The 72,089-nt window shown below is 42.5% G+C and overlaps 1 protein-coding gene across 2 annotated transcripts; it reads left to right on the top strand.

Moving 5' to 3' along the window:
* The first annotated feature begins 49,327 nt into the window (after window positions 1–49,327).
* On the top strand, window positions 49,328–56,492 carry LOC149318787 (protein FAM241B-like). Of its 2 annotated transcripts, none has more exons than XM_089510462.1 (3): window positions 49,328–49,412; window positions 51,415–51,540; window positions 55,125–56,492. In XM_089510462.1, the coding sequence occupies exons 2-3, from the start codon at window positions 51,448–51,450 to the stop codon at window positions 55,425–55,427; spliced, it is 396 nt and encodes a 131-aa protein (XP_089366588.1). In that variant the 5' UTR covers window positions 49,328–49,412; window positions 51,415–51,447; the 3' UTR covers window positions 55,428–56,492. The 2 variants fall into 2 exon arrangements, with proteins under 2 accessions (XP_089366588.1, XP_089366589.1); XM_089510463.1 differs by lacking the exon at window positions 49,328–49,412 and adding an exon at window positions 49,461–49,868.
* Window positions 56,493–72,089: the final 15,597 nt, after the last annotated feature.

Raw genomic sequence — 72,089 nt, 5'->3', positions numbered from 1 at the left:
GCCCCTCATAACTTTTTATTCAGAGAGCCCACCCCTTAGCCATTTTCATCTCTTGCAGGACTGAGCTGTTAATGCCATACCGATTGCCTTATACCCTGTCAACTAACCTGCTGCCTTCATGTTGTTCTTTTACCAGTATTAAAGTAAGATTCAACTGCTAGTCCAGTCCACTTGTAGACACGGAACTGGAGCTGGGGGAGGGGGGCATCTCTTTCATCTGGCAACAAAATGTCTTGAACTGGCCTTGAAGAGTCATAATTTGGTACTAAAGATAATGGAGAGTAGACATGGCATGTCCAAATAGACTTTCTGAATTGTAATTTTACATCCTTCTGTATCCATAGATCCTTTAGTCACAAATTCAACCACACACACACATACACACACACACACACACACACACACACACACACACACACACACACACCATTTCACTATGCCATTGTATTTAATGGGACTTGAACATCCATGGCTTTTCTTATCCACAGGGTGTCCTGGAACCAAACCCCAGCTCTCTTGGAGGAGAAGGCCATCCTCACAGTTCCAGTTTGTAAGACCATTTAGTCTAGTGGCTACAGTTAACTTGCCTGTACCACTCACAGCCTACCTGAAAACTTTCCATTTTCTACCATGGCTAATAGAATTCTGCTAGCCAGATATATTTGCAGATCCAGGCTACATGCAGTGATTTCCAAACTCTGGCCTTCCAGGTATCTTGGACCTCAGCTCAAAGAATTCAAGACTATTAGGCAAAAGGGCAGAAGTTTCTGAGAGCTATATCCAAAATACCTAGAAGGCCAGAACTTTGGGAAACACATAGGACTCTAGGCAAAACCAGATGATTGCTCTAATATCTCTGATTCCAGTGCAGAATAAAGTGTCCATAAAGAAAGAACTTGGACACAGATTCTTATACAAGATATGTAGAAATGTTCATCCTCCAGACATTGTCACAAGCCTTTGTTGGCTGGGACTTCTGGGAGCCAACTTCCCAAAAAGATGGAACTGTGAGGATGGCCTTCTCCTCCAAGAGAAGAGAAGATGGAGAGGTGATGGAGGGGCCTTATGAAGATTCTCCACAGGGGACTGGAATCAGACATGGGATCTTGCCCACCACAAGTGTGTGTGTGTGTGTGTCTTCAAATTTGAGAGCAAGTCAACTGTGTGGCGCCCAGACTGGCAGTAGAAAAGTGAGTTTTCTGGCTGGTGCGATGGTCCCCCTTTCTGGGGCATGAAATGGGGATGGAGAAGGGGTCCTGTGAAGTGTCCCCAACTTCCCCACTGTGAGCTGAAGGAGGGTTTCTTCCCATCCCCTGCCTCTCATAGAGAGGGACAGGAGCCCAGCGTGGGCACTTTGCGCCTGGCGTTTGTTGCCTTCCCAAACCTCACGTTGGACGGTTGGTTGGAAACCAAAGAAAGGGCCCTTGAGTTCCCTGACAATAAAAGGATCCCCCCTGCCTCCTCCCCAAAAGAGAGGCGAGATGAGCTGGAGTGTCATTTGTAAGGCCCCCAGCGTCTATGTGGAGGGAAAAGAAAGCAAAGGAGGCCAAGAGATGGTTCCCCAAGGCTGGCTAGGTGCGTCGGGGAGAGCAGCTGCTCCTTCTGTGTGCCTATGAAGAGCCGATGTAGTGGCTCAACATATGGCCCCACAAATCACGGCTCCTGGCTCAGGCTCCCTCCCTCCCCCGAAGCTCCCGATCTGGGGCTGGGAAGGAGGGAAAGAGGGAGGGCCAGGCCTGAAAAGCGCTGAGAAGCTCCCAGGGGCTCACCAGGTGCTCTTCCCTGGCGGCCGCACCTTGCCTGCCTTGGAGCTCCTCTCAAAAGATCCGTTTGTCTGTGGCTGAATGGAAGGTCCTGGGGATCTGGGCCTGTCTCTCTGTCTGTGGAGAGCATCTCTCTCTGTGTGTGTGTCTCTAAAGACAAAGCTCTTCCTGCTAGCCCCCTTTCCTTTCCTTCTCTCGCTTGTGTGTGTGTGTTTGTGTGCATCTTTCTCTCTTTCTTTCCCCCTTGTGGATTCAGCCCCGAAAGGTAACATATGGTGGTCCTCTCCAAAACCACCTCTCCAAAACCCAGCACAAGAATAAAAGTCGGTCTTGAAGTTATTATTGTTCTCCCCCCCCCCCCCTCTCTTTTATGGGGCTTTGTGTTCGGGTCTGTCGGGGTCCCCATCTCACCTCTCCAAAATCCATCGCAAGAATAAAAGTCCTCTAGAGATGCAGATGGCTTGATGTGATAATGATGATGATAACGATGATGAAAACGATCATGATGATGATGGTTTTCCCTCCCTCTTTTATGGAGTTTTGTGTTTGGGTCTGTTTGGGTCCCCATCTCACCTCTCCAAAATCCACCACAAGACTAAAAGTCTCTAAAGGTGCAGATGGCTTGATGTGATGATGATGATGGTGGTGATGATAATGATAATGATGGTGATGATTTTCCTTCCCTCTTTTATGAAGTTTTGTGTTTGTGTCTGTTTGGGTCTCCATCTCAACTTTCCAAAATTCACCATAAGAATAAAAGTCGTCTAAAGATACAGATGGATGTGATTATGTTGTTGTGGTTGTTGTGGTTGTTGTGGTTGTTGTTGATGATGATGATTAGTTCCCTCCCTCTTTTATGAGATGTGTGTTTGTGTCAGTTTGGGTCCCCATCCCTACCTCACCTCTCCAAACTCCATCACAAGAATAAAAGACGCCTGGAGATGGTGGAGAGCTTGATGTTGTTATTGTGATGATTTTCTCCCTCCCTCTTTGTGTGTGGGATGTGTGTTTGTATCTGTTGGGCTCTATTGGCAGGGGGGCGAAGGAAAGGCAGCCCAAGGCCCCCCTGTTATCTCCACCAGCCCCCCTGTGAGACTAAGCCGTCCCAGTTGGCGTCGGGAGGGCTGGCAAGGCCAGGGCCAGCTTGCACCACCTTCCTTCCCCCCGACGCCTGGCAGGCGCAAGGTGGGATGCTCCAGCTCCTCTGGTTGCCATATGGTTTCAATAAACGAAGGCAAATAGGACGGGGCGATAGGGATTGCAGTAAACCTGTTGTAAAGTAGCAGAAGGGCAGGCCAATGTAAACGCCAGAAGGGGCCCCAACGGCCCGGGAGGACCATTTGATGCCAGCCAGGCATGCAAGCTGGTCCGGACAGGTGTGAGGAAGAAGCCAAGGCAAACCCCCCACCCCCACCCCCCTTTGATTTTTATCACGTTTGTGGTCATATTGCGCTTGTTATGCTAAGTGTGAGTAAACAGAAGCGACCAGCCCATGGTGGCCATTGGAGGGAAGTTATCAGAAAGTGGCACAAAGGAAGGAAGGGAGGCGAGGAGGAAGAAAGGGGGGCAGAGGCAAAGAGAGAGAGAGAGAGAGAGAAGGTGACCTAACAACAACCTGGCCTTGTTTTCTGCCGAGCAGGTGATGGCTGCCCCCCGCCTCATGATTAATGTTTCCCCAAAGCACTCCCACTTTACAATCGCCTGTCATTATTTATTAAACGGAAAATCTATTTATTATTATTTTAGCAAACACGGCGGCCAGGTGGGGCTTTCTTTTCCCTCTCCAGCTTTTGTTTGGAGGACGCTTGAAGTGGGCAGCCTGAGGGGCTGGGGACTCGCTCACCAGATTTGTATTTTTTTTGTCCTCCATTTGTGCGCAAGCAGCAAAATCTGCCAGGGCTCTTCAGTCTCCCTTGTTGCAGATCTCAAAGGGAAGAAGAAGAAGAACTCTCTCTCTTTTCCCTCCCCTCCCCATCGCCAATCCCCCCCTTTTGGGGAGAGGGGAAGAGAAGGCCAGTCTTTCATATCCTCTTTTTGAAGGAGAGAATGAGAGAAAGGAGGCGCAGGGCTGTCGCCAGATGCTGGAGCTTCCACCGAAGCGCTGCCCTCTCTGGTGCGCTTTGGAGAGAGCCGTGCGTAAAAGGGGCACCTGGAGGCCAAGCAGATCCCCGTCGCCTCAAACCAAGAGCTGGGCGCCTGGCATCAGCCTCCCAGCTCTGGAGAAGGAGCTGTTTCAGCACCACCGCTTTCCAGATGGGGATCTTTTACAGATTCCAGCGGGGGGCATTGATCGCAACCCAAGCCAGCGCCACTTGGGAATGTTTTTGGCGAGGGGAAAGGGGGGACCTAGAAAAACATCCCACCACGCCCTTGGGAATCCACAACGATCCCAACCCTGCCCCGATCCCAGGTCTACAGAGTCCCCCCGAGCAGAAGAAAGCCCCTTCAAGTTGCTCATTCACTTCCTAAGCCCCCCAAAATGACCTGAAGAGAAGCAACTCCCCAGGCTTGGAAGAGCTGCTGCGTAAAAGTCCGAGGCTGTTTTTGCGCACAGGAGTTTTTCCTCCTTTCTTTTGCTCCCAACCACCCTTTCAAGGGAAAAGCTCGTTTAGACTTTAGAAAGGTAACCATCGTCTTCCTATAGAGATTTCGACCCTCCTGGTGCTCCAGCCTCATTCTTTTTTGGGATGGTGAAAAGAGGGTTGTCTAACGAGGGTTATCTAGTTTTGCTTGCATTCTGGTGGAGAGCAGGAACGAAGGCGTCCTTGTGGCAAGACTCTCTTCCTTTCCTCCATCCCCTAGATACAAACACTCGATTCTTTAGGGTAGTGGGAGCTGTTTCTGGTCATGTTAGGGGTCGAAGAAGACCCAGAGAGATCCCTCATGCCTAATGGAGGGAAGGAACGGAGGTCCCCCCATCCGCGCCAAGTGGAGCAGGTGCGTCCCAAGGCAAGCCAACTGTTGCGCTTGCATGCCCTGGTTCCCAATCCTCAAGCACAAGTTTCTGGTTGCATCTTTGGCCCGTGGCACCCTGCCAGCCCCTTTGTTCCCCTTCTGGGCCATCGGGGTGTGTGGCTTTAAACACTTCCTGACAGTTTGCCTCGTTTCTGACCCGCCCGGCCCCCCTCCCTTTTCCAGGCTGCCTATGCAAAACTCAGTCTAGCGGTTGCTTTTACAAGTCAGAGAGAGAGAGAGAGAGAGAGAGAGAGAGAGAGAGAGAGAGAGAGAGAGAGAGAGAGAGAGAGAGAGGTGGTAGGGAAGGGAGCTGGCTTTTTCAGAAGAGAAACCCAGTGGAAGGAAAAAGGGGGGAGGAATGTAAAACTCTTTCTAAGGCTTGGATTGAGAATATATAAACCCTTTTCTAACTAGTGTGTGGATCAGCCATAGATGTCAGGGTTGTCATGCTGGGTGAGCCAAGGATGACATAGTCACAGGGGTCAGTCGGTGGCTTCTGGGAAGGCCACAAACACTGGATAAAAGCCTGCGGTTTTGCCCCAGTATCACCTGGCATTAAAAGATACACTGCTTTGGTTCAAGGAGGCCCCAGGTAGAGTTTGTGCCTGTTGTAGCAGATTTCTCTTCCATGAATAGGTATAAATAGAAAGGCACAAGTGGACCTTTTTACAGCACTTTATAAATAAAGGTTAATAATAATAATAATGGTAAATTCCCCAAGTTGGTTGTGATGCTGCAGAAAGGTATTTTCACTTTTCAGGGCAGGACTTTGACCAAGGCCAGTCCATGGTGCCTTTATAAGCAAGGAACACCCCCAACTCGGGGCAATGGGGCTAGCTGACCACATTTTAAAGTGAAATCATTTCTCTTAGGGAGTGGGGGAGAAAGGAGACCCCGATGCCTGTCAGCTTTATAAAAGAAGAAAGGGGAGCCCTCAAAAAGTGTTCATCATGCAACAAAGCTCCCAAACACTCTTTATATATGTTTTAAAATAAATGGACCCAAATGTTTTAGGCTGCAGACCTCTATGTGCTTACCTGGGAGTCAGTCTCACTGAACTCAATGGAACTTACTCCTAAATATAGAAAACATTCAGGGGTAGCTGTGTTGGCCATTTAACAAATTCAAACAAAAACCCATCAGTGATACTTTTATTGGCCAACCGTAATGCACAAGATATTTGTTGCAAGCTTTTGAAGCTCCATGGGCTTCTTCATCAGGCAAGATGTTACAAACAAAACAGGAGGGGGGAAAAGAATTGGATATGTTAGTCAGATGCCTGCATATTGTTTACTCCTACGTAGTTATGCATACACATATGATGGGACAATCACTCTTTTTTTGGGTAAAGATTGTATTCCAGGTCCATCATCATCATGCTCTTGCTTGAAATTAGCACAGAAAGTTGACTGCAGAGTCTTTTTACATTGTGTTTGAATGTAAACTTTTCTTTCTCGTTTAGAAGCCTTTTCAACCCAGGATCTCTTCAGTGTGGTTGTATACAACAGACTTATTTGGAGTGGCAAGAGCAATTTTATTGGATCAAAGCAGAAATCAGTCTGACTCAAGAGATGGCCTTCCAGATGTTGGATGGTGCAGAGGGGAGTTGATGTCCAGCAATCTCTGGAGGCCATACATTCCCCGCTCCTGATCTAAACCAATGTCCCTTTTCTTTAATGATAATGTTCCGTTAACATTCAGAGAAAAATCAGAGGATGTCTTGATGTTGCACATGCTTCTCTTCCACTGTATGACTGAGGAATGGGTTTGGGAGCATAACATATAGCCCTGGGAGGGGGAAAGACAAGACAAAACTAAATGAATGCCAGTCTGTTCAGCCAAATAAATGATGGCAATGTCCGCTGAATGTAATCCAGAATTTATTTGTTCTATCTGAAAATATTAAAATCCAATTAAATAATTTGTGAAATGTTTCCATCCCTTTTGGTTTCATTTGCACATATTATGCAATTGCATGAGTGTGGTGGATGCCGGTGCATAACCAACAACTCCTTTGTCCTTCTGCCTATTCCATCAGTATTGCTTGTCAAGGAGCTTTTAGCGAAAGAGTGTCTGGGGAGAGAAAAAACTGCTAGTATCATAAAACATCCACTCTATGTGTAGGACACCTATGGTTGGGAGGGCTATTTAAGGTTAGTACAGAAAAGCTTCCTTTTGTGGCACTGAATGAGCAGAGGCTTCCCTATATTAGATCCAGCTATTTACAACCACCATAGTCATATAACACTGAACTTGGAAACATTATTGTTTGGGGAACTTCAGCTTTCAGAATTCTGCAGCCCATATGGCCCCTGGCCATTTATCTGCATTTCCCTGCTGATTTTCCAAAGGCTCCCAGTTATCCCTACTTTTGTCTGAACAGTTTTTAATGGATTCCATTGTTTTTATGGGTTTCTGTTAGTGATGTTTGTTTCTTCTTTTTTACCTGTATTTGTTTTTTTTTAAAGGAGAATGTAATGGTAAACAGCTTTGAGATTGCTGAAAACAACAATATGCAACTAGATCTTGTAGCACCTTTGGGACTAACTGAAGAAAAGAAGCTGTAGCATAAGCTTTCGTAGACTTGGTCTACTTCCTTAGATGCATGGAGATCCCTTTGTATACTGATATTCCAGACGAACATGGCTATGTCTCTAAATATTTGGAATGGCCACATATTCACCCTCCTTGGTCTAACATAGAGAACTGAAGCTACCCTTTCTTAATATTTTCTGCTTAGCACAACACAAATATCACCTTTATATGGTTTCTGCTGCCCATGGCCGAGCACTTGCTGAATATGTCCACCATGCCTCCAGACACCCCAGCATGGTGAGATGTATATCATGCGTGAGTGATCCATGTGGAAAGGAAAAGCAGTTTACCATGTGAAAGACCTACATGTTACAAAGTGAGGAGATACAAAGATATTAAAAAACAGTGAATGCGACTGTTTTTTTATTGAACCAATGGGTATAAATTCTCTAACAGTATACAACATTTGCAGTTCTACAGATCCCACTGTGAAACTGACAGTGAGACAATGTGCTCATTTGCAGGTTTACTCAGATGCATGTCTCAGTAAATTCAGTAAATTCAGCCATCCTTATTTCCAGGTAAATATGCAGAAGGTTGCCACTTTAGGGAAGGAATTTCCACTTCATAGACTTCCATATAGTTTTGGTCATATCTGTTTAGTACTACAAAAATGAACAAACAAACAAGACACCATTGTATGCCGGAGCTGTCACGATGCGTAGATATTGGAAAACAGGAAGGAACCACAACATTTGGGATCTTAGGGAAGAAGAGTGAAATCTTTCATCATGCTGAAGCAGGAAAAGCAAACCAGACTAAATAGCCCTTTGCCAGAAAAAAACAGTCGAGGACCAAATCACGCTGATTGATATATAAAAGTGTTGCAATTAGCTATTTCTTACTTCTATGCCTTTGCCAATTGATATCCACCAGATGTGCTTCAGTAGGTCAGCCTCCCAAGTGTTCCATCTAGCACAGGTATGACTAACTGGAGATGATGGGAATTGTAGTTCAGTGTGTCGGGTGGCGGTGCCAGAGAGAGGTGGAATGCCAGGACAAGAAAGGCTGAAATCCTAGCTCTAGTCTCCACCTGACCAAGAACTAGCCCTATGTGAGTTTAAGAACTGTGGTGGATTTTTGAAGAGTGCTGGTGCTTCAAACCACTTTCTCAGTGTTTTGACCATGTGGTCACTGGTAGATTTTCAAATTTGAGGAAATTTAATGTCCATTTGCCATTCAAAGAAGATGTTTCCTTTGAATGGCAAATGGACATTAAATTTCCTTGAATCTGAAAATCTCCCAGTGACCACATGGCCAAAAGGGAGAGGTGCCAGCCTGCAGATAGCCCTCCCTACCATTTGAACTAAGACCAGAAACAGAAAATACAGGCCTATGACTAACATCTTTAATTTCTTTCCCCTGTTTGACTGATGAAGAAGCCGGTGTATTTTCAAAAGCTTGCAAGCTGTAATTGTGCATTTTGGTTGGCCCAATAAAGGTATAATTGCTTGGATGTGATTGGATTTGGTATATGGCCAAGACGGCTACCCCTAGATGTTTCTCAGTGTGCCCAGGAAGATGTCTGCATTGGTCTGTTGGTCCACCTGCTGAGTGTCTCTTCAAGGTTTTAGAATGGAGTCTTTTCTTGTCCTACTAGAAGAGGCCAGGAATAAAAAAAAAATGGCCCATTTTGCCCACAAATCTGCCCTATATTGTCCTATACATCAGTCTTTCATATGTGGCTCTCCTGCTGCTGTTGGCCTTAAGGTCTCAGCAGCCCTAGCCAGCAGAGCTGGTGGTGAGGAATGCTGGGAAGGGCAGTCCAACAACATCTGGAGAAGCATGATCCTCAGAGCTGCTGTCGGAGATGCTTCAGGAGACTCCTGCTGCTCAATTGCTGCAGTGCCTGACATCTGCTAGGGGCAGCTGTTATCCCAGGACTCTCTGGCTTCTGCTCCCAGCATTGGCTTCCTTTGCTCTGCTGTGTGGGGATGAGGCAAGGCACCAGAGCTGGGCTCTTCTGCTTGGCCAGCTGCCCCATGCTACCCCCCTGATGTGGTGTCTCTCTCCCTCAAAACAGCATTCACATCTTTAAAAACCAATCAATCCATCAATCAAACCATGCTTCTAAAAACATGCAGAGGGAGCTGCGTTGGCCATTTAACAAATGCAAACCCAAATCCATCAGTGGGACTTTTCTTGGCCAACCGAAACGCAGGGGGCTACATCCACACTGGAGAAATAACCCGCTTTAAAGCTTCTTGTCTGCCTCAAGGCTATGGAATTCTGGGAGTTGGAGATTGTTGTGGGTGCCAAACCGGGTTATTGCTCCAGTGTGGCTGCAGCCTGTGTCTAAAAGATCAAGTGGAACTGTCCTATATTGCCCTATACATCAGGAACTTCCAGCCATGAAGCTCACCTTGGGACTCTTCTTTAGCTGATCTCCCTCCGAAGGATGTTTTTGACGTTGCTGTTGGTGATAGTACTGTAATATAAAATAATAATTACACACCAAAGCCCCATCCCTGATACTTTCTTGGACAACCGAAATGCGCGATAGACTTGTTGCAAGCTTCTGAAGCTCCATGCTTTGTGGAAGAATAATGAATGGGACCAGAAACCCTGAGCCTTTGGCAGGAGGTCCTGGCTTTAGGGCTCCTCTCTTGGTGGTGCTGTTGGTGGTGCCAGGGGGGCTTTGTGGGGCTGGGGCTTCGCGTGGCTCTGGCTCGAGACTGGCACGCTCCCGGAGGAGAGAAAGCGTGCCAAGAGCAAGCCCTGCTTGGGCCATGTGCCTCTGTGTGGAAGGGGCAGGGAGGGAGGGAGGGGGCCAGCCCCAGAGGCTCCTGCCCCATCAGGGAAGCCGGCTTTGTCTCCGAGGGCTATATAGAGGCGGCCCCAGGCGGTGCGGCGCCCAAAGCCCTCGGGGATCCGCTCCTCCGGCCCCAAGCTGGGCTCCTCTGCCACCCTTGGGCCCCAGGTAAGCAGGCAGGGGCAGCCCCCCATGGCACTGAGGGAACCAGACGCTTCTTCCACAGCCCTCTGCGACATCTGGATGCCAAAAGAGCTTGGGGACACCCTTTGGGACTCAGGGAAAGAGCTCAGTTCTTTCTTTCTTTCGTTCTTTCTTTCTTTCTTTCTTTCTTGTATGTAGTGCTGCCAACTTCTTTCTTTCAGCCAGTCTCAAAGGTGCTCCAAGATCCCTCTCCAGACTGAGGTCTTCCTTTCGGAATGTTGGGCTGCCAACTTTCTTTCTTTCTTTCTTTCTTTCTTTCTTTCTGTGAGTCTCAAAGGTGCTACAAGATCTCTCTCTGCAGATTGATTCTACAGACGAACACAGCTGCATCTCTGGAGTTTTCTTTCTTTCAGTTAATCTCAGATCTGGATGCCAAGGGATCCGGGCGCACCTTTGGGACTCAGGGGGAAAAACTCACTTCTTTTTTCGGTGCACCTTTGAAACGAACTGAACGAAAGAAGTTGGCAAGCAGGAGTTTTCCTAAACTCGAGCCACCGCTGAGATTCACGGAAAGAACTCACTCCTTTCTTTCGGTATGTAGTGCTGCCAACTTTCTTTCTTTCATTTAGTCTCAAAGGTGCTACAAGATTTCTCTCTGCAGACTCATTCTACAGACTAACAGACTTGAATTCTTTCTTTCGGTTGGTCTCAAATCTGGATGTCAGTGGATCTGGGAGCACCTTTCAGACTCAGGGAAAGAACTCACTCCTTTTTGCGGTCTGTAGAGAGATCTTGTAGTATCTTGGAGTCGAACTGAACGAAAGGAGTTGGCAGCAGCATCTTTCCTAGACTTGAGCTTCCTTCTTCAGATACGTTTGGGAGCATTTTAAGAAGTAGGCTCAAGTCTAGGAAGCTGAAGCTGCCAACTTGTCCAGTTCCTCTCCAAGGGGCCCACAACAATCTCTCTACAGAACAACAACAACAACAACAGTATCAAATGCATCTGAGGAATGAGACTGAAACCTAAGAAAGCTCCTGCTACCAACTTCTTTCCTTCAGTCTGTAAAGAGATCCTGTGGCACCTTTCAGATTCTCTGAAAGAAAGAAGTTGGCAGTAGGAGATTTCTTAGGCTTCAGTCTCCTTCTTCAGATGCATTTGATACTGTTATTGCTGCTGTTATGTAGAGAGATCTTGTAGCCTCTTTTCGACTAAAGAAAGAAGTTGGCAGCAGGAACTTTCCTAAGCTTAAGTCTAATTCCTCAGATGCATTTGATATTATTATTATTATTATTATTATTATTATTATTATTATGTAGAGAGACCTTGTGGCACCTTTGAGACTAAAGATGTTGTTGTTGTTGTTGATGCTGCTGCTGCTGCTGCTGCTGATGTTTTTGTTGATAATTGATGTTGAATGGTGATATTGATGATGCTGATGTTGGGGCTAAAGACAGGAGTTGGCAGCGGGAGCTTTCCTAGACTTCAGCCTCTTTCCTCTGGGTCCCCCTCTCAGGCCCTTCTCCTTCTCTTCCTTTGCAGGATGTCTCCCGAGGGGACCTCTGAGGGCACCTCTTCCTCCTCCTCCTCCTCGGCCCCGGAGAGCCTCCCTCCCTCTCCCTCGGGGGGCTGCCTGCTCCTCCTGGGGTCGGGGGGCTCCCCCTCTCCCTCCCCCTCCTCCTCCTCCTCTTCCTCGGAAGGAGGCAGCGTGGCGGAGGCCCCTTGGAGGAAAGGCAGGCTCCGTCGGGGCCATGGAGGGATGAGCAGCAGCACCAGCACCAAGGCCAAGCGGAGCCGGCGCCTGAAGGCCAACGACCGGGAGCGGCACCGCATGCACCACCTGAACTCGGCTCTGGATGCCCTCCGCGGGGTCCTGCCCACCTTCCCCGACGACGCCAAGCTCACCAAGATCGAGACCCTCCGCTTCGCCCACAACTACATCTGGGCCCTGGGACAGAGCCTCCGCCTCCAGCACCAGGGCCCTCCAGCGCCCCCACCCCCACCCCCACCTTCCCTGCCTCCCCTCTGGCCCGCCTGCGGATGCCCCCCTTCCCCAGAGGCACCCAGAGCCAGACCCCCAGCCGAGACCCAGCCGGGCCCCCTCTCTCTGGACCAAGGCGCCCAGGGCTTCCTCTGAGCCTCCTCCTCTTTGGCTGCGTCCACACTGGAGGAATAACCTGCTTTGGTCCCGCTTTGACTCTTCTCTGGCTCAAGGCTATGGAATTCTGGGAGTTGAAGTGTGTCGTGGGGCCCAGAGCAGAGGCAGTGGGGACTGGAGCCTCCCCAAGCTCTGGGGCCAGACCTGCACAACTTGGCCAGAGTTAAAACAGGTTAATTTCTGGGGGCCCTCAGATAAGTCTTCATTAAAGAATATCAATTCCATCCCTCAAGAGAAAGCCAAGCAGTGGAGGAGCATTGCAAGTGTTCACCCATCTTCATCCTCCACCTTGCCTTCTCCTCAGGAGAAAGCCAAGCAGCAGAGGAGCCTTGCTTAGCAAGCATTTGCCCATCCTCCTCCTCTACTGTCCAGCCTTCTCCTCAGGAGGAAGCTGGATGGTGGAGGAGCCTTGTAGGACAAGCACTGGCCCATCCTCCTCCTACTCCACTGCCTGGCCTCTTCCTCAGGAGAAACTTGGATTGTGGACGAGCCTTGCTTGGCAAGCATTTGCCCATCCTCCTCTGCTGCCTGGCCTCCTCCTCAGGGGAGCAGCGGAGGAGCCTTGAAATCATTCCACATCTTCCAAAATCCTTTGGTGGGCCACATACGACCCTGGGGCCATATGTGTGCAGGCTCTGGGGAAGAGTTGGGTTGGGTTGGCCATGGGATGGCCATCTCCCCTGTGGCCAAAGCTACGCTGAAGAAGAGGCTGCCCTGGGGATGCCTTCCAAGCCTTGAAGCAGCTGTCCAGGGTCCTGAACCTCGTCCAGAGTCAGCATTCAACAGCTCCGAATGAAAACTTGGAGTAGATTCCTCATGGCACCGGCGCAGGAGCCCCTAGCTGCTACTGAACATTGTTGGGAAGATGAGAGTTGCAGCCTCACAGTTTCTGAAAGTCTCTGCTTGCCCATTTTCTCATATCTGGACTCTCAGGCTGGGGATGCACTTGTAGAAATGGCTTTCTTCCAGAGATCAGATGGCAGCAATGAATCTTTCTTTTTTGGTGGTGGTGGTGAAGGAATGGCCTTTAAACACCACAATGGTGATTGCAATATAAACCTCACTTGTGTCACCAGCATCTCTTGGAAAAACTGCCTTCCCACATTACCAGGGTGGGATCCAACCCTTCTTCTGTTTGGAGATTATATCTTTATAGGTTGAGTAGCAAGTAACAAACCCAGATACAATGCAGCTAGGCATCATCGTCTCACCATTTGAAGCTTAGTTCTCAGCACAGAAGATATGCTTCTTTTTTCAGATCTGGGAAAGCTTAGTTTTTGGATCAAGGGCCAATGTGGGGTCATGGTTTGAGTGTTGGCCTACCAGAGTGGAGATCAAGATTCGATTCCTTGTTCAGCCATGGGAGCCCATTGGGTGACCTTGGGTGAGTCGCACACTCTCAGCCATCGAAAAGTCACCTTAGAGTCACCAGAAGTCGGAAGTGACTTGAATACATACAATGACAACAACAAAGTTTTTGGACTATAGGTCCCCAAACATTGTTGAACTTTAGCTCTCAGATTCCCCCAGCTAATAAAGCAAGGGACTAAGTTGGCTGGAAGATTCTGGAAGGTGTCATCCAAAAAATTCCAACCTCTGATTTAATGGCTCCAGTTTTTCTCATTTAGTCCTTTGTCTTCAGTGTCTTTAAAAAACCAGCCAAACAAAAAACAACCCCAACCCCACCCCAAAACCCAACCAGCTCCTCTGTAGGTTTATGTAGAAATATGTAAGGCCCAAGGTACACTCAGTCTGGAACATTATTACAATGTGTATTAGAGCACTGGTTCCCCAGTATAGTGGTTTCTCCCTCCCCAAATATCTAGATGGGTTAGTTGAACTATACAGGTTCAGGTTAGCAAGAACAGTGTGGCAAGAGCAAAATCTAGCCAATCTGCCATGTGTGCTTCCCATTTAAAACTAAAGGGACTGAAGGTGCTTGGGCTCTCTGGATTGCACCTGAAAAGGCCTCAAGCCCTCCAGTGAAATGAAGTCACTTAAAAGCTGCTCATTTCTGCTGTACTTTGAAGCATTGGCCTTAGTTTTCTGGAGAGGTTCAGATGAGACATTCTGGAAATTAATCTAGGATATCTACTGTTCTAGATTCTACAGGCACTTGCACTGATTTAAAATCCTGCTTGTAAGGATGTTTTGAAGGGTGTCTTAATCTGCCCTTGGAAAACCTCAAATCATCTGAAGAATATTCAGGAGCACTTACTATAGATTAGTTTCCCCCCTCACTCCCTTTAACCATCTTGTACTGGAGTGATGTGCTGTGTAATCTTGTGACTACTCAGAGAGGCAAGCCCCACTGAGTCCAATGAGATTTATTCCCTGGGCAGCATATACAGGATTGTAGCTTTAGAATGATGGATAGTGGATTTTTCTTCCCTAGCTTTTCATGCATGTTGTAGGTGAAGTGGCAGGTTTCCAGTTTGCCTTTGCCTTTGATGGAAAACTATGGAGTTGGAGAAGCCATTGTGAGACTAAAACTAAGAATGGTGGCTATCCCAGATTAATCAAGGTGGGATCTTGTGTATATACTGACCCTGCTCACAGAGGTAGGCAAAGAGATGCCTAAGATGTGAATCATAAACCCCTTGAGATATTGCTAGATTGCAACCAATGTCAGCACCAAAAAGAATCAAATGAACAATTAAATACATACTGGGGAGCTCTAGAAGGGACATAGTATACTTATTTGTGGGTCCCACTTTGTGGCAAATTGTAATTGCAGCTTTTAGAAAAGAAATCAGTTACAGGATGCATTCATATACACTCATCCCTCCATATTTGTGGCTTTGATATTTGCAGATTTGATTATTCATGGATTTGATTAATATGCTCTCTCTAGGAATATCTAGGTCTTCCAGTGCAACTCTGTGGTCAACTTTAACTAAACATTGCACCAAAAGACCTAGAGAGAATACTCCACTAGGCATTTGCAGTTTCTCCAGCGCAGTTCTGTGGTCAGTGTCTGTTGGACGTTGGTCTGTTGCACTGGAGGACCTAAAGATTCCTAGAGAGGTGTTCTCTCAGGAAAAAAACATGGTGTTTTTGTTATTTGCAGTTTTTCCATATTCACAGGGGTCTTGTGCCCCTAACCCTAGCGAATATTGAGGGACAAGTGTACATTAAAAATACCTGTACTTGGAATGTCAATAGCCCAAACTTCGAGGGGGGGGTGTCGTTCTTTGCAAACCCGCATCCCTACCACCTTTGACTATATTTCTCAGCATAGGCTATAATGCGGATGTTTCACGAGAACTGAGTCTAGCAATATCTGGAGGGCCACAAGTTGCTCTTCCTTCTTGTATATCCAGCTGGAGATATTGTCACTTGGCGACAGAGGAAATGTTTTCCATCATAGAAGGCCCATGTCTGGCATTTCCAGTGAGAAGGGTCTTGCTGATCTTGGATTTTGAAAAGCTGCTATCCTTCAGGAGGTATCACTGGAAAGTGACTATTATTCCCAGACTTCTCTAGTCTGCATTGCTGGGTGGACAATTCAGTGGGCCCAGAAAAGTAATTTTTCAGCACTCTGCTCTGACTTAGATGGACCAATATCCAACTTGTTGTAAGGCAAAAGGTTCCTGTGTTCGTATGTCCCCCCTGAGAAAAAGGATAGGAAAATTTATTTAAAACTACAATGGCACTGAAAACTTGTAACTCACTTTGGAATAAAAGATGTTGAGATGGGATATAGGGGAAGGAGTCAGTTAGGACTCTATAGGAAAGCCTGTGTATGTATGTGAGTGAGTGAGAGAACGAGAAGGCATTCATTGCTATTCCCCAACTGAGTACTCTCCAAAAGTTTGACTAAAGCTCCCTTCATTCCTAGCCACTATTCCCCATACTGGAAAAGGATGATGGGAACTGTAACCCAGTGTGAATGGTACTTACTGTTTGGGGGAAAGTTGATACTTGTCTTTTGATACATTTCAAATGAAGCGCTTATTTCTACATCTGTACAAAATCAAAGGCTCGGCTTCTTTTTTGTACTTGGAGATGGTAATTTATAACTTTACTATTTTGTATTTATTGATAATATTTCAGAACAAATATAAGTATATATATATTATATGTTTGTTATCCAAGATTATATTTTATATGCTGTTTTGTGGTGATGGTGAGGAGAATTAAAAATGAATGCTCACTGGTGGTGGGAATACATTTTTCATTTGAACAACCAAAGTAGTCTCATTGCAAGCTTGATGTATACAGAGGAAGTTCTGCATGCAAAGAGAAGAATTCCTTACATGCACAGAGGTACCTTCGGATGGCATTTCATGTGGCAAAATTCTGCTGGGTTTGATATATACCAGCCAAATCTGTTTGGGGTATTATTTTAATTAATTCTAATGAGACTTCCTTTTCAGTATGCATGTTTAGTACTTTGCAAAAGGGTGCGATACAAGCAGTCTCAGAGCTTCTTACTTCTAACTTGCTTCTTTGACAGAGAAGGTGCAATGTTTTTAAAAGTAGTCTAGCCTGGTTTAGTGGTTTGAGCCACTGTAGTGCAGTGGTTTGATCATTGGACTATGGCTCTGGAGACAAGGGTTTGAATTCCTGCTTACCTATGGCCCTGGACAAGTCATACTCTCTACATGTGGTGTAGTGGTTTGAGTGTTGGACTATGACTCTGAGGACCAGGGTTCAAATCCCTGCTCAGCCATGGAAACCCGCTGGGTGACCTTGGGAAAGTCACACTCTCTCAGCCTCAGAGGATGGCAATGGCAACCCCGCTCTGAAGAAACTTGCCAAGAAAACCCTGTGATAGGGTTGCATAAGCTGGAATTGACTTGATAGCACAACAACAACCTAATACCACGCCTCACAGCTCCCTTTTGTTGCTGAAAGGAACATCAGGAAGTTGCCACTGGAAACTGCCACATTATGTTGTCCCAGGGAATTGTAGGAGATTATAATGGAAGCTGTGCAGTGCTCATTGGAGTACATTTGCTGGTCTTCTTCTGCTACTGCTTGTCTGCTCACCTTTCCTTGGTTTATAATAGAAATAAATAGAAGGAGAAGCTACCTCCTCCTGCCCACCAAAATGGGTAGGAGGGAGAGGAAGATTTATGCAATGGGTTGCCTTAAAATGAAAATGAAGATTAATTTTCATATCAAATAGGCTAACAATACCCCAGCCAAATGTCTGTGAATTTCACAATATGGTATGGGCAAAGTCTGTTAATTTTTTACAAAAAGAATAACCAGTTAATGAAGACCTTCTTAATGGCCTAGGGCCTCTGCTTTTTAAAATGGAGTACCAGTTTTGGCACTCATGCTAATGCTAAATAAAAATAAAACAAAACCTTGTTACTTCATTTTGTTTCATCCATGATGTTAGAGTGGTTGATGCTACAGTTATGCGTTATGTATTCAATGTGCAGAACAACACATAAATGTTAATCGGGGGTCTCCTGAGACCCTTGCAAATGTCAAGTGTTCCACAACATTTCAGAATGACTGGTTTGCATGCTCAGAAGCTATTTTCATTTGTCCTCTCCCAAAGCAATTCTGTACCATGTGTTTCCATTGCAGATGTGTCTTAAATCAACGGCAAGTTCACTATGGGCTTCAGAGAGAATTAGAGAGTACTCAGTTAAGTAAATGACTGTACAAATGACATTCCAGTCCTGTATGTTTGAGCATATAAATACATATTCCTCTCCCAACCAAAGCAATGCAACCTGTTTGTGGACCTTTCTCACTTAACAAGGAAACAGCTTCACTGCTCAACAAAGGTTCCCAGTTTGTTTCAAACATGATATATGGCACTAATCAAAAGCCGGATGAGGGTTAAATGGCAAACACACTGATGAAGAACTGTGTTGTTTCATTCTCAGGGATCTGACTGAACAGGATGAGATTAATGCATTATTGGTGATGTTTTGCAGAGTTCAGAGGAAGAGTGGTTTGCACCTGGAGCCTGCAGGCCAAGGGACTTATGGATACAGGACAGGGGGAAACCCCAATGTCAACAGACTGAGACTTTTAGAGTGCATTAAAAACTCTGGCAAGTTACACTCCCTCCATATAGCGATATGGCAGGCATTTCAGCATTGGAGGGAGGGAGTGAACCTATGTGCCTGGGTGGCTGAAGAACATGCAAGTGAGCAGTGGCAGCTAATGGGTTCCGTGCCAGTATTTGTGTATGTGTTTGAGTCCACTTCAGGCTTCAATCTGAATTTTAGACACAATCAAAGGTCCTCAACCTCACCCCCAAAATACGTTCAGTGTCTACAGTAGCTGATTTAAACTTTGGACTAAAACCTGGAGAGGATTCACTGTCCCACTGATGTGGAAGGCAGGAGTGATCTTTGGGGACAAGATATTGGGAAGTGGTGTAGCAGTAGTAGAAGACATACAAAAATGTGTGTGCTTGAAGGCACGTGTGGGGTCTGCAAAGGCTGGGTTATTGGGAATGACCCATCGCTACGAGGTGGATCTTTCCCTTGTGTGGGCCTTTCTGCCTGTTTGCAGTAGTGATTTTTAAAGGGTAGGTGTTCACTGAAAGCCAGTGTGGTGTACTGGTTTGAGTGTTGGACGTCCAATCTGGAGATCAAGGTTCGATTCCCCACTTAAGCAAAAAAACCCACTGGGTGATGTTGGGCAAATTACACTTACTCAGCCTCAGAGGATGACAATGGGCGACCCTCTCTGAAGAAACTTGCCAAGCCTGCAGATAGCCCTCCCTAGCATCTGAACTAAGACCAGAAACAGAAAATGCAAGCCTATGACTAACATCTTCAATTTTTTTCTCCTGTTTGCTTGATAACGAAGCCTGGCAATAAAGGTATCATTGCTTAGGTATTATCGGATTTGCTATAAGACAACATGGCTAACCCTATATACACACACACACACACACACACACACACACACACACACACACACACATATTTGCATTCAGTACCAAGATCACTCAATAATATGTTGTTATTTGGAAAATAAGTTACCCTTTCCTGCTGCAACTTTGAGAATTGCAGCTCAGAGGGAACAAGGAGGTCTAAAGATGTTGCAGTGATAGATGACACCACTGGCCCAGTTAATAAAAAAGTCTCAGTGCTTCTTTCTTGGCTCCACCCCCCTCTGCCTACCTGCCTGCCATCCGCTCTGAAAACATTACTTGAAATTCTGCAAGGAGAGTTAGAGGAAGGATTAGCTTGTTTCTTCTTCACATTGCAGGTGTTACCACTGGGAAGGCCCTGTCTCTGGCAGTGGCAACACTAGGGAAGTGCTAGGGAGTTCAGAGGGAAGTATCACCTGGCAGATTGGCATACTAGGAGGCTGGCATGGCTATTGGGCAAGTGTGAAAGGGTACTTTTCTACTTGTCCAGCATCAGCACTGGACACTAAACAGACTTTCCAAAAGCTGCACCGCTGCACCTCTCAGTGGCAGCACCTGCTGGGAGTGGCAGTGCCTTCAGTCCTGTATGGCCGTAGCTCTGAAGGCTAGGAGAGGGATGGTCTGGCAGGGTGGGGGTGTACAAGGCAGTTCACCCACCCACTCACATTGGCTGACACCAACTTTAGTGATGCAACTGAACTCTGGTAGCCAGTTATCTCACTTCAGTTGGTAGAAGAACCCCTAGGAAGTTCTTCACTAAAAATCTCAAGGTATAGGTAAGTACCTATGGAGACAGACTAAACTGTTAAGGGTTTTAAGGGCAAACCCAGAGCTTTGAATTGGGCCTAAAAACGAACTGGAAATCAGGACAGTTGACATAGCACAGACATTGTACAGTCACAATGCTAAAGACCTGATAAGTCAAATGGCAATTCTATTCTGTGGATGTATATTAGGTTTAGCATTATGGTAAACATATTTTTTTAACCTAAAGGCACAAACAATTAAGGTTGTGCACAAACCTTCTTGCACTGAACAGGAGCTGAACAAGAGCACAGAATTCTCAGATTGGCATCTCCTACACGCAATAATTTCAATGTGTTTTTAGTGCATCTGGGAATAACACAGAATATTTTTTAAAAAGTATTCTGCAATATAATTGTCTTGTGTTATACATTCTTCCCTCCACACTTGCTGGGGTTAGGAGCACAGGACCCCTGTGAATGTCAAAAAACTGCAAATAACAAAAACCCTTGTTTTTACCTGAGAGAAAACCTCTCTAGGAATCTCTAAGTCTTCCAGTGCAACTCTGTGGTCAACATCTGCCAAACATTGACCATAGAATTGAGCTGAAGGAACTACAAATGCATAGTAGTGTTCTCTCCAGGAATCTCAATGAGTCCTTCAGTGTGACCTTTGGTTGATGTTGACCATAGAGTTGCCCTGGAGGACCTAAATATTCCCAAGAGCACATATTAATAAAATCTGTGAAAAAAAGGCAAAAGATTTATACAATCTGAAGAGAAACCAGAGTATAATCAAATCTGCAAAGTCAAAGCTGCAAATGTGGAGGGACCAGTGTATTTACTTGTACAGTTGGCCTTCCGCATCCACCGATTCAACCATCCATGGCTTGAAAATATTTAAAAAAATATAAATTTCAAAAGGCAAATGTTGATTTTGCTATTTTATATCAGGGACACCATTTCCCAATGGCATTGTATTTAATGGGACTTGAACATCAATGGATTTTGGTATCCATGCTTGGAGTCCTGGAACCAAACCACAGCAGATACCAAGGGCCCACTGTATGTCTACAAAAGTTAATATGTACTTATATTTGTATGTTTGTCTGCATTCTCCCCCTTCTCCTGTCTGTCTGCCTCTGTAGTGTGTGCTCCATTCTCTCCCACTGAACTCCAGTGCTTTTAACTATGACTAAAGGTGGACTTCTGGGTGGAATGCTATTGGACTTGTAAGTGGACTTGTGTCTGTAAGAAACAGATCTGCAAAGAACTATAGCACCCTTTTGAGGGCCGTGGCATGAGGTTTCCACGGCCATGATCCAGCTAGAAAAGGGGTGGCATCCCACCAACCTTTCAGGGTGGTGTGTTGAGCCCCTATGTAGCAGAACTGGCAAATGGAATGTCCCATTATACATCTTTGCAATTCATTAACTGGGTTTCTTAACACTTCTGCTTAAGTGCACACAAATTTATGTTGAGTGAAAGGCCATGAGGGATTCCAGCCATTTTTTTAAAGTGTATGTGTGTGCATGCTTATGTGTGTATACACATGCATGTCTTTATATTCCTCATAGTCAAATGTCAAATATAATATCTGAAAAAAATTGGAATTTCAAGCAGTGAACAGTGTCTTGTAGTCTAGCCCTTAGTGAGTTGTGTATCAGACTGAAACTGATATCTAAAAATATAATTTGAGTAGCACAGGGTTTACTCTTGTCCAAGTGGCAGGAAAACTTTGCAAGATGAGTTCCACTGAATTGCTGCCCCCTTTTTTCAACTGAATAAGCTCAGTATTTTTTCTTTCTTTTTTCTTCCTTTTTAAGAAAACTGATACTTGCCTTGTTGAGGTTTCCCCGCTCCTCAGCTTTCAGACCTTTGTCTGGATTAAAGAATGCACAACCTAAAAACCATGAATCTTGGATCCCTCCCTCCACCATCCTCTTTCTCCTCCTCCTTCTCCCCAGACTCAGTTTGCAGAAGGTAGATTTATGGCACCTCCCTTTTCTCTACATTCTCTCACTGCCCCTTTGCAAACAAAGAAAGGCTTCTGGGCCAAAAGGTGATTGTCATGCTAACTGATGTCAGCAGGGGCCCATTCGCCAGCCAGCAAAAAGGGGGCTATTGAGGCAATTTGTAGAACAAAAGAAATTTGGTTATGGGAGAACAAAAGCACAAGCCCCCGCCTCTTCTCCCTCACAGGCAGCAGAAAAGGCAACCATGCCAAACAGCCTGAGCTGGCATCTCTCTCTGCTTGGGATTGTTCTTCCAGGCCCTCCCTTTGGAAGGGGGGGGGGCTTTCCACTGATACCCCCCATGCTTCAAGGGTCATACAAAATGAGGTGCCCTGCCTCTCTAAGGTAGCCTGCCAGGAGGCTGTTTTTGGCTCATTCTCTCAATCCAAAGTGGGAAGAAGAGGATCTCTAAGCTCTGGACTGAAGTCAAAATGTAATGAAGAGATAGCAGAGTCTTGATGGGATGTTTGTGGCAGAGGAGAGATGCAAAAGCTTGGCTCCTTGACAAGACCAGGCTCTTCTGAATGGGTGGTGTTTGATTTCTCTCTTGTCTTAGAGGGAAAGAAGAGCTGGGAGAATAGTTCAGGCATGAGAAGGTCATCCCACAAACAAGGTTTGTTGTCTTCCTCACCCCACTACATTCCCAGCATCCCAAGTGCCTGGCTGAAAAGCCTCCTGGCCTTTAAACACATTTATTGAAATACAAATCCCATAGGTCACCGTGGAATGTATTTCTAAGCAAGCATGTTTAGAATCAGGCCATTAAAGAAAAGGTTATTTAAATGATGAATGTATCCAGTGGTGGCTAGTGACCTGGAAAAAATGGGTGGGTCACCGGGTCACCAGTCATTAGCCCACCTGCGCACACCCCAAGCTTGCCCCCCAAACTTCTGTCTCTTTTTTCTACTTGACCTCATAGGTGTGGTTACACTCTACCAACTGCCTTTTGCCTTTTTGTCAATTCTCTTGGAGCTGAACTACTGAAGCAGATGATGTGAAGCAAAGACGCTTGGAGTGTTTGCGCACTGCTCTGGTCCCTACACTTTTTACTGGTATGTGGAACAGTTTCTTGGTCACCAGGGAGTTACATGTTTGTGATGCTGGGAGAATCTCCTGGAGCAGGGAATACCAAAAGAATAGAAAGACCATTTATATGAAACAAAGGCAGTTCCAAAGGAAGACAAGCCACTGACCATGGTGCTGAAAGAAGAGAGCCACTCCAGGGAGCTTTTACATCAAGCTGTTGTACATGTGGCAGAGTAATCCCAGTAGCTACTTGTCACTTGTCATGGGCTGACAGCATCTATTTGTACATACAAATGCAGATCTTGCATAGGAGAGTCAATTGCTTGCATCCGTAACCTGTGTCACTTTTCTACAGAAGATTCTTTTGGACATTGTGTTGCATTACAAATCCTTTCAGATTAGGACTTTCCATTCCACAGCATACAGTTATGTGTTCCGCACACATGATGGTCACATTTTAAAAACAAACAAAAACACTTTCAAAATTTCAGCAGCACTATTTAGCTACATCCCGCCTCTACATCCAGTTACTGCTTTGGAACCAAACTGAAATGGTAACTTTTTAAAATGGGGAAAAAAGATATGGCCTGGACATCTGACAGGAGGTAAATTTGGCTCTCCAGTTGTGTTTAACTCACCTGGTCAACCTACGTGCTGGGAATGGAAGAGTTTCGCATTTGGAGAGAGAGAAAAACCCTTTCCATAAGCCTATGGGTTCTATAACTTCAAGTGGAATGCTTATCATATCCATCATACTGCCAAACAACCTCCATCCTATTTGTTTTCATGGACTGCATCCATGAGTTATGTATGCTGTCCCAAGATATGGTGCTCTAGCAGAAGAAAAGTAGTAGAACAGGGATAGTCCAGGTTTGGCCATTGGATTCTACCACAGGCTGCATTTCACCTTCACTGTTGCTGTCATGTATCACCAAAATTCAAACATATGCCAGTTGGGTGTAGAGAATGTCCATTTCTGGTTTGCTTAAAACCACCTATAGAACTTAAAACAAGGTGCTTTGGTAGTAGGTGCCTTCTTTTAGAATCAAATCACATTTTCCGAAGGCCTTTCTGCATTAAGACAAGTCAGCCATCTGAAGGCAATCTGCTCTGCCACTTTGCTGACAGCAATCAGGGCTCTGGGAGGCAATAAAAAGGCCAAGGAGACATGTGTTAGTTACCCCCTTATATAGGGAGAAATGGCATCTCTGATGCATTTTGTGGTTATAAATGGCATTCAATAAGGAAATGGCAAACGTATGGAAGTTAGTTGTTTGCCATACTAGCAGAGCAATTGTTTGCTATGGTGTGGGGCACTGTATTAATGGGGAGGAAAATGGGCACTAAACTTTCATGAAATATTTTCCCCCCAACAACTTAGATATTTACAACTATATTTTTCTGTGCAAGAAAATCAGAAACCCCAAACTAGTTTTTTTTTAAAAAAAATATTTTAAAGAACTCGCAGTACTAGTGAATCTCACTGACTAGCAGCCTCCTCTTTCTATGGGTTTGAGTTTTGGTCTGTATAAGCTGGGGGAAATTTACAACTTTCAGAGAAACTGGGCATGTTTTAGCATTTGGAATGCACCTCCACACCCCCTGCTTCTTTGCGGCCACATTATTAGGTTAATCATTGGTTGAACTGGTTGCTATGGTTTTGGCAGGCCCATAGAAACTTTATAATGAAGACTGAAGGATTTCCCCCATTTCTGCGGGCTCAGTGTTTAGTGTGTGATCACTTCTGTTCACCAAGCTGTCCTATAGCCACTGTTATAACCATGGTTTCTTTCACCCTTTTTCAAGGATTTGGAACACACCCATTTCTGTGGAGTTTCAGAACCTTGCAAAAATGGCAATACTTTTTTTAAAAAAAAGAAGATAACATTTCTCTTCCCATCCTCCCATCCTGAAATGGGATAGGTTTGTTTCTGAAAACAGTAAACCCTAGTAATATCTTTTAATTAAGAAGAAATGTAGAATGTTTGGACCCAATCCAGGTAGTTAGGTATGACAAAATCCTCTTGCTTTCCATTTATGACTGAGTCATGACTAAATTTAGATCCCTAGAATACTCCCTCTTATGCTTACTTGGGAAAAAGGCCCATTGGGTTCAGTTGAACATTCTTCTAAGTAGACAAGTTTAGCTTTGCATTGTATATGCATAATCTTGGGCTGCTGCCACACTGCAGAAATAAAGCATTTTGACACCACTTTGATTTCTGTGGTGCAATACTATGGAATTCTGAGATTTATGGGTTGGTGAAGGCACCAGAGCTCTCTGACAGGGAAGCTAAATATCTCAAATAACTACAAATTCCATAGCATTGAGTCATGCCAGTTAAAGTGGTATCAAACTGCTTTATTTCTGCAGTGTGGACAAACCTCTGTTATACAGACCTAGAAAGAGCAATGTGTGTGTGCACCACAATTCTGAGTTTGTGTGTATCTGTCTGTCTGATTTTTCCTTCCGCCAGCAGCTTCTTATCCTTCATGTATTACTTTACCCCACAGTTAAGTGAGCCTTTTTAGTGCTGGCATGAGACTTTTATTAGTCATAAATACTTAGATATTCTTTGTGATTAGTCACAATATAGATGAGAACCACTGGACATATTTCTTGTAGGCCCTGCAGCATCTCAGACTGTCCCAGGCTGATTGAAGTGGCCACAGAAGTTACCTCTACAGGATAAGCAGATTTCAGGGCCATTTCATCCACTATGCCACCATCAGAAAAAGAAATACAAAACAAAACCCTCAGCCCCAATTTCAGAGCAAGTTGTATAGGCATGGCAGGTTTTCTGGAGAGCTCAGTCACTCCATGCCTTGCTGTGATGGATCCGTGGTACAAGGTGGTAGGTGAGTGGCCACTCTGGAGAGATGCAGCAGACATTTCTCTGTTGGCCATTTCCTAACGTTGGAGATTGGTCAGTGTGACTCTTGGGAGTGGCAGCTTTGCAGGCTGCTAGGCTGCTCTGAAGACCCCTTGCTTTTAGGCTCCCCAGAAAGCCCACCGAACTTACTGCTTCTGAGGGGGTCTACACAGAGGGTAGGTGACTGCCAGTAGAAGCTGGTGGCATCCATGTTAGTGGGGAGGGGCACAGTAAAGAACATGGTCCCACCATGCTTAATTACAATGTTTAAGCATATGCATGTAAATGCGGGATGATGGGTTATGATATCCTACTGGTGACACTGGGAGAAGTAAAGATTGTGTATCAAGCAGTACCTGGGATAATGAGTAGATGTGTAGGGAGGAAGTATGAGTTGCCAATTACTAAGGATATTCTTGTGGGAATCCATAGCCTTGTACAGGGGGAAAATAAAGAGGGCTCAGACCTGGGAAAAGAATATGTTTTGAATTGCTGACAAATGGGGTGAAAGTTTTGTAATGGGTGAATTGTCTGAATGCAAAGTCTACTGGTGTAACTGGGGAAAATTCCACCATCCTGACAACAACTGTATACTGTGATTTACTTTGCTTGCTGAATAAAGCTTTTCTGAATCTACTAATGGCTTGTGATCCTGAGGTGGAGTCAACCTGTACATTACAGGCAGGGAATCTATTCCAGGTTTTCACTCATTTTAAAGTAGCTATCCATTGTGCTGAACCTATTTAGAAGCAGGGTTCAGCACTGTGGGAAGTTCCTTTAAAGCATGGATTAACAACTGGAGTGCAGTCAGTGCCCTCTGACAGGTGGTCACTCTACCAGTCAGTGGGCTTTTCTAGTGCCTGTCCTTCTCCTACTGAAAGTATCTCCCACCATATGACATTTTCCTGTTGCCACTTTGTGAACAGTCCTCTCAGAGTGGCATCAACCTGGGACTGGCAAGGGCAGCAGACAGGTATTCAAGTAGCCCTTCTGGAAGTTGGGAGCGGGCAATCTTCTGCTTCTCCTGATTTACCCCCAGAGGCAAAGGGACTCATTTCACATCATAACAATGGTGGAAATGCTAGATCTGTTTGTTGATATCTGCAGTCAAAGGCACATGAGAAGCTGCTCCTTCTATTGATGGGAAAGAAGAAGCTTATTCATGTAGCGTTATCTGAAGTGGTGATGTATGCTTTGGTTGTGTCCCATTTCGATCACTATATTCCGCTTTGTGTGGGAGCTGCCTCTGAAAAGTGCTCAAAGACCATCTATAGCCAGAATGTTAACTGGGACTAGTCAAAGGGAGGATACAGCTCCCTTGTTGCAATGACTGCACTTTACTTGCAAATGAGATAACAACCTGCTTGCCAGTGGTGAGCCTCCTTTACTTTAAAAACAGTTCCATGGTCCCTGCCTGCACCATCCTCTAACCAGTTTTGTGGGGAGGAAACTGTAGTGGTGGGTTAAATAACCTGACTGCCCCACTTTGCATTGCCTCCTCCTGACCAGAGCCTGGAAAAGTTAGTTTGAGGGACTACAAACTCCCCATTCAGGGGATTATGGAAATTATAGTTCCCCAAACCAAAATGTTCAAGCCCCACATCTGATCCACACTCCCAACATGTCAATTTGGGGTGTCTCAAAGCTCATATAACTCACTGAGGTTTTTTTTTTTAATTCAGTAGTCCTGAGCACTTTGGATCTGTGAGCAACACACTGGTGCCACAAATACAATCACAGCTGCATATTTTCTCCCATACATTGCATATGCATCACTTTTCTCAGTTGGTCTTCAGATGCCTTGGATGATGAGGCTAGACTTTCATGCCATGTTGAACCTGTACACTTTGTTTATATTTTGAATTTTAAGAGTAAGGTTTCACCATCTCTGAAGTTAAGATCCCCCACGCCCTTTCACTGAAACCCCCCATAAGCCCCCCCAACAACCCCCCTCCCCAGGTTTCTTTCACATGGCCAGAATTCAAAAGTCCCAAGTCTCTCTCTCTCTCTCTCTCTCTCTTCACGCCCCTTTCTTCCAGCTATAATGACAATCCAAAGAGTTCCTGATAGGGTTTTAAAAGATGCTTATTCATTCACTCTTCAGCAAGCATGAAAATCCAGCTCATTTGTTTCCATTCTTCACACAAATGACCTCACAGAATTCAGTTCACGCTAAAGCCAGTTGCTGAAAACTTGTCACTCACACTTTTAACTTCTTTTTGTTGGTCTCTTCTTCAGCCCTCGTCCCTTTTTTTGCTTTGTTCATATTGGTCTCTGCCTTTGCCACAGTCCTGCCCTGTTCTTCAGTCACAAAGAGAAGTCTGGGAATTTATTTTTAAAGTTTCAGAGCCTGTGCCTTTAAAACCCATAAACAAACAAACATTACAAGTATATGAAATGTCATCTTGTTTGAGTTGCAGTTTCTGCATGCTGCTGGGCTTAAAAGGAGGAAAGTGCTGAGCTTGAAATCTGAGGAGATAAGACAAGAAGCCTCTGTGGCCCTTTGGGGATGAGTCAAGTGCCATCCTATTGAAATGAAGTGGATCCTTTCCTTCCTTATACAAATGACAGTTTATGCATCACAACAATTCCACTCAAGCTAGCTGTTTGGGTTGAGTGGTTGTTTGCAAACAGGGATGGCCCAAAACTTGTTTCCGCACCCATCCAAGGCAAGCTATAGAGGCCTAAATCCAAGTGCTAATCCCTGTTAGAAACTGGGTTTGAGATGAATGTCAATTTAATTCTAGTTGGAATTAGACTGGGGTCAAATTATTCCATGAACTAGTGTCATCAGGAGAGAGTCAGTTGTTGGAGTATTGGGCTATGACCCTGGAGACATGGGTTCGATTCCTGCTTGGCCATGAAACCCACTGGGTAACCTTGGGCAAAGCACATGCTCTCAGCCTCAGGGGAAGGCAATGGCAAACTTTCTCTGAACAAATCTTGTCAAGAAAACTCCAGGATAGGTTCACCTTAGGGTCATCATAAGTCAGAAACAACTTACAGCCACACAACAACAACAACCAAGGGTCATTAGGTGTTGTAGTCCAACAAACACCCGTAGGACCACAGAATTACCACCTCTGATTTAGATCATAGTATCCCAGGACCCTCAGCTTCCCAAAACAATCAAAGGGGATGGAAGGAGAGATGTTCTTACTGGAAAAATGTGCTCATTTTAGGAAGATGAATTTAAAAGAACTAAATGCAGGCAGAAAATAAGTCTAGAATCTTCAACAGGAAGAGTATTTCTTCAAGGAACACATTCTTAAGAAAGGACATCCTGATCAGATCCAATCTACACTGAAAGAGTTAAGATGACAGACAGACAGCTTAGAACATATTCTTCCTCATGACAGGAGAAAGCAAAGAGGCAGGCATTGAAAAAGCAATTTACTGTACAGAGAGAGAGTTCAGCCTGGGTTGGTTCCTTTTCATTACAACAGAGGGCAGTCATTTAATTAACCCTGGCTATACTAGATAATGTAATCTGCTTGTAATGCTTTGGAATAGGTGGCTAACAGTGGAGGTGAACAACCGAGAGATGAAAGAGAAAGTTCCTGATCTCTCTGTGTCTAAGGAGTTTATCACACTAGGGAAATCCCATGGGAAAATGGGAGTTAAACAAGATTTAAAGCAAAGAAAACCCAGAAATGCTCAAAGTTTATCACATGATGTTGCAGTTAACGTGAAATAACGCGAAGTTAATCCAAACGCAAAGCAGAGAAAACCAGCAGCTTTTTACTTTTGGAACAGCCCGAAAGTACAAAAGCTGCTGGTTTTCTCTGCTTTGCATTATTTCATTTGGGCAGTCGCCCAAATATGCAAGTTTTGTTTAAATCCGAATGTACTTTAAATTGCATTTAACTCCCATTTTCCCGCCATTTTCTTGTGGAATCTCGCTGGTGTGATAAAGCTCTAAGCCATCTCATCCCTAGTGGACAAGACAGCAGTGAGAACAAATACAGAAGTTGTGAGCTGTGGGAAGCAATTTTACCACCACCCCACAGTGTTTGGGCCCAGGAAAGGGTTTTATTTTCAACAGGAAGTGATTGTGGCAAAATTGTCCCCAATGCCTGCTAAGAAACACTGGGGCAAAAGTGTTTTTCATTTTTTTTTCAGACTGAGCAATGCAACCCTCAGTCCTTGGCTGTCAACCTAGGCCTATTCCATCCTAAATCCAGTCAAATTATTTTGGCACGTGAGACAGCAATCCTTCTTTGACAATACAAAGTCAATAAACTGGATAAAAAGCTAAGAATACGTTGGCTTTTCATGATACCTCAAATTTGCTGCTTGAAGCAATTGCCTCACACTGTCTAGTGATATGGATGACTCTGTTCACAAACTTACAAACAGATGCTTGTTACAGACAGCCAAAATAAAGCTGCTTTGAGTCACAGTGGAGGTATGGTATTTCAATGCTGCATGTATCCTAAGAGTCTGGAAGCTGCACCAAAGCTGCACTCCAGTCCTTAGGACTGGAGCGTGGTTTTGGTGCGGCTTCTGGACTCTTAGGACACATGCATCATTTAAACAGCATACCTGCAAAATGACTCGAAGCAGCTTTATTTTGGCCTGTCTGTATCAGGCCTCAGACTCTCTTTATAGTGTGTGTGTGTGTGTGTGTGTGTGTGTGTGTGTGTGTGTGTGTCAGGGACATCTAGCTATCCAGATGTTTGAGATAGTGAAAGTGACTGAGAGAGGAGACAGTGAAAACTGTTAATACCTAGAACTCTTATATTTGCTGTGGTCACATTTTCTGAGTAATTTTGTCTGCTTGTTGTTTTGTTTTGTTTTGCTTTTTTGGGATGCCTACATTGTATTTATAAATGCCTAACAGAAGTTTTAAATTACTGCAACATTGGAAATTTGGGAACTCAAGAAAAATGAGTGTTTGGGGGGAGGGAGAGAAAGAATTCTTATTTGGGAGGACATTGCCTTCATTTATTATTATTATTATTATTATTATTATTAATTAACCTTTATTTATAAAGCGCTGTAAATTTACACAGCGCTGTACATACAATCCTTTTAATTGGACGGTTCCCTGCCCTCAGGCTTACAATCTAAAAAGACACAACACAAAAGGAGAAGGGAGTGGTGGAGGGGAAGGGGCCTCTCTAGTAGGATAATACATATAACATACATAGCAATACAGGAAATGATTCAATAAAACAGACAACAGAAGAACAACAAAAAGCAAGTGGCAATTATGCAATGCCTGAGAACGCTTCTCTGAATTTCCCCCACATAGTGACACCCTTACTTATGCATGTAAGTGAGAAATGGAAATGAATAGACAAAACGACTATCAAGACTGAAATAGAGAACCTTACTGGAAAATGCACAGGGTGTCCTCTTTTCTTTCTTGTCATGCTGTTTATCTAGTCATTAAGATGAAATGATTTTGTAAAAGAAGCCATTAAAGTCCTCCCAGTTCCTGAATATGCCAGTGAGCTTCCTTGTTACAGTTGCTGAGGGTTTCAACACAGGAAGCAGGTCTTATATTTAAGGGTATGGAGATCTGAGTTACTGAAATGTTAAAGATCTGTATTGGACGCATTGATATACAACAGAAGTATTAATAGGAGGTATAATCTAATAAGAGAATTTGTATATAGGTGGACTATATACATGAAGATGGGAATGAAAGGCCTTTTTTATTTAATTAGCACCAAATCTTTGAGGGAAGGACGTAATCTATAATTGTGTATTTGCAATTCAGCAATCTCATTCTTGAATCTGTAATTCAAGACTCTACATTTTAAAAAATGAAAATTAATAAGAACATTTTAAAAAAAAAATAAGGGTGTGGAATTTGGGTTAAACTTGGTGAGTTTGTTACTCTTTTGATAAAACAGATGAATGAAATCTCTTTATCTGAGTTGCCCTAGTATGTTATATAACTCAGTTACTCTCTTAATTTCTAGTGATTAGAAAGAAAGCAGTTCAGTGTATTCACAAAGGGGCAACTCCAATCTCTTGTAAAGATGTGTGCAGTTGGCCATCCTACCTTTGAGTCAAGTATTTGATTTATCTCTACTGTATAGCAGACAGCATAATCAGCAACAGCATGAATTCACCCCTTGCAAGACAAATAGACACACACAAAGATACACACTCACTTGCTTTTCCTGCCAGGTACCCATCCATCATGCAGAAATGCTTCAGGACAGTTCCAGTTGCTTAGCAACAGCAGGTAGAGAGGGTGAATGCCACACCTTTGGTCTTGTTCAACCTTTTTGCCTGGTCAGCAAATAGCCTGCTTTAATCCAAGCCCTCAGGGTCAGAGATTAATGGCGTTACAGCAGGTGTTTTGATCCAGGAGCTGGAAATACCTCTGATAACATTTCAGCCTGAGATATGGTCACATCTGGTCATGCCCAGTTGGAAAAGTAGCCTTCTCTCTGAAGAACTGGAAGGGAGGAAGATAAAACACATGCAGTCTCCATTGCTTGCTTTGTATTTATAAATCCTTTCATGCTTCTCAGTGTTGAGCATTCAAAGTAGTGTTCATATTCAAGTTCATAGCTGAGTGGATTTTCATACATAAGGGATGAATATTCCCCAAGTACTGTGGGCAACAGTGCAAAGGTAAAAACAGGTATCTTGAGGCTTGAGTATAAAAGTATCTGAAATGTATTACCCTCTGGTAGTACACAATTTGATAGTCTTCCTCCTAACATTACAACAGAATGGTGTCTCTTTTCACACCCCAGTTTGGATACCATATAGGAATATACCTGTTCTTAGGATATCATCAGCCTATGAGAGGCTGGTTCTTTATGAAGCAAATCATTTTTATGGGATAAGGAAAAGTATTAGGAACTGCATCAAATATTCCCAAGAAAACATAGTCAAGGCTAGATGTTGAGGCATGGATCTATATGCTGTCTGTGCAGAAAATGGCCCAAAGACAGATGGCATAATTTATTAGTTATTAAATTATTATTTATTAAAAATACCCACTTCCAAAGATGTACAGCAAGATAACTAAATATATTATTCAAATATGGATTTTCTCTCACACATGTACTAGTTTTTTTTTTTAAAAAAAAGGTTTCCCTCACATATTACCAGTAATGTCTACTTAACTTTAACAGAAATTGAATATGCAGATTTTGTTTCCAGCAAGTTCACCTCATAATGTGCACCAATGTAGCTGTGTTTCAGTTTTCTGATGTGGTTTGAGTCTAGGAATTGTGCTGCAAACCAGTGAGGGTCAATAATCCCAAGATTTCCAAAAACAGCAGCTTGGTAACATACAGACACACTTAAAATGAAAAAGAAAATCAGTTCAGGAATTTGCTTTGCATACTAGAACTGGAAAGAGCTCACTAGTCCTTCCACAAAAAAGTCTACACCTGGTTAATACCTCTCCTTGAGTGTCCTTCATTTGAGAAATGTATTTTTTGTCATTGTTATACAACAGTGGCAGAAATTTTTGTTGATCTAATTCAAATTTTTGAGCAACTAAGCAATAGAACTCAATTTATTTTCTATATGCCCTTACATTAGTCAGAGATGAGATCAACCACAGTTTTCCGCCCTGGAAATATCCAGGAGTAGCATAGACTGCTAGAAATGCCCCAAAATAATAGATTTTGAAAAATGGACATGAAAAATGGACACTGAAAAAGAAAAACCTCCGTATTAAATGCTGATTTTTGATATTAAATATGGAAATGGTAAAGGTAAATTGTCACTCCTGAATGATTATGAGAGGGCAAAGGAAAGGTGTTCTGGGAAATCTAGAAGAGTTGAGGGTCACAAAAAGAGCCTTTGGGGCCACACACAACCCTAGGTGTAGACCTTAACCACACCTGCTGTAGGCCAGTGACTTTGAATAGGCCCACCCTTAAGACTGCTTAGACTTCCAGTACGATGGTGGATTGATCACAGCTAGATTTTTGAGCTGAAATCTAACTTAGCTAACTATGGTTTAACAGTTGCATGAATGAGATCAAACAGCAACAAAATAGCTTACTGATAAATGGGGTTCGGACAGGCCCAGGGGTCTCAGATAGCCCTCGGAAGTATGCTGTTTAAATGACACACTCATCTTAAGAGGCCAGAAACTGCGCCAAAGCTGTACTCCAGTCCTTAGGACTGGAACATGGCTTTGGCTTGGTTTCCGGCCTCTTAGGACGCATGCATCATTTAAACAGCATACCTCCAAAGTGACCTGAAGCAGCTTTATTTTGGCCTGTCTTTTTGGGCCCTAAGTTTGGAAATGAAGATAAGATCTCAGCATAAGTCATCCACTATGAAACTATAGTTTCAATTTAACTATACAGCCTTTGCTCTGTAGCTCTTTTTCTTTTTTGTGTAAAGAGACAGTGCTGGGCTGGGTAAGAAGTTGGGTCTAAAACTGCCAACTGACACAGAATGACAACAGACTAAATAAAAGAAGTATATTTAAGGTTTAAAGTTCATAATGAAGAATGATCAGATAAACTTAAAATAGCTGGCATCTCTTAGCCCCATTAGCTATTATATGATCCCGTTTTAAAAAAGGGGCTGACAAAGATTGTGAAAGATCCTTTTTTCTCCATGCTGGGAAAATATTAGCTATAATAATGGTTTGATAATAAAACTATTATATAAAAAATACTGCTTAGAGTCACAGAGGTATGTGAGATGGAACAGATATGAAAATTGCTATGTGTTCCCTGAACTAAGAAGGCAGAGATGCAAGACCTAGGTGTCAGAAGAGTCAAAAGGACCTGCATTTCTAAGTGGGAGGCCAGCCAATGGAAAACATGTTTCCAATGCGAAAAAAAGACAACTGCACTCCCTTGCCCCACTTCCCAAAAGCAGTCATACAAACAAGCCAAGAAAAAAAAAGTGGATTCAAACTGTAATGGGAGGCAGACGGCTTAGTGTCTGACCTTGTGGCTCTGGTAATGATTTAACAAGACATTCGTAAACCTGTCGTGTGTTGTGTGTGTATGCACAGTTCCTACTCCCTGTTGCAGGAAAGGGAGCTCCATCAATTGTGTTTGCAAGGGGGGTGGATCTGGGTTTGTGGAGAGAGGTAGAAGGGCAAACTTTCAACTTGTGCTCATATCCCCTGTCCTGTTGAGTCGTGTCCCCCACCTGGCCTCTCTTCAGCCATCTGCTGTGGCTGGCTGATTCTATTGATCAAATGCCACTCAATAGCTCATCTTCCCCCAGCTAGAGCATGCAAAGCCAAGGTTTCAACCTCATTGTCCATTAATAATTCCTCAGGGGCTGCTGGCTTTAAATTTATCACCACTCCTTTTAAAAAATAAAATAAAGCACTCTTCGTGTCTCTGTCCTCACGTCTCACCATGCTCTTTCTTTCTCCTTTAATATGTTGGCGTTCCATCATTTTGTACAATGACTTTTAAACATGGTTCTCCTTTGCACTGTTTGGTCATTCTAGGCCTCTCCTATTTTCCCCCTAGATAAACAATTGCAGTTCCTGTCCTTTCAGCCCGCAAGGCCATTTGCTCCCATTTTTTTTTCTTTGCATCTGTTGTCTACTTATCTCATCTTAACCTTGCTAGCAATTGCTTATATGTTTTGGAAAACTCTGGAGGCCAGGATTCAAATCCCTGCTTGGTTATGGAAACCCACTGGGTGAGCTTGGGCACTCTCTCAGCCTCAGAGGAAGGCAAAGGGAAACCCCCTCTAACAGATCTTGCCAAGAAGACCCCATGATGGGTCTGCCTTAGGGTCAAAGTAAATCAGAAACGACTTGAAGGCACACAATAACAACAACAACAAAAGATTTATAAAAATAAAAGTAATTTTAGACCTGTTGGTAAACACATAACACCTTGGAGCATTCAAACTTCTACAACCTTAACCACAACATGAGAGGCTGAAAAAGTTAAACATCTTGCCACAACATCTGAGTAGTTCTCTAATACAGTGTGGTTAAAAGGCAGCCTGTGTAGCCCTAATGTGTGGCCCTTGAAGTCCCCAAGGGCACCAGATCCCCAATTCAAAAAATAACCTCAGCCTCCCAAGGCTATATACTGCAAAATACAATAATTTTACCCCACCTCGCCAACACTCTACATACACCATAAAGAAAAATTTTACAAGTCTTTAAGTCAGCCTAATTCAAAAGCAGATGTAACTTGACATTATTTCTGGTTGCATCAGGTATGTTGATGTAGCCTGCTGGGTGGCGTTGATGGTAAAAACCAGTCTCCATCTCCTTCACAAATGAGTACACACACACATGCACACATGTTTAGGAGTCAAACATATCACCCAAGTGTAAGTAAATGCCCATTTTTAAATTGGGTCTGCCTGAAAAATAGTTTCACTCTCCTTCATGCAAACTATTTTGTAAAATGTTGCTGAATACCCATCTTGGTTTCATTGTCTACATAGAATTGCTGGGAGACAGAATTTTACAAGTCCTTAAGTGCCATTTGGAATTTGATGTCCACAATGCATCAGTAGCACACTATTCTCTTGTTTTTCTCTCACTGGTAGAGATGGAGTTACTGCAAGCAAATGGAAGGCAAATCTAGAGATACTGTTGTTTGAGAGCCCAGGTATATATATATGTATATGTTTTGTTTGAGAGTCCAGGTATATATATATATGTGTATATATCTGCTGGTTATAAAAGGTGTCATTCTCATCTCCTCCTGTTGTCAGCTAAGAGTCCTGTTATCAGCTTGGTTGGGACAGAAATGAATCAATACTGAGGGTTTAGTGGAAGCTGGTCTACCCTCAGAACCAACTATAAGGTGCATTATGATGTAAAAAAAATAGAGGAGGGAATCAAAATGGAGGAAGCAAGATATCTAACTTTGATTTTATTTTGTTTTGGGGGAGGGTGGGTTTTTTTTTTTACACAAAATGGTCACTTCCAGGCTTCTGGGAGTAGAAAATGAGTCTCTCTTATTGGAGGGGAAGGTCTGGAGGGCCTGAAAAATTCACTTTGACATACTCTTTGACCACTTTGCTCTAGATCCATCTGCAGTCTACTTCTCCATGTTTAGGGAAGAAGACCTTCTAGAGCACAAATAACTCTCCTTATATGTGTTTGATTTAACTAGAGTGCTTGGGATACTTTCCATGCTGCGACTCCTGTTCTGATGGAGGATGGGACTGCTGTTAGTATAGGGCTGCCATATTCCTGTCCCTCATATCCAGACACCAAATTTGTATATTATGCAAATTATTATAATTATGCATATTATTAATCTGCATTCTGGTTATGCAAATACAACACATTAATCATTGCACTTTTTCTACCATTGTGTTTCAACCTTAGTAGGTATTTTGTGAATTTTGGTTGGCTGAATTAAGATACCACTGTTTTGTGGATTGTGGATGCTATTGTACTTTGCTATATGGACAACACGGCTACCCCTAAATATAGTACCAAGATAAGAGCTCTTTTTTACTTCGTTTCCCCCCTAGCTGTTGTGAACAGAGGAAGGCTTCCAAGCAGCCCCAGAATCCTTTACTTTTTGTTTGGAAGGAAGGTTCCACCATGCTGCCTAGGTCAAGCAGCCAACACAAACACCATGTAACACAAGGCTGTCTGTCCTTGCCTCCTTTCTTTTCCCACCTTCTGGGTCTGCTGGGTGAAGGAAGAGGGAGTGGAAGAATAAGGTGGCAATGCTACACATCTGCAGTAGCAACTGGAGCCTGCAGGGTGGGATGAAACTCCCACCAGTGCCAGTTTTCTTGCATTTTTGTTTTGTTTTGTTTCGTTGCCACTGACACATTTTAATTTGCTCATTGGCCTGCAATGAAGGAGAAATCTGGGGTTTACTGCTTCAACTGGCCCCATTTTTAGTGCCTTCAATCTGGGATTTTCTAAGTTTTCTGGGACAAATGGCAACCCAATTTTAGTGGAGAACCAACAAGATATAGCAGTTTGAATGCTGGACTACAACTCTGGGACACCAGAGGTCAAATCCCTGCTTATTCATGGAAACACACTGGGTGCTCAAATTATACTCTTTCAGCCCCAGAGAGAGGTAAAGACAACCCACCTCTGAATAAATCTTGCCAAGAGAAGCCTATGATAGGTTTGCTTTAGGGTCTTCATAAGCTGGAAATGGAGGCACACAATCAACCAACAAACCCCCCCCCCCAGCATATATTTTCAAATGCACAAGATCATTTCATTTAATCACATATTCCAACACAGAAACGTCAAAACAAATTGTGGGGGGAAAATCAGTGTTGAGCATTAGCAAAAATGTTTGATCTGTTGCTGAAGAGAACGAACTGAGATCTTAGTAAAGTCATGAAGCTCTTCAGATTTCCAGGGGAACATTGCTTTTTCTCCAAGGCTGTGAGAATAAAATTGGATCAACTCCATGTACACTGTAGGGCTATTGGAGGCAGAGTGGGATGCAAATATCACATTTCTATGCCGAAATATTATTTTCTGTGCAAAATGCTGTTTTCTGTGCAAAACAAGTCCATCTAAATTTTGTGAAGAATATGTCTTGAACTGCAAATAATCTTTAAAGATGGCACACTTTTTCAGAACTTTCTTGCAGCAGAAAGACATTATTAATTACTTTGTTGTAGAAAGAAATTAGCAAATACCCGCAACCTTCTTTTAATTACACCCAAACTCCACTGCCTGAGTGCTTCATTATGCTTAATGAATCTAGCTAGTTATTCTAAGCATGACTAAGTCACAGTCCATGTTGGTTGACAATTTTGGGATCTGTACTCCTAAAAAGTAACTTTCCCAATGGCAGGAGCACAGATGGTCTGCAGTGCTGAGCCAGGGTCTGTAAGAACAGCAGTCACGGCTTTTGCCTGGCTGATGTGTCAGACACGTCTAAGAGTGTAGTAACTAATTGGAAGTGAAAGGGAAGCCGTACAGTCTCAGGAAGGAGCACGTTGCCTGCACTAACTTGGCCATCTAGTTTCTAACCTTTTAACCTTAGAGATGCTGCTGGGGACTCAAAGTTCATTCATTGGATTGGAAAGAAAAAGAAGAGATCCTTTCTCTCTCCCTCCCCTCCTTCATTTCCTTTTATTCTCCCTTCACCACCGGCCTTCATGGAGAAACCCTTGTTCAGTCCTTCCCGAAAAGGAGAGTTCAATTAGCTCAGTCAATCGTCAGGAGAAGAAAAAGGCATAATGTGTGGGCCTCATTCAGGGCCTGCAGTGGCTTTGAAGACCGATTTGCTCAGCCTGGGCAGAACCAAACAGATGCTAATTTACCTGCAGCGTGCAGCTGAGTGCGCCAAGTCAATGCTTCTCTCCCAGGATGGCGGATGGTTGGCCAGGCTTGTCTGAAATGACAGAAGAGTGATTTAAAAGCCAACCAAATGGAATATATGAGAGAGAGCCAGTCCTGGAATTCCATTCATTTCTCCTCTCGCTCCTCTCTGCTTCTCTCTTTCTTCAACTTCTGCTCATTGTTCCCTGTTCACTCCTTTTTTGTTGACAAAGGAGGAAAATGATGGCAGCCAAAGGAGTACCACTTGGACACAAGGCAAGACGTAGGTTAGGTTCTTAATGTCTTTCTCATTCCTTTATGTGGCACCAAATGTTTTGCTGCTTGAGGCAGCAAATGACCTCTGCTAGGTCAGATAGCAAATCCTTTTTGACCCTGGAAACTGAGCAGAATCAGGTCTGGTTAGTACTTGGATAGGGAACTCTCAAGGAATACCAGGCTATATTTCAGAGGAAGGAACTGGCCACACCACCTCTGAATATTCCTTGCCTAAGAAAACACTATGAAATTCATGGGGTCAACAGAAGTCAACAGGAAACTTGAAGGCTTAACATTGGGTCTGAGAGGGAGAGGGAGGCAGAGGGGGTAGGGAGGAAAGAGAGAAGTCAAAAGTGCATAATACCCAAATCCAGCCAAATAATGTGTGTGTGTTCTACTAGTGGGAAAGAAGGCAACTACACCATTCTGTACATAGGCCTTTCCACATTTTGTATCTATTCTTGGTGAGGTATAGATCTGAGGAAATGGCATCCTCTGCAATTAGATATGGGTAAATTGGGAATTGTCTAATAAAGAAACACTTTTTGCAAGGACGACCATATTAAAGCCAGTCAACCAAATAGCTTGTCTTCTTCTCTTGCTCCTTGATTTCCTTTATTTTATATGAATAAAAATGGTAAAAATCTTAAAATGGGAACTATGAAGCACTAATAAAAGGCTATAAGCTGAAAGTGACACCGCCCCCCCGACTTCCGATGCTATTGGCTCAGCATTTTGCATTTTAAAAGAACTCATTCTTGGTAGCTGAAAGGATGAAATTTTGAGCCACACGTTTTTGTGTCTATTACATTGCCATTTGGAGCAACTGTCTTTGTTTCTTTGCAATATTACAGTTTCAGGAAGATAGTAATAAACTGGAAGGCATTCAAAGCAGTTGTGGTTGTAAAAGGAATAAAGCTGAAGTAAAGGGTGGACATAGCTTGGGTGAGGCAGTTTTATCTGCCCCGGTGGCTTTACCAAATTATATATAATCTCTCTCACACAAACACTCTAAATATTCTATCATAAGGACACTGGCAATAACACACCTGTTCTTTTGCATGGTGTAGTCAAAACAGGCTTTTTTCAGTGGATTTGAGCATGTTGTAATGTATGACTCACCACACTGGTTGAAATGCCTGTGTTTCAGGAATTTGGTTTGATGCTTCTGAATATTGTATTGCCCTTGTTCTTTGAAATATTTTTTTCAGATTCAATTGAAAGTTTATTATTCATTTAAAATCATTTTCATATTGTTTATGGGGGTTTTAATGTTATTATTGTTTTTTCCTGTTGATGCTAGCTGATTTGGGTTTCTTTCTGGAATGAAAAACGGACAAGAAATTTGAAATTAAATTGGGTAGGGCAAGAAATCCTAGTTGACATAATTTTTCACAGATTTTCCTGGTCATACTACCAGTCTTCACAAGACTGTTTCTCTTCTTAAAATCATGACTCTTGACATTTGTCTGGCTTTAATCCAAATAATTTATGAAGGACATTGTTGCAATAACAACAATCCTTTGAGTTGGCTTTTAGACTAGGCAACCTGTGGCCCTCCGAATGATGCTAGACTGCAACTTCTATGATCTCTTACCTATCTTGAATTAATCCTGTTGAAATCCAACATCTGGAGGGCCCATGTTTCCCATCCATGCTTTGGAGGAAGAACACAAGATGTCATAAAGCAGAATCAGAGTGTTTCATTAACTGTTGTTACTGCCTACAGTGTGAAAGTATTACACATAACCATGTATTAATAACAAGTGGATTCAAGAAGTGTTTCATTCCAGCACATCGCCTTTCTTTTTTATGAAGCATAACTTTTCTCTAAGTAAACCACCCAAAATGGTCATTCTTAAATTTTTTAAGCAATACACTATGACCCACAAAAGAGGGCTACGGTGTAAAAGAGTTACTCCATCTAGCAGAAACTACTCATACCTAAACTCCTACTGTTTTTAATTATTTATTATTGATCACTTATTACTATTGATTTCAGCTGGACTAAAGCTCAGTGACTATTCTTCAAACTGGAGCAATCATTTTGTAGACATCTAGATAAATATTTCCCCTCGCTACCGTTTTTCACCTACCAAAGTTTTCTACTGCTGCTCGTGTCACTCTATTAGAATGTTGCTTTCATTCATAGTCTAATATGACTGTGCCTTTTCATTTGTCTGGGAACGTGGAGAGGAAATGTATGGTACCTTTTAGGAACGACTGTTCCATGCAATGTCATTCAGCTCCTAAGCCTGAACAAGGTTTTATGTGAACAGGTGCTGAGATTCTGTAAGGGAGAAAGAGCTGGTATTTGAGATATTATCCTAATCACTTTAGTTATATTGGTCTTCAGTGGCCTAGAAATCCTTCACATTGTGGATCCAAGTTTGTCTTTCCAATATAGTGAGGGAATTTCCCTTCAGGTTCTCCTCTTAAAAGCATGACCCTTGGCATCTGTCTGGCTTTAATCCAGTGTTGTGGTAGCTGGCGGTCCCCACGATAGGGGTGTTTTGCTTTCTGCCGGAACGCTGCCCACATTGTATCTGTCTCGTTGCCCCATAGCCACAGAGGTCCCCCCCCCAGACTTTGGTTTGGAAAGCAGTTCCACCCCTCTTCACACAGACATATTCTTCACACAGGCACACACTCACCCCTACACTCTCTCTCCAAGTTGAATGGCCTATTAGGAAGAGCTCCTTTGTGATGTAATTGGATTTCTCCCCTTGTTAGTTTGCAATGAAAATGTCATCTAGATTGAGGGAGGCACCCATTCATCTCAAATTAAATTCAGTCATCTCTTTGGAGAGCTGTGAAACTATTCACCCTGCAGCAAGCAGCTGCAATCGGAGGTGTCCTTGACAATACTGTAAATCCGCTCTGTTCTCGACAAGTTGATTTGCTCACTTTGGATTCTTCCAATCCTGAGAAATCAATGCTCATCCCCATTTTCAAGATGGGATTTCCATCTTGGATGCCACACTCCCTCAGAATCCAGCTGTAGTCTACTACAGCTTACAGACAGCAGGGCCTGGGTTCAAATGCCTGTGCATGAGAAAGTCTCACACAAATGATTTCTCAGCTCCAGTGCCTCCTACATGCATTATGGGGTCAATCTTATGACCTTTGAGGGTGGAGAATGAAATTGATAGCAGGAGAATGTATGTGAATTAGGCATGTTGAACCATTTAAAACTTTTTATAAAGGTGAAATGTGATGTACAGTATGCCTGCCCATTATTGACTGGACTACTTCTGAGAACTAGTTTTTTAAAAAATAGCAGGTGGACAACTCATGGCCCTCAAAGGGACTTCAGTTGCCATTAGCTCTAGCAACATAGCTAATGGCTAGTGATGGCAGAGTTTGCAGTGCATTGACATCTGGAGGACAGTACTTGTTTACTTATTTATTTATTGTCTCTCATTTCCTTACTACTCTCAGCATGATACTGGGCCTTAGTCTTCCTTAGAGATGATCCACTGAAATCAGTGGGGTTTAAGTTGGTCGTGGCTAATTTAAATTCTATTATTGTAGCATTCAAAGACAGGAGTGTTAGTCTCTTTCAGGAATAAATGATACAAAAGAATTCCATAGCATCTTTGAGACTTACTGAGAGACAATGGTTTACTGCATAAGCTTTTATAGCTTCACCTACATCTTATGAAATGGACTGAAACCCACAAAAGCCTATGCTACAAACTTCTTTCTTTCAATCAGTCTGAAAGCTGCCACAGGATTCATTACTGGATTCACAACAGTTAACAACAACAAAGAGTTGACTCCCTCTGCAGCTGTTTTTAAAGTGGTCTTTTAAAACGTACCTGCTTTTTTTGGCTTTTAACTGAAAAAAATCTTTTATTGCATTTATTACTGCTGCCTATTTGCCTTGTATAATTTTAACTGGCATTCAAAATTGATAAATGTAAGGAGGTTTTATAATTTGTTGACACTGAATTTTACTATTTCATATTGTAAAAACCTTAAAAGCACCAACATCCAAAGACTACAGTCATGGAAGATGACTAAAATATATCATTAATAAACAAATTCAAATCGTCTCTTTAGGAGGAGGAAGCAAAACAAGATCCAAAAGGGCTTCAACTAAGAGATGCTGTAGGTCCACATTGTGAGCCTGAGCAACAGAACTAATCCTTTTAGCAGATGGCTGCCTTCTTTTCTAATGGATGAGGGGGACTCTTCAAGAGTAGGAAAGAAGAGCTCAAAGTTTGGGGCTGCTACATTAATCCATCTCCTCCATGTTCTCAGAAACAATTGTAACATCAGTTAGAAGGACCACTGAGCACATCAGGCCACACATTTTATCAGCTTGCCCCTTATGTTGATCAGGTTACTAAAGAGAAAAGAAGGCTTCTGGTTTTCTGAGAGATTCATTTTCAACTGCTTGATACGTAAAGTTTGCCGGGTGGTTTACTGTACAAACTGAGACTTTAAAAAAGATGCAAAACATAACAGGAAAAATAATACATTAAAAAAAAACCTGCAAAAATTCTGAAGTTACAACTAACAGCAGGTGTCATTTCCAGAAGATCTAAAAAGCAGGAACATGTTTTATGTCTTAAAAATCTAAGAAAATAAAACTACAGATGCAAAGTCAGTTCTCTGTGGAAGCACTGTTAGAATCTGGATGCTTTAATGGAAACAGCCTTCTCTCTACCTGCCTCATTTCATATGTTGGCAACAATATTAGGGCCTCAAAACTTATCTTAGTTTATCACACAAGGACCATATGTGCCACCATCCTCTTAGGATGCACTGTGCAAAAGAGCGCAAATACACAAATAATTTTCACACACAGCCAACAATAACATGATAAGGGTGCATTACCAACACAATAAAGAGGGTAGTATTTGGTTTTCACACAAATGTGTGAATATCCTGCTAATGGTTTGGAAATAGCGACTTTCGCACATGCGTACATGAGTAATAATTGCATCACTGGAATCTACAGTGAGGTCCTGGACAAATCCCAGCAGATACCAGGTGTTCACTGTACTCATCCTCATCATCCTCATCGTAACTATTTATTTCAATGACCTCCAACCTATCCCTGCATTTCCTGCCACATGCATAAAGGAACATAACAATACCAATAAGAAATAATCCAGAGCATGAAATGTCTGCCCACAAAGCTGAACCAGAGGTAAACTTATCCCAATAAACTATGGGAAATCCAGCAACATATCAAAATAAATGATTACCCTATGAATAAACCGAAATTAGTTTTCACACTATAGCAACTGCGCAAATAAAGCAAATTCATGAATGAATAAAAAAAATGCATTCACAATATTTTCCCATGAATGCATAAATGCTGGATCATGTCTCTTTCTTATCGGATTAATAGCGCATTGCACACTATGCTATGTAAAACCAATCACACAATTACACTTAATTTGCACAAGAAACACAGGACCTACCCCTTTTAAACTTCCAATTTTCCCCATGTGATAAACTCCTTAATCTCTAATAGGTACATATGCGGGAGGCAAACAATCCTTCAAGTAAGGTAACCAGCTTCTTCTTTTAAAAAACACAAAACTGGTCTAACTATGTCATTAAGGGATTCTGTGACTTTTACATTATTTTTTACTTATTTAATTTATATTTCACCTTTCTCCCATCACAAGATTCAAAGTGGCCCAATGGAATCCTGGGATTTGTAGTTCCAGAAGGTTTTTAGCCTCCTTTGCCAAAGAGTGCTGCTGCCTCACAAAACTACAAATCCTAGGATCCTGTAGCATGGACTCATGACAGTTAAACTGGTGTCAAACTGCATTATTTGTACTGTGTAGATGCACACAAGGACACAAGATGATGAAGCTTTACAAAAGGACCAGCCTTTTCTTTAAAAGTTAGGGAATAGCACCTGTGGGAAGCAACCAATTCGAATAGGAGTAAGCAAGCACCTCTCCCTATCCTTGGAAAAGAACCTTAAAACCACAAATGACTAACACTGAGTTGTATTTTCATGATAAGACCCAGCATCCCCCTCATCACAGAGAGATTAGGAATGGAGTCGGTAGAAATGTTGAAGGGCAAGGCCCACATACAAAGCTCTTTTGCCCGACTGTGGAGTATTTGAACGGACTCAAGAATAATATCTGAAGAGGGCTATAGGCCAGGGTGGGAGGGTAAAGAATTAGCTTTTCAAGAAATGTACCTTCACATGTTTTCCACCACCTTTCACGGAAATGGGAAGAGGAAATGATCATTGTATTAGAATAGATTTGTGACACAGTAGATATAAATCTTTGGTAGAGGAGGCAAAGTTGCTTTTCCAGTACTATTCACTAAAGCTGTGGAGATTCCCCCCCTACACAATGAAGAGAGTTCAGAATTCAAGAGGGAGGGGTGGAATGTTTTTGGCATGAAGATCAGGCTTTGTTCAGTATCTTCCTCCAGTTCATCATGGAATAAATGAACTGGAGGGAGATGCTGAACAAAGCCTGATCTCTCTGCTGAACACAGACCTCCCGCCCTATCTTCTGCTGAATTCCTTTCATCTCCGAGGAGCCATTCACTTCCTAACCCAGTCTCTTTTGACATGCTCTGCATTGCCATCATATCATGCAAGGCTCAGGGAGAGAAGTTAAAAAAGGAAGACCACTGCTGAATATGTAAAGGGAGATGAGTTAATATCAGACTTTGGCCTATCACCCATTTCTCAGTGAAACCCAAACCAGTTGTTTGATGTCAGCAAGAGAAGTCAAGCCCAGGAATCAAGTACAAGAACAAAGACAATAATTGCATGAGTGTGCAGGTAGTATCACTCCCATGCTGTCCCCATGCTCACCCGCATGCACTTCCACCCCCACCCCATCCCTGGGCTCCCCCATATGTGCTCCCCACCATGCTGTCCCCACAGTTGCCCACATGTGCTCCCCAATGTCATACCCGTACTTCCATCCCCACATGCCATCCCATCCTTTCCCTCACCAGGAGCCCTGCCCCCCCCAGAAGGCCCACCTCCTTCACTGGATGTCCCAGTACAGGAACACCACTGGCTCTTACACTGTGTTACATGGAGCTTTTCTTTTTGAGTAATATTGGGAAAGTCAGTTACATACAAGCAATGTTAGTTACATACAAGCAAAGTTGTGGGCTTGAATCTAACATTGATTCTGCTCATGATGTGGGACTTTACTGAAATCCTCGTTTTCTCTGCAGATCTTTGGACCCATCTGTAATGTAGTACCTGATTTAAAACTTAAAAAACGTTCTTCACTATGCATTTAGAATATATGCAAGCATATTATGTTGGATTTCATTACATCTTATTCAGGTTTTAAGTAATGAAATGCTGAACTATACAATCGACAAATCAAAATAAAGACGCATTACATCTTTGGAACCTGGAACAACTTTAATCACAACAAGAGAGAAATTAAAATGGACACTATATATGTACTTGACTTTTTGTTAACTGCCCTTGAGTTGACCTCTACTCAAGATGACCCTATGGATGAGACGTCTCCAAGACCCCATCCTCCACTGCTCTGCTTTGGTCTTGTAGATTCGGGGCTATGATTTCCCGGATTACGCCTATCCATGTGGTGTGTGGTCTTCCTCTCTTTCTCCTGCGTTCCACCTTCCCTAAGGTTATTGACTTTTCTAATGAGTAATGCTTTCTCATGATGTGACCAAAGTACAACAGCCTCAATTTAATCATCTTGACTACTAGGCATATTTCAGGCTTGATCTGCTCAAGGACCCATTTGTTTGTCTTTTTTGGCTATCTATGATATCCTCAGCACTCGCTTCCAGCACATCTCAAATGAGGTGATTTTCTTTTTATCCAATTTTTATTTCACACTCCAGTTCTCACATCCATACATAGTGACTGGAAATACCATGGCTTGGACAATTATAACTGTAGTGCTCTTTAGGATCTTCTGTAGCTCTTTCATGGCTGCCCTTCCCATTCCTACTCTTCTTCTTATCTCTTGACTGCAGTCTCCATTCTGATCAATGTTTGATCCCAGGTACGAGAATTTTTTTTCAATTTCCTCATTGTCTAATTTGAATATATGTAGATCCTCTGTGGTCATTATTTTTATTTTATGTTCAGCAGCAATCCTGCCTTTGCATTTTCTTTTTTGACCCTTCCTTAGTAATTGTTCCAAGTCCATGATGTTTTCCATCAGTATTATTGTGTCATCTATGTATCTTAGACTGAGACTATAAAAGGTGGCCCTATAAATAATAAATAAAATAAAACTTTTATTTATATCCTGCTCTTCAGTAGCAAGAAAATCAGAGCGGCCCACACTAAAACGTCCACATAGAATATAATACATAAAATTACAATATCCCCCCTTAAAAAAAGAATTAAATATATTACAATTAAAAGTTTTATTTTATAATAAATAAATCAATTAATCCTGTTGTTCTAGCTTTTTCAGTAGCTCCTAAAATGTCCCAGTTTCTCTCTGCTCCTCCGCCTTTGTCTTCAGCTTATTTCAAATGCCGAAAACCAGGTTCTGCTCAATGCAAAAATAGTTTGCACTACTAAAGTATTTGATATTTTAATATGTATTTTGTTTTAATTATTGTAGTAATTGAATTCTGTTTTAATGTACTATTTTTATATGTTTTTAATTGTGTGTTTTTTAAATGTTGTAAGCCGCCCTGAGTCCATGTCTTGGGAGAAGGGTGGGATATAAATGAATATAATAATAATAATAATAATAATAATAATAAATAATTAATGCACTCATTTAACTCAGCAGGGTGTGTGTCTAAAATCCTATCCTTTCCAGTAGGAGCCAGCAAACACAAACTTCAATCTCTCCTGTCCAGGGTGATCTAGTGTCATAACAGCAAAAGGAAGACAAAATGGAGGACATCCCAGAAAAAAATGTAGGACATGCCCAAACAAAAGCTTAAAAAACAAAAACAAAACCCAGCCATATAAATATAAATTCAGGCTCATCTTAGTCAAAATGTTCAAAATGGAGGACGTTTTGGAATTCCTCCTGGAGAGAAAGTTTAAATGTAGGGCATGTTCTGGAAAAGGAGGACGCCCCTGATCACCTTCCTCCACCTCTCAGCAAAAGCCCTGAGGCAGGGGTCCCCAAACTGTGTCTTTAAGGGATTTTGGATTTCAGCTCCCAGAATCCCAGGCTATTGGACAACATGGCACTTTGTTGAGATATTATTGTAACCATTGTTTTGTGGAATTTTAATGTTGGAAACCGCTGTGATCTGTATTGGAATAGCGGTATACAAATAATAATAATAATAATAATAATAATTATTATTATTATTATTTATTATGGCTGAGGCTTCTGGGAGCTGAAATCCACAATCTCTTAAATCTCTTAAAGGGCACAGTTTGGGGTACTGTAATACTATATATATATACATATATATATACATATATATATAGTATTAGTGTGTGTGTGTGTGTGTGTGTGTATATATAGTATTAGTGTGTATGTGTATATATATACACACAGATATTAGTATGTATGTGTGTGTGTGCATATATATATATATAGAGAGAGAGTATTATTGTGTGCGTGTGCGTGTGTAAATATATATAGTTGTGTGTGTGTGTTTGTATATATATATATATATATATATAGTATTAGTGTGTGTGTGTGCATGTTAGTATGTGTGTATATATATATATATATATATATATATATAATATTTGTGTGTACACACACACACACACACATATATATAGTATTACAGTACCTGAAACTATATATCAGTGGTCCCCAAATTGTGCCCTTTAAGGGATTTTGGACTTCAGCTCCCAGAATCCCAGGCTTTTGGCCAGCATGGCTCAGGCTTCTGGGAGCTGAAGTCCAGCATCTCTCAAAGGACACAGTTTGGGGAGCACTGTCTGAGGGAAGCTCTCCTTGAGCCGCCCGCAATTCAGGGAGGCGCCGAAAGAGGGCGCGCGAGGGACACCAACCGCGAGCCCCTTCCATTGTTGCGTCACTTCCGGTGGCGAGGGCTTCCCCGGAAGATGCGGAGCTCAGCTGTTCTGCCCGCGGGAAAAGGAAGGGCGGAAGTGACGCTGTCGGAGGGGAAGGTAAAGGGGCCGTTGGGCCCGGTTTGGGAGGGAGGCGGGCGGGCGATGGGGTTGCTCTCCTCTGGGTGCCCCTCGAGGGAAGCCAGCCCCAGAGTCAGGGGGAGGTCCATGGGGCCCTTGAGCATGGACAGAGTGGCCAGGGCTGTCCTCACTGCACAGCAGGACAAGGCCCTGGGAAAATGGAGGGACAGGACAACATATAAGAAAGCTAAGCCCCACTCCTAGAGATGAAAACCCCATGCTTCTTAGTCATGGCTCAGAATGGAGGACGTTTTGGGATTCCTCCCGGACAGGGGTTAGGAATGGTGGGCATGTCCTGAAAAAGGAGGGCCTGTGGTCAGCCCTGTCAGCTGTCTCAACTGCAAAGGAAGGCAAGGCACCACAACATGGAGGGCGTTCAAGAAACAAATGTGGGACCTGGCCAAAGGAAAACAAGAAGAAGACTCTGATATAAATGTAAATTCATGCTTCTCAGTCGTGGCTCAAAATGGAGGACATGTTGGGATTCCTCCTGGACTTGTGGCAATATCTACACAGTTACAGCACTATTGTTCCACTTCAACTGCCCTGGCTGCCTTCTGTGGGATTCTGGGGTTTGTAGTTTAGTGAAGTGTCAAATCTCCTCTGAACAAGTCTTGCCACAAAAGCCCTGTGGTAAGGTTGCCTTAGCGTCACCATAAGTCGACAACTACTTGAAAGCACACAACACACACACACTAGAGCTCCCTGACTGGGAATTCTCAATGCCCTTCCCTAAACTGCAAATCCCAGGGTCCCTCAGGAAGTAACTTTAGCAGTTAAAGGGGAATAATAGTGCTATAACAGTGTAGTGTATGGTCTGCTTCCTCAGATGCAGTAGATTAAATCTAGGAAAGCTGCTACTACAACTTCTTTCATACAGTTAAGTCTCAAAGGTGCTACAAGATCCCTTTGCATACACATCCCTGAGTTGTGGCAGTTAAAGTGGTGCCAAACTGCTTTATTTCTGCAGTGTGGCAGTAGCCCTGTTCTATGGAAGCTTCTGCTAAAGGTGCTACGGGATCCCTTTGTATACTGATATTTCATACCAGCATACTAATATGTCTCTGAATTCTTCCACAGGCAAAGTATTCAGAAGGACACCTCGTGGTTTAAAAGGCAGGCGCTGGTGTCAGCACTCCTAGCAGTTAATATGATGGTTGCATTGCTCCATACTTTTAACTGGGGATTTGTGTACTTTCAGAGTGCTTCACACTTTCCCAAGAATTATTCTTATCCAGGGACCAAAACAGAATGGCTCTTCTAAGTGAATTTGTAATGTTAGTGAGATTTAAACATGGCACTTTCAGTACAGGAAGAAAATTTTCTAGAACATGGCCACATAGCCCGAAAAACCCACAAATGAGATCTTTCTGTGACCCTGGGCAGCTGTTAACATTTGGCCTTGATGCTACTAAGGACTTCAAACCCATTTGGCTGATGACAGATGCCAAATGTACTATGCATTATTAGTTGCATTCTAATTTATGTATTGTTCCCCCCCTTGCAGACAGTTAAAATGCCTCTGTTGTGGTTTAGTTACCTGCAGTAAAAGCTTTAAAACATGCTGGCGGTTTTTTTTATTGAAGTTTTTTTTTTAATTCAACCTTTTGCTGTTGGCTCTCTACCTCTGAAATGTGGTTTTTGAGAACGGTTTGGCTGAAAATGGTCTTCTCTGCCACATTGGATGATATCTCTGTCTTCAGAGATGATGTACGAAACATCTTTGCCAGTCAGGGCCTGCTTTATTGTCACCTCATAATACTTGATAGAGCTGTTGGATCAGGCATAGCACTTAGATGTTCAGTGGAGTAAGAATTCTAACCTGCATTTCTGCACTGGCAGCTCTGACTATAGAGCAAGAGTGTTGGGGTTCATTCTAAAAAGTCTGGCTTTGTGGTGTGGCACTATGTCCCATCTTGTCTTGCCTCACCTCCATGGGAGTAGTCCATCTTACTAAACACTTTTCTCCTGTGTGTTACAGGTGTGACCAGGCAAACACTATAGAGTTCTAAGGATGGTGCGGATTTTGGCCAATGGAGATATTGTACAAGATGACGATCCTCGAGTGAGGCAGAGCACTCAGAACAGGGATAACTTCTCCCGACCAGTAAGGAAAAATTAATATGTGTTTTGCAGTTGTTTAAGACGACATCAAAAACTTTAAAGATTTCATTATTGCCATGGATGGATGTTTAATTATTTAGTATGGTTGGTATGGCCAATGATCAGTCTTTACAAAGATGTTTTACATATTACCGTAAACATAGGAAAAGCCTTACTGGGTCAAACTAAAGGCCAGTCCAGTTCAGCTTCTGTTCACTCAGTGGCTGTCCAGTTGTCTATGGACAGCTCATAAGCAGGGCCCAAATGCAATATCATCCTCTCCCTCTTAATGTATTTGGTACCATCTGGGAGTATGCCAAATCCATCTTAAGAACTTACCGTATATATTCATGTATAAGTCGACTTCATGTATAAGTCGAGGGCAGTTTTTGGATCCAAAATCATGGATTTTGATATGACCCGTGGATAAGTCGAGGGGCAAACACTGGAGGCTGTTACAAAATATCTAAAGGGGGTGGGGGAAACAAAGCATGACTTCCCTCCCTATATCTCACTCTCTGGACCTCTCCCAAGCATCAGTCTCAGCATGGAAAAGGGGAAACAAACCTCAGTGTGCGCATGCGCGCGCGCACACACACACATTCTCTCTCTCTCTCTCTCTTCCCCTTACCAAAAGCATCTCCAAGGCACATGGCTTGTGAAAAGGAGGACAGACCCCACTGTCTCTCTACCTTTCACCCCCAGGACTCCAAAGCTCATAGCTAGCAGAAATGGAGGACAATCCTTTCTCTCTCTCTACCTTTCACCCCCAGGGCTTCCAGGCAAAATGGGGTACAAGCCAGGGCATGTTCCTTTCCCGCGGGAAAGCAGAGAGGGAAACAGACAGACAGACAGACAGACAGACACACACACACACACACACACACACACGGGGAGAGGAGGAGAGCGGCCCCCGGGGCTTCAAACAGGGAGCCATTACAAGGCTACAGAGAAAGGTGGGCACTTCTTCTTTCACAAAATTTATTAGCATTAACTCATTGACCCTTCCATAAGTCTACCCAGGATTTTCGAGTTCATTTTGGGGCATAAATTTTTCAACTTATAGTTGAGTATATACGGTAAGTAGAACCAAGCTGGAGCAAACGAAAGATCTGTCTAGTCTATTTCCCTGAGTAGCCAAACACATGCTTGTGGGGCGCTCACAAGCAGAACCTTACTACAATAGTCCTCCAGCGGCTGGCATTCAGAGGTGGATGGCCTCTGATCATTGATTTTTATGTAGTGAAAGCACAAATCTTCCTCCTCCTCCTCCTGCTGCTGCTGCTGCTATTATTATTATTATTATTATTATTATTATTATTATTATGCAATTTGTTTTTCCTCAAGCTTGTACACATGTGCATAATCATTTACATCTGGCAATCTGCCTTTGTGTTTTAAATGCTTTTGCTGTAAAGCAGTGCTGCTTCATGAACAGGCTTTATGTTTCACTGTTGAATACAGGTTGAGTATCCCTTATACAGATTGAGTATTCCTTATCTGAAATGTTTGGGACTGTAAGTGTTCTATATTTCAGATTTTGGAATACCTGTGTTTGCATATACATAATGAGACTGGAGAGAGTCTGAGGTTCTGTGAAATAGCAGGAGGTATGAATTCCCACCATTTCATAGATCATTGCATCTCTCCTCCAGCCTTATGAATAGTTCAGATACGTACTGTGCTACTTGTGTTATAGCTCAAAACATTTTGGATTTTGGAGTACTGTGGATTTTGGAATTCTGAATGATGGAATAGGATTTTGCATGGATTTTAAAAATGGAAATGTTAGTGTGAGCAAGCAGAGCTTTGTATTAAGGAGGCAATAATAAGGTTATAGTGCAGTGTTGTACGTCTCAGCTCAGAAGTAAACACTGAATTCAGTAGAATATATCTCAAGGCAGTTGAATGAAGGACTGCAGCCTAAAGCATTTTATTTTAATTCTCCAAAGCGGCTGTATTTGTTTACTTTTATCACTGGTGCTGCTGTATGTATTGTTTTTTTGTTTGCATTAGTTTGCATAGCAAAAAGGAGTACATAAGTAATTTAAATAGAACCATCCCTTTGGAAAAAATCGCTGCACTCACAATTTGCAAATTTTGATATGTCTTGTTAAATCAGTTGCTTGCTTAATAACGACAACACTTGCACAGTGATTTCAAGCATTCTAAGTATTTGACAGGCCTTAAACTGTAATCCTTACAACAGAAGTTCAGTGTTACCCCTCAGATCGCAGATGAAAGTGTGGACTCAGAATGGAACTGGTTTTACATAATGCCACCTGGTGGGTTCAAAGGAGAAGTGACAGTGATCAAAGGACTTTCTGATTCATCAGTTCTTTAGCTACCTGGTTACCTTAGCTCTCTGTTTATAGGATTTGGAACCATTAGGCATCCCTTGAACAGCTGATTCAGTATAAATGAAAGGGTGACTGAGGCATGCACATGCATCAAGATGGCAACATTAGTTGAAAGTTCGCATATGTGATCGGGCCATCCTACGGAGAAAAGTATGATTGCCTCAAACATGGTTCTTTTCAGCTGACTGTATTAGCAAGTTGATCTGTATGTGTGAGCCAGGTCTTGATGTGTGAGCCAGGCTGTGCTTTATATTTAAAAAGAATACAGTAACAGTATCACATATTATACCTAGTTGCGTAGGAAATGCAACTAAAATTTGGATCACAGAAAAATATTTGCTGGAGGGATCTTTGGGAGAGGCAATGGGTAGGTAGATAGTTCAGATTCTCATTGTGGAGGTTAGTCTCTTCTGGTGGGCCTTCCCAAACTAACCTCCAAAATGAGAATCTGAACTACCCACCTACCCATTGCCTCTCCCAACGATCACTCCAGTAAATATTTTCTCTGTGCTCCTAATTCTAGTTGCATTTCCTACGCAACTAGGTGTAATATGTGATACTGTTTCTGTCATTATAATGTGATGTTTTACTTGTATTTTAGCAGAAGGAGGGAGGGTTAGGGGATTGGGATTATGTCATCATTGTTTTTGAATTTTATATTGGATTGTTGTTACCCGCCTAGATCCTCAAAAGGGAAAGGTGGGATATAAATAAATATTTTATTATTATTATAAAAATGTGCATAGTTTGAAGAAAGGAATCCTCCCTTCTTTTATAATGTTGAAACTTGAGGTCTTTCCATAAAACGTAATGTTGCAAAATTCGGGGCAGTTAAAAGGAAGGAGTTTTTCGCACAGCATATTGTTATACTGGGATTCTCATCCTCATGATGTGGAATGGCCACAAATTCAGACAACTTTAGAAGGGGATTAGACAAGTTTACGGTGGCTACGAAAGGCCACTAGTGCTATATATGCCTTCCAGTATCAGAGGCAATGCTTTTCTGAATGCCAGTAGCTGTTGATGGACTTCCCATGAGCATCTGGGATGCTGGACTGTAGGCCTCAGGTCTGTATAGATGCTGCTGTTCATAACATTACGTAGTGAGGTTTTTTGTTTGTTTGTTTCTGTGAATGACTTAAATGGCTACATTTCTTGCCTTTCCTTCTTACAGCTCTTTTTTCATTAGCTAAATGTCTTCATCCCTTTCTCTGCATTTTCTCTACAGGCCTTTTTCAACATGATGACTAATGCAGGTCCTGCTCCACAACAACACTATCAACAGCAGCAACAGCAGCACCATCACCATCACCATCAGCAGCAACAGGGTGCAAGGCCAGGGGAGCGTTCACCATTTTCAGACATCAATCAACAGTTGGTGAACATGGGCTTCCCAACCTGGAACCTTGGCAACCAGGTGGTGGAACCAGTCATGTCCATCTTATTGCTGCTTCTGCTCATGATGGTCGGGGTGCGTGGCTTGCTCTTAGTGGGCCTCATCTACGTTGTTTCCCAATTAAGCCAGCGATGACAAGGACTTCTGTATGGGCCGTGATTGCTGCTCTACAGAAAGAGAGACAGATTTTCTTGGTGTGTATGTGTGAGTAAGAGTGTGATGGTGTGAAAGAATAAGAGAATGGAGGAGAGAAAAATGGAAAGTATGGGTCATGTGCCCCCATTATGAGTGTGCTTGCTCATGTATATTCTTTCCCCCAAAATCTTCAGGAATTAAACTTGTTGGGAACAGATCTGACCATTGTGGCATGTGAAGTCATAAGAGTTTCATTTTCCCCACCCTGGTTGCCTCCTGCTGAAGCGTGAAACCTGGCTTTGTCAGTGGCACAAGGCACTCTGTCAGAAGTATGAGATTTATTTTGCTGTTCTAGATAGAGCAAATGCAGTGATGGTCTTGGGTGGAGGGGGTGAGATGAAGCTAGGAGTGGGGAATTGAAAGGACCACAACTAGATATCTTTAAGAGGTATTACCTAACATGTCGAAAGGCACTTTTCCCCCCTATATGACATAGATATGGGGAGGACTGTGAAAATTCGACAACAGCAGAAGGTTTAAAGCAAGGATATAAGTGCCCCATTTGTACAGATTGCTTAAAATGGGCTGGTGTTTGAAGAGTGATTTTGTAAATCAAGGTTCCTTATTGGGATCAATCACAACATCGAAATCCCATCACAGTAATGAAAGAGGCTTGCATTCATGGAAACATCCTTGGCCATGCCTCTCTCCTCCATACAGTATTTGGGGTTTGGAGAGATCTCTGGACTTACATTGAATCAGTGTTTGTGAGGAAGAGTCATTTTGAGAACTGGTGCCTTCATGTGGAAGCTGTCTGCATGGCTCTTATGTGTACACTCCCCTTGTAGGAGGCCTTGGTTCTTGCCAATAATGTCTGAATGAGTGCTTGTTCAAAGGCAGCTTCTTGGGTGCTCATATGGGGGTGCCCCAAGTGTGAACCTGTTTTATAATATCCTCTGGGTGTGTGTGTATGTGTGTGTGGTTTAATCTTGCTGTACTGTCTTACAGCACAGTGAACAAGTGTGAAATTGTTCTTGCTTCTCCTAATAAACTGAATGAATGGAACTGACTACATTTTTTCACCCCAACCCAATAGAAATGCTGTCTCACACTTCTTCCTCTGGTAGCAATCTGTGTTCTAAAATGCTGAGGAGCCACAGGATTCATTCAAAGGAGAACTTTTTGTAACTCACCTCTTCCTTACTAGATGGAAATTGCTCCTTATTGCATACCTCCCCCCCCTTTTTTTTCTGAATAGGTTGTAGCATTCTTTTTATCCCCTGATTGATCTTGGCCCAGTGATGAACATTGTAGGCTTAAATGAAAAAAACAGAGCTATCTGTTTACCCTTTTCATATTTTAATCCGGAGATGTAGGATAACTTGCAGCATATTTAAAAACAAACATACAAATAAACATGTAGAAATATAACACAGAGAATGTTTGACCATGTGTACACACCCAGAGACTTTGACAACATCATGATAATAAGAGAAAGCCTCTCTTTGTTTTTGGGAAAAACTTTGTCAAGCCTCCCAAGATTGAAGTAAGGAATGAAGAGAAAAGTCTTCCTAGACAAGCATGTAAGACCCAAAGGAGTGGGAGGACCCATCCATATATACCAATAATATTGACTGCTATTTGCTGGTAGTTCCATGAATTCCTTCTGATTCCCTCAAGCCACTGATTACTTCTGAAAATCAACCCCAAGCAAGGATTCATACATACTGGGAAGAAAAGATGCTTTGGTAATATCTATTCTTTCAGCAACTGATGTCTGCCAGCCTCCCACTTTTTCTCTAGCAAAAGAACCTGGGTTTGCTGCAAGCATGCTTTAATTCTATGAAAATGATTCAATTTACAAGCTGCACCTATTGTGATAATAGGCCTCCCTGCCAATGAATATGCCACCAGCCATTTGTAGTGACTGTGAAGGTGGCTCCAAATTTATGAGGAATGCAGTTGAAGTACTATGTGATAAGATCGTAGGAAGCTGCCTTACAAGAAAACAGACCATTGGGCTATTAACTCAGTGTTGTTTCTATCAAGAGTGGGAGCCTTTTTTAGTCAGAAGGCTGAAATTTATTTCAGAGAGGTTCTCCAGGGTCACATTCCAGTGGTGGTTGAGGCAAAAAGGATGAGGTTAAAATACAAGCATGCTTTAGTTTAGATCTCTTAAACCTTAGACATCATGCAAGCTTTTGAAGTTTGCATGGCCAATGCAGCTACCACTGAATATGTGCCATCTTTCTACCAGAAATGGACCCAAGACAGCTCACAAGAAGGATGTTGACAAGCTAGAGTGTATCCAGAGGAGGGCAAGCAAGTTGGTGAAGGGTATGGAAATCATGTCCTATGAGCAGCAACTTAGGGAGCTGGGTATGTTTAGCCTGGAGAAGTGACAGTGAAATTATAACCCTGTTTAAATATTTGAAGGGATGTCATAGAGGGCCAGAGCAAGCTTCTTTTCTGCTGCTCCAGAGGCTAGGACCCGGAACAATGGATTTTAACTACAAGACAGGAGATTCCAGTTCAACATTACGAAAAAAATTCCTGACAGTAAGAGCTGTTTGACAGTGGAAGAGTCTCTTGGAGAGTGGCGGAGTCTCCTTCTTTGGAGGTTTTTAAGCAGAGGCTGGATGACCATCTGTCGGGATTTTGATTGAGTATTCTTGCATGGCTGAAGGGAGTTTGGATAGGCCTTGAGGTCTTTTCTAACACTATCTGCTTTATCACACTAGGGGGCAAACAGGATTTAAATGAGAGAAAACCAGGACATGCTTGATGGAGGCATTTAATGTCAGGAAAAGCTGCTGTGCAGTGGTTCGAATGTCAAGTGGCATAACGATATGACATTATACTATTACACCACTGTTATTCCACTTTAACTGATCTGGCTGTCTACTTGGGATTCTGGGTTTTGTAATTTAGAGAGATATAGGAGCTCTGTGGATGAGAATTCTAAATGCCTCCCCCCTAAACTACAAATCCCAGGATTCAAAATAAAAGTGGAATTATAGCACGATAACAGTGTGGTGGGAAACTGTCCACAGACTTGAGAGATCAGGTTCAAATCCTTGTTCATACTGGATAATCATTGAGTTTGAGAATGCCAGTCACATTCTCAGGCTAACTTACCTTATCAGGTTCTTTTCTGGGCAAAACTGAAGAAGGCAATGGCAAAACCATTCTGAACAAATCTTGCCAAGAAAACCCCATGATAGATTTGCCTTGGGTCTGCCATAAGTCAGAAATGAATTGAAGGCACATAATAATATCATGAAGGCAGGAGGAGTGAGAAATGCAATGACCACCTTGAGGTCATTGGAGGAAAGGTGGGATATACAGTGCGCCTGCATCATAAGGAAGAAGTGCGCTGCACCCCGGAAAGAGTAATGGTGCCATGCCCCGGAAAGAAGCAGCATCATTGTGCCAACGCGAGCATGAACCCCATTGACTTTAATGGGGCTTGAACATACGCTGAATTTCCCTTATGCAGGGGGTCCAGAACGGATCCCCTGCGTAAGAGAAGGGACCACTGTAACTGCGACTGACTCAAACAAATGGTTTAGCATCACACCAAGACACTGGAAATATCCAAATGGTGGCTGCTAGGGCCAGTTGGCTACCTCTAATGAGCCCTGTTAGAGTGCTGGGACTTGCCAAGAGTGGCTTGAGGTTGCCAACACCAGGCCTGATGTAATTTGTTCCACTAGTATTCTGTTCCATGGTATTCCTTGAGTTCCATTGTCAATAATCTTGGCATTCATTTTCATCAACAGGGCCAGGACAGTACCATGGGTCAATTTGGGCTCACCTGTGGCTGCAGGCAACCACTGGAGGAAAGCAGTTCTGTAGGCTGTGCATGTTTGTGTTGTTTGAGAGACGTAATGGGGCTTGGAGAACAGTTCTGAAGTATTCTCAAGGGCACCTCCAGTTGCAGCTGCTTGCTGCAGCTTGAATAGTTTTACAGCTCGCCAAAGCGATGACTGGATTTAATTTGAGATGAATGGGCACCTTCCTAGATCTAGATGACATCTTCATTGCAAATTCACAAGGGGAGAAATCCAATTACATCACAAAGGGGCTCCCTAATAGACCATTCAGACAAGGTTTGAGCATGGGGAGGATGGGGAGTGTTACGAAAAAACACACCCACAGTTGCAGAGGGAAACCATACAGGCCATCCATCCGTCAGCCACACAAAGGAAGGCCGAGGGAGGGAGAGAAACAGCTTTGTCCGTGTGGGACTCAAAAGAGAGCATCATTTGAAAAGTTCAAGAGATGCAGCAAGAGGGGGTGAACAGCTCTCTGCCAAGACGGGGTTGAAAGTGTCACTTCCAAGCGGGCGGTTTGCCTGAGTGTATGTTTACACTTGAGCCTCGGTGTTGATTAAACATGGCTTTGTGAGCCTGCAAGAAGTGTTGGGTTTGGAATGTCAGGATGTGAGAGTCTCTGGGTGTGTTTTCACAGGTGATGTGAAGAATGTGTTTGGAGGGGTTCCTTGGCGTGTGGGTGTTTCTATGTGTGAAGTACAACTGTGGTCGTTTTCTCAGTGTAACACAGGAAATAAGTAGCATTTAATAAAAATGGCAATTCTTAGAAAGGTGGCTATTGAAAGGTGGGGACAGGAAGATAACCCACATCCTTCCCTCCTTTTCCCATTCCTTCCCTCCATTTCACATCAAGTAAAACGACATGTAGGGTGATAAATGTACAGTCGCCCCTTCGTTTTCACAGGGGATCCATTCCAGACACCCACCCACCCCCATGAAAATGGAAATCTGCCAATATTCAAGCCCCATTGGCTTGAATGGCAGTGGCCCCCTTTTTATGTCCCTCCGTTTGCCCCTTGTGCATAATCGAAGGACGCAGATTTAAAGTCCGCACAAACAGAGGGACAGCTGTAATTACATCAAGAAATCATCCACCCCTGGAAGCAGAAGCAAGGGCAGATTGCATCTTTTGTTTGTGAAAAACAGATATAAAAGGGCAGGAGAGGTGAGCAGAAGACACAGCAACCACTTCCTAAATGTCTTGTTTTGCCCCAAAGTTTTATAATCTGAGAGAATTTGGCTGCTTCTATCCCTGTGTAGAGATTTTGGTGTTGTTAACTGCCATCACGTTGACTTATTCAGGTTGCTTGAAGTGTTTTGCACAAATTGGGCTTGTCCTACCATTAGGCAAAGTAAGACAACCACTCCAAATGCCAGGAGCATCAGCAGAAATCCTCTGAGTATTTCTCTGCATCCCACTAGTCCTTCCATTAATTGGATCGATCTGTGCATGCCCCATGGCTTGCTCTACTACCATAAACTAACCAGTAGCTATTAGGTGTGTTGGAAAATAAATAAAACGTTGCCCAATTACCACTGCAGAAGTACAGCTACCAGAGTCTAGCCTTGCTATTGAGGGATTACGGTAGTCCAAAATGCAATGCTTCTAAACCCTGGAGCAGATAAGCCTTTGGACTTAGTTTAATCTGATAGTTAACATAATCATAACAAAAGAATGCATTTCTTTTTTTAAAAAAGAAAGTATCTTTTTTTGACGTGAAATTTTAACTCTAAAATATTAAATTGTATGAAATTTGCTTCACACGTCAACTGTGCTATATGGAATGCGCTCTCTTAGAACAACATCATCCTTTCTTGCAGCCTTGCACATCTCTTATTACTCTGTTTCTGTGCATAACCAGGCCCTTGTCCTGTTCCTTCCATTTCATTTTCTGCTAATCTGCAGTAAATCCCATCTATTTAAATAGCCTCCCTGAGGACAGTTACAACATTCTCTCAGTTATTGTCACTACAGTGATAGACATTTAAACGGCTACGATGGAAAACCTGATTGTTCCATAAAGGCTTTTGCTGAAACTCTGATGCTTGCTTTGTTGGTAAGTAACAAAAATAAAATGAAATAAAATAAATAAGTGCAATAAATAAACAAATATTTGATGTGGCAGGGTTCTCACTGTCTTCTTTCTCTAGAAACCAGCAACCCATGGTTTGTGGACTGGCTCATATCCATAGACCAGCACTTTGAGTAGGGGACAGAAAGGGTGAGCCATGTTAGCCTCTAGGCTCATTTCATTATGGCTTTAGGTCTGGACATGTAATATTTTGACCTGAACATCTTAAGCTGTATCTAGACTGGTTTTAGAGGCTAATATGCTACTGATCAACGCATGAGAAGGCAATGTGATCTGAAGAGCACTCGAAAATTCATGGCTCTGAGTCTCCCCTTCTGTTGATCCAAGAATCTCTTAGCAAATGAGGCAAATGGCGGGGGGAATGGTGTAAAACCATAAAATGCTGGTGCTTCTTTTGAGTGGGATGGTATCTTACCGAAAACACTGGTATAACCTTTACATAGTGGAAAATTGCTCAGGCTGCTGTTATGTATAGCTATCTCCCACAGACTGAACAACTGATAAATCTATCCCTTTTAGCCAAGGATGGGCAAACTTGTGTTTTCTTATTCTCATCATAAGATGGCAGTAGCTCACTGGTTGCTCATTCAAATTGATGTGAGAACAAGCAAGGGAGCTGGAAAGAAAAAGAAGTCATTTTGGGAAATGTGAAAGGCAGCTCTCTATGAACACACTCCTGTGTGGCTTACATACCCTAAAGGCACCAGATCATGTCTGATCTTGGAAGCTAAGAAGGGTCACCCCTGGTTAGTACTTGGTTGGGAGATCTCCAATGAATACCAGATGATATGGGCTGTATTTTAGAGGAAGAAACTGACAAAACCATGTCTCAGAGTATTCGTTGCCTAAAAAACTCTGTGAAATTCACAGAATCACTGTAAGTGGACAGGTGACTTGAAGGCACATACACACACATATGGAATAACTAAGTTGTTCAATTCAGGCTTTATTGTGAAGGTAAAACTATAGTAGTTTCTTTTCTTTTCTTTAATTTTTTAAAATTATTATTAAAGACTTTCCGGGGTGTGTGTGAGAGGGAAAGAAAAAAAGGGCTAAAAGAAGAGATAAGTAAAGAAAGAAAATAGAACAAGAAAACAAGAGAAACAAAGTATGGTGGATATATATGTGTGCGCGTGTGCATAGTGACTTCTAATTTTCTGTACAATGGTTATATCTCTTAAGATGTAAAGTCATACTTCTCTGTCTAAAGTCTTTTACATATACTTCTTGAACTCAAGCCAAATTTACTAATTATCGGAGCCCATAGTTAACACATTATTGTCATTTTTCTGCAAAAAGGCAATTAAAAGTCCACAGTCTTTCTGAAATGCCACCAAAGATTTTTCTCTAATCGAAGCAGATAATTTGTCCATTTTTGCTAGATCAGACCATTCTAATAGACAGTCCTCTCAGTCCTCTTTTATTGGAATTTCAGTATTCTTCCATTTCTGAACATACAACAATCTTGCTGCCATAGGCATATATTGTAGTAATCTTACATATTTCTTCTCCATCTGGCCAATTCTAGTTTTATTTGAATAATAATCTTCAGAATCTTTTATATTAAACCATGTATTTGAGTCCATTTTTTAGCTTTCTCACAAGACCACTACATGTGGAAAAATTGCCCAACCTGTTGTTCATACTTTCAGCATATACTGTATTAGAAGCCCACATATTCAACCCCAAGCTGTTATATATTTCACAAATGAGTATATTGCCCCAAAAGTGCTCTATCTCAAGAGCAAGCTTTTAAATAAGGGCATGCTAATCTCCCATTTCTTTGAAAACAGTGTTCCTCCCACTTTATTAATCAAATGCTCTTCTAGCACAATCTTTAATAACAAGAACAATCATAGCTTGACAGTTAACCTCATCAATTTGTCAGATTCTGTTCAATTCAGTCCTCTCAAGATAACAAACATCGATTGTACCCCACTTTTAAAAAATGGTTATTGAGGAGGTTATTGAGGAGGAATTTTTATTGAAAACTTGTCAGACTTTACCATCATACTTACATTTCAAGATTGTGGATAGACTAAGGCCCTGTACATGCTGCCAATAAGCGGTGTACCAGGGCCAATTCGAGGGTTAGGGATGGCGTGGCAACTGCACGGCCCCTAACCCTAGAACGTAATAGTGGCGTAACAATGGTGGCACCCTGTGTACATGGGCACCACCATTGTTACATGCGGCACTTACGTAATGAATGCGCCAGTGGTGCACTTGTTACGCCTGCGGCTTTAAAAGAACCCACTTTTCATGGGTTCTTTTTCCGCCGGAGGGAAGCTGTGCGGTTTGGCGGCTGTGGCTTCCCTCTGGAGGAAAAATAGGTGGTGGCAGGCCGCCATTTTTTGGCGGTCTGTACTGCGCATAAACCACTTTATGTGGATACACTAAACCACTCTTTAGGATCTTGTCTAGTTCCATCATAGCTACCCTTCCCATTCCTAATCTTCTAATATCTTGACTGCAGTCATCATTCTGATCAATGTTTCATCCACGGTACAGGAAAATTTTAACTACTTCAGTTTCCTCATTGTGTACACTGAATTTAAGCAGATCTTCTGTGGTCATTTTTGTTGTTGTTCAGCAGTAATCTTGCCTTTGTACTTTCTTCCTTGACCTTCCTTAGTAATTTTTCCAGGTCCATGATGTTTTTCACTAATAATATGGTGTTATCCACATATTTTAGGAGATTCTCCAATGGAGAAAAAGGACGGGAGAGAAACAGGATGCTCCCATCCTTATTGCACAATTGTGCCAAGATTATCACATGATGTCCTGCTATGTCATGCTCATCCTGTCCTTCTCCCGTCAATGAAGTGGAATGGTCCCATAATCTTTTTCATGGCAGTTTCTTATCTTAAAAAATAAAAATAAATAACAAATCATATTCTGAAAGTAATTAAAATTATTACTTTTTGCTACTTAACCCCCCATATGAATGCAACCCCCCCCCCACAAAACTACTGATTAAAATGACTCTTCTTCCATCTTATCTGATAGTCAACTCAAAATCTCTAATGGAGCAACACTTGAAAAATGCTGTAGTCCCCCCTTCTGCAATTCAGTAAGGCCACACACCTCTAAATGTAATTAAAACATTACCATAAAACAGCTGTACCGTTCTTAGGACAACCAATATGCACTAAATATATGTTGCAAGCTTCCGAAGCTTGCAACATGTATTTTGTGCATGTTGGTTGATCTAATAAAAGTAGCACTGTTTTGTGGATTTTGGATGTTATTATACTTTGTTGTATGACCAACATCGCTATGGTTATGCTACAAAAGAATCAGATTATCCCTCATTAAATTATTCATAATGTAAAACAGTGATGCTTGTGTTACTTGGAGATGTAAGTCATTTCTTATTTCTAACTAGTGACTGCCAAGCTCCTCATGCGATGAATCCCCCCCCCCCCCGCCCCAGCAAGTGCCCATGTTTGAGCCCAAACATTACAACATCTAGTATGGCAAATCTCTCTGGCTCAGACCAATTAAACAGAATGTTATGCACATATAAATAAAGTCCTGTAAAAGACCAGGTGGCTGAAGTCAGCAGGGGAAAAACAAAGGAGACATTATCACCCACTTGTCCCACAACTTCTCTGTAAATATAAAACAGTTTCTAGGCGTTACTATTGTACTCTTCTTCTGATCTTAGGCTGCAGCCATATACCTGCTTACCTGTGAGTAAGCTCCATCAAACTCAAGAGGACTTACATCAGAGTAGGATTGTACTGTGAAGGATCCACCCATTGCTCTTGTATTTGTTGGCCTGGTACGTGTAGGGCTGTGTGAAACACTTTGCCAAGAAAGGATTCAGAATTTAATTTGCCACCTTTAATAAGTACGAGCAGGAAATTAGAAAGGAGAAGTTAGCCTTTAAGACATGCAAGCACCTCAGTGGGCAGTTCTTAGCTTTACAAAGCATCGGCATTGTCTTGAGAAAACCAGCAGACTGTTCCACTTATTCACCTTTCTCTTGGCACAACACGATCCTGGAATATATGAGAGAATTACAATGTTATGCCCAAATCTTTCCATTTTCACCACATCTGCTGACTCTAAAGAGGGAGAAGAGAGATGCAATATGTAAAGGGGTGGATGACAGTCTGGAAGCACTCTCCTTGCATTTAATCCAGATTATTCCTCTGGAAATGACCTGTTTAAAACGAGATTTTAAAGTTTCAAAGGGGCATGCATAGGAAATGGAAGATGGGACAAATCACCAAGAAGTGTACAAATGAGTAGCCAATATTTGTAGAGGAAAGGCCAATATGGCTAAAGCACAAAATGAGCTCAGGCTTGAAAGAGTGTCAAAGAAGTCAAAGAATTGCCAATGGGTGTCAGAAGGAAAGTAGAACTGTTCAACACATACTTTGCCTCTGTCTTCTCAAGACGGTAGAAAAATATAGAAATGATACAATGATGTGACTGCAGCCCAAAATAGGCAAAGGGATATAGCAGGATATTAGCTATGTTAAATGAATTCAAATATTCAGGACAAGAAGAACTGCATCCAAAGGTGCTAAAGGAATTTGCAGGTGTATTCTCAAATCCTCTGGCTATAATATCTGAGAATTAATGGAGAAGAGGTGAAATTCCCATAGACAGGACAGGAGCAAATGTTCCCCTCATTTTCAAACACACACACACACACACACACACACACACACACACACACACACACTGGAGGGGGAGGACCTGGGCAACTATCAACCTGTCAGCTTGACTTCAATATCAGGAAAAGTTCTAGAACAGATAATTAATTTATCAGTCTGTGAGCATTTGGAGAATATAATGATTACTCAGAGCCAGCATGAGTTACTGCAAAAACAAATGATGCCAGACTAATTTTCTGTCATATTTTGATATTGTTACAAGATTGGTAGATTTGGGGATGGGGGTGCTATGGTTATAATGAGAGCCAGTATGGCATAGTGGTTTGAGCATTGGACTATGACTCTGGAGACCAGAGTTTGATTCCCTGCTCAGCCATGAATCCCACTGGGAGATGTTGGGAAAGTCGCATGCTTTCAGCCTCATGGGATGGCAATAGCAAACCTCCTCTGTCTAAAACATGCCAACAAATCCTATGTTAGGTTCACCTTAGGGTTGCCATAAACTGGAAATAACTTGAAGGGACAAAACCCACATGGATGTAACATATATTGATTCCAGTAAGGCTTTGGACAAATATCCCCAGTAATATGCTTATAGACATGCTGGTAAAATATGCACTAGTTGCTGCTGGTAGATAAATTTGTAGTAATGTATTATAAATGGACTGTAACCAAAGTGAGCTCATCCATGGGTCTCCTCATATTGCAGAGAAGTGGCATAAAATGCTATAGAGTTCTGTCTTGGGCCCATCTTTATTCAACATTTATTTATTTAATTTATGCCCTGTCTTTTTCTTGGCATGGGATACATCTTTATGCAATAGAAGACATGCTTATCAGATTTACAAATGACACTGAAGCAGGAGAGGCAGCTAGTTTCAAGATGACCTTAATAGATTGGAGACCTGGGCCAAAACTAGCAAAATTAATTCCAACAGCAATAGAAATAATGTACTTCACTGAGGAAGGAAAAGATCAGATGAACAAATATAAAATAGGTAGCACATGCAAAAGAAGTGCATGTGAAAAAGGATCTAGTTTGGTTGGTAGGCTATAAGCTTAATGTGAGTCAACAGTATGATGCAGCAGCAAAAAACAAACAAACCCCACAATGCAGTCTTAGGCTGCATCAAGAGAACTGCAATGACCAGATCAAGGGATGCAATAATTCAATTTTATTTTGCTTTGGTTAGACATCACCGGAAATACTGTACCCAGTTCTGGGCACTACAGTTTTATGATATTTGGAAGCTGGAATGTCTCTAGAGGAGCACAACCAAGATGGCAAAAGGTCTGGATGCCAGACCCCATGAGGAATAGTTGAGTGAGAGTAGTAAAGTGTTGAATAATGAGTTTACAATTGGAGAGGAGGCTGAGCTGAATACCCCAACAGGAGAGAAGATGAAGGTTGTTGTTCAAATGGAAGGAGACAATAAGATGGTGACAAAGAAGAAGGACATCACTTCTGTGATTGAATTAAATGGAGACATCCTCACTAATACAGTGAGTGTGGGTGACATCCATTACAAGAGGATCAGTAAGAGAATCTAGATCACCCTGAAGAAGGCAAACTATGATAACCATCTTCAAATATCCAAAGGGCAGTCAAATGGAAGATAGAGAAAGCTTGTTTTCTGCTGTACCAGAGAGAAGAACCTGAAGCTATCAATTTAAATTACAGGAAAGGAGATTCTAACTAGGATGTTAGGAAGACATTATGAAGACATTTATCATGGTAAGATCTGTTTGACAGTGGAAGAAGCTCCATTGGAAAGTAATGGAGTCTATTGGAGCATTTTAAACAGAGATTGGGTGGCCAGCTCTCAGGGATACTTTATTAAAGCATTCCTGCAATGGGAGGGATTGCATGAGATGGCCCTGTGGTTCCTTTCTGCTCTATGACTTTATGATTCTAAGAAGCTGGTAATGTTTAGTGTGCATAGGCTAGCTAGCATTTGTAATGACACAAGGAAACTTGTCTCCAACATAACTGTGCACTTTGCAAAAGTGTTCCTTTTTCATTAATAAGGCAATGAATGATCAGATATAAATGCATAAGGATTTATATGGCCAAACAGACAGTGTGTCTGAAACACTGGAGTGTGATACCTGATCAAGCAATTGATTTACGTAAATATCTGTCTGTCATTACCTCTGTGAGACAAGGATGCAATAGGTGTTCTCATAGGTGCTCCAAACTCTTTTTCTATTACAGCTATTCCCACTTCAATTCAGATTATTACTGAAGATCTAAATATCTCTTTCTGTCCAGCAAATCCTAGCATGGACAGTTGCCTGATTAACATCTGCCTAGCTTTGCAAATGATCTGTGATCTGGAATTCCTTTTGAGACACAATGTATTTTTTCTCATCAAAAGCAGCATAATGTTGGATGACCTAATAATGAAAGAAGCAGATAATTGGGAACAGAAACATTTGGGTGTTTGGGTTTTTTACTTCATTGCCTTCGGAATAATCCATTTCTCTTTCAGCACAACATGTGTTTGTTATAATCTCAAATCCATGATAATTTTGGGATAGATAACAAAGCATTACATTTTCCATGATTCCCTCTGTACATTTGGTTGATGATTGCCAAATACTATATTGGAAAACTGAACATGTTGAAATTAGACTTAAAACTGCCAATCCTTTTCATCAGAAATTTTCTTAATTTCCTTCCCTCCATCCAACTCCATCTGCTACCACTGTGTAATAATGTAAAGTTTGAAGGAAATTTCTGTGTAATTATAACTATTGAACAAGAAATGTATGTGTGGCTGATACAAAATTAGTTTGCCTGTTTTTCATCTAACCAGATGATTTTTAAAAATATGCCACCCATACATTTTGTGCTGTTCTATATTGTTTTATTTTTTAATTGGAAATCTTTTATTTGTAATTTAGTTAGGCACTTTGTCAGGCTTTTTAAAACCTTCATAATATTATTAATAAACACATATTAAACAAATAAATAGAAGCTACATTCTATGCACAATGGCTTGTAAGTCACATTGAACTCAGTGTATCTTATCTTTGAGTAAACATGTAGAGAATTGCAGTGTATATTTCTTTTACAATCCAACACCCATTTCTCCCTCATTGCCTCCACAGCCACTAATTCTAGGCAGCATGCATTATCCTAATAAGTTACTTGCACGCTCTGTCCTATGCATCTGGTTGGCACCAGTTTAGGCAAGACAGTTCTGTGGAATAGTGCCAGTGCAACAGCTTATAGGATTGGACTGTTATCCCCTTGTTGAGGTCAAATCTAAACCACTGCAGCATTGGATTATTGTAAGAATGTCAAACTTTGTTCTGAGCTGGAAGCCAAAGAGGAAAAGAAATGAAGGTTCCTTTGTGCAAGGGAATCATGAAAAGTCAGCAGCATAGCTGATTTCAGAAGCTGTTTCATTTTTTTTAATCCTCCTAAGTGCCATTTGTCACGCAGGTTAGGATTTCCCTTTCTTTTTCTTTTCTTATCCAAATTAAAACCAGCTTCTTATTTGGCAATGTTGCTTTTGATGCTAAACAGTATAATTTCCTATCTGCATTTCTGACTGGCTGCAAAACCATTTGCAGAGCAAGCTGGAATTCCTCTGTTTTTGCTGGTTGTGCTACTAATTTTGAATATGATGCCTTAAAAACAATTACCAACAGGAAGGCCATAAATGACAAAGTAAAAATTACATTTCTCTGGGCCTTCTTGCAAGCAAGAAGAATCCCTTGCATGATACAGGAAATTCCAGCCCTTAATTTATCTGGATGAAATGAATTTTTATAAGGGATAAACAAAAAAGAATTTGCCTTGGAGTGGAGGATCCGCAACAATAACCACCAATACTTATATTGGAAGGAAAAAGGCCACAGCTGTATTAGCAAGAACGGCTGAAAGTAGGGTTGGCCTGAACATGCATGAGGTCTGGATCTGTCATCAGTCAATCTATTATTGATCGATGAACCTATTTGCTTGGTCACAGCCAAGCTTCGGGATGACCAAAGAGGGTGACAGGTTAATTGCCCTTCTGGCTCTCTGTTAACCAGTTGTGTGCATCTTCACATCTCTGCCCTTTGTCACCGGGGGAGGCTGACACGATGCTGCCCCCACAATAGCAACACTGCAATCTCCCAGCACCCCCGGGTCCCCAAAGGACTCCTGATCTAGTACTATGCAGCCCTGGAAACCACCTCCAAGACCTATGCTTCCGCCCCTAGGAAGTTGTGACAGAGCAGCCCAAATCAAGCATAGGGAGCAAGGGAGGAATGGCACCAGCCAGGGTGCCACGTGGCCTTAAATAGGCCCAATAACCAATCAGGAGCCGAGATGGGGGGACTCCTCCCGGCTCCCCACCAACCACAGGCCCTGGCTGTCCCAGCTAGCTACCAGTCAGGCAGCACTTCCAGCTCCTGAAGCCTGCTGGGAGTTGAAATTGAGGCCTGAGCCCAGAGATGCTACCCCCCAACACTGGCCGCAGTCAATCCTGGCCCGGCTAGCCAGCCCTGAGCATTCTGGGGGCTCTGCCGGGCCAGAGAGCCCCGACATGTGGTAATCATACTGGCTCGGTAAATTTGGCATCCTGATTTGTTTTCCACTGGTGATTTTGCAGCTCTTTCCCACATAATAGTCTCACGTTAGTACACTGAAGAGTGTGTGTCCATATTATGTAGGGAGGTGTTGACAGACCACCCATGTCTTAATATTCCTAACCTTTATTTAAACAGATGATGCACATTTGTTTTAGGGAATCTTCTTAAATTATTTTTTTGCAAATATCTTCTAGGCCAGAATGTGTTCTATTTACAACCAAGAACAGCTTGTTTTGGGACACCTAATAATATACTGTATGTAAGTTATTAAGGAAGAAGATGTTATTAGCTGTGACAAAGGAGTTGGCCACAGGTTCAATTGTGGGGGTGGGAGTGATGCAGAAGGAAAGGAAACAGAAGCTGGACAAGAATTTTAGGATTGTAGACCTAAACATCAGAGATTCTGTGGCCTCCCAGAAATTGTTGGAGTCCAACTCCAACAAGCCTTCAATTTTCACCATGTTGACTGGAACTAGTGAGAATTGAAGTCTATCAACATTTTCAGGGGCCAGTTATCACCATGGCTATGCATACTTGTTTCAGAGTAAGTCCCCTGAGCTTAGCAGAAGTAGGTTGTAGATATGTGTATATGAGTAGACCTTCCTTTAAACTGCTGCAGAAGATTGACTGCACCAATCCATCTTCCTTCATGGCCCTATACAAGACATAGGACCTATCACATGGGGGAAATTGGGCAAAAGCGGAGGTTTAAACAGTGATTATCCCATGAAAAATACAATATCGCAATTAAGATTTTCACATGACATCGCTATTAAACAGGCAATAAACAGCAACAAAACATTCACGTGGAAATCTGGAAAATGATTTCTTGGTATTTATTGCCTGTTTAATAGCTATGTGTGTGAAAATCTTAACTGCGATATCGCATTTTGCACATGATAATCACTGTTTAAACCTCCAATTTCCTTTGATTTTCCCCATGTGATAAGGTCTATACAGTGAACAAATGCAAAGGCACAGTTCTTTGTCTATATAGTTTCTTTTACTTTTTCTGGCTCTAAATTCTTTTCCCTCGCTCTAACAGAGGTGTAAATTGTTTCCATGAGTCAGGGAAACAGCCATTTCCAGTTATAATGAAGTGCCCCCATAGAGGACAGGCTGTGTGTTTAAATACTATTGGCTTATTCTACTCCCATGTTTGCTGATTCCAATACAGTATAGCTACATGGCAACAGCAAGCCTCAAATCACCCCCTCCCCCTCAATTACACTCCTGCTTCTTTCCACAGCATTACAACCAGACAGAGGCAGAAATTTGTTTAGCAGAATTAGCACTATCCTTAGGCAGACTGAAGTGCACACTTCAGGTTGCAGATTTAGTAGTACCGTTAACTTCATTAACCTGGTAGATGTTCCCAGCTGTGGGAGGACAGAGCTGTGTGACACAAAGCATGTGGAATCACTTCTCAAAGAAGGGAGTGAGCTAGATCTGCGCAGATCACCTTCAGTTCTGTTGGTTTCTCCTCTTGGAGACTGATGAGTCTGAACAAGTGAT

Source organism: Sceloporus occidentalis, unplaced genomic scaffold, assembly GCF_023333645.1.
Source record: "Sceloporus occidentalis isolate IW3139 unplaced genomic scaffold, rSceOcc1.0.p SCAF_2, whole genome shotgun sequence".
Taxonomy (NCBI): domain Eukaryota; kingdom Metazoa; phylum Chordata; class Lepidosauria; order Squamata; family Phrynosomatidae; genus Sceloporus; species Sceloporus occidentalis.
Note: the sequence above shows the minus strand (reverse complement) of the source record. Positions and strands in the feature narration are given on the sequence as shown.

What these genes read in the sequence shown, in the direction of transcription:
- LOC149318787 (XM_089510462.1), top strand. Translation starts at nt 51,448, where the DNA reads ATGGTGCGGATTTTGGCCAATGGAGATATTGTACAAGATGACGATCCT. An exon ending in GGGATAACTTCTCCCGACCA is followed by an intron (nt 51,541 to 55,124) that starts GTAAGGAAAAAT and finishes TTTTCTCTACAG; the next exon opens with GCCTTTTTCAACATGATGAC.